Source organism: Mixophyes fleayi, chromosome 4, assembly GCF_038048845.1.
Source record: "Mixophyes fleayi isolate aMixFle1 chromosome 4, aMixFle1.hap1, whole genome shotgun sequence".
Lineage (NCBI taxonomy): Eukaryota > Metazoa > Chordata > Amphibia > Anura > Limnodynastidae > Mixophyes > Mixophyes fleayi.
In genome coordinates this window covers 136,936,854-136,997,801 of record NC_134405.1, presented here as the reverse complement: position 1 = coordinate 136,997,801, position 60,948 = coordinate 136,936,854, and the positions used below count along the sequence as shown (strand labels likewise).

Sequence of the window (60,948 nt, the reverse complement as noted above, 5' to 3'; positions counted from 1 at the left end):
TACTATTAATATTATCTTGACAGTAGCATCATAAAAAAAAAAAATCAAAAAAATAATTTAACACATACATATATATGTATTAATATTATCTTGACAGTAGCATCATAAAATAATAAATAACACACACACATATATATATGTGTATGTATATATATATATATATATATATATATATATATATATACACATACATACATACACACACAACTGGCACACCTGGGCTTGACTGGATATTAGCCAGCACACTGATAGAATAAGGTTGCCGACCCTTGTTCTAGATAGTGATAGAATCTGCATGGTTGCTATAGATAGCAACTCCCCATTTCCTTTTTAGAAGGTTTGCTAAATCACACATTTAATGATCTTGTTTTATAAAACAAAATCTCTTATTCCAGAATATAATTTGTCTCAATGACTCATTTATGGCATATAAATCACACTTTTAATGGTAAGATATTGCCATCATCTCTGGTTTTATATTTGTATTAGCCATTCATTAGCAACCAAGAGTCGGTGTCCACCTTCAGCATTTTTAATTTGACGTTTTGGATCTATTTTACTGTTCTAAACTTTGGAGATAAAATAGTCCTACTTACTTTAGCAGACATGTATTTCAAAATATCACAGTATTTCATCTATGAAACAATGTCATTGTTTTGTAAGTTGAATATTACAAAAATTGTCATTATATGTAATGTGTTGCCCAAAACGAATACCACTTGAACATTGCAGTATACTTCATTAGAAAAATGGTGCAAGTTTTGATTATACTATATATATATTTTTTCTCTGATACCTTTCATGTCTATCTTGCTACTTGTGGTGGAGCTTTTTGTCATAAACCAAGCCACTTCCATGGATAATAATAGCACCACTGACACCAGTAGGATGTACTGTACACTATAAACCAACATGACGTACATGGAAGGGCGTTATGACAATGTAAAACATTTGGGTGCTTAGATTTCCACACAAGCTGGAGAGTCCCAGGTTGCTGCCATATATTGTCACTGAAGCTATAGACCAGTGTTTCCACCACCTGTGGATCTTTCAAAATGTGTCAGTCAATAATCATTACACCTGTGCTCCTGCAAAGAGATATATAAAACATGCACTGTTAGGGGTACTTGTGGACTAGGGTTGGGAAACACTGCTATAGACAAAGCTACATCAGATAAATATTTGTCATATTTAAACAATTTTCTAATATCCACTCAGTGCTATATTTGTGGTGCATGGATATACACACAGTGTAAGGCATAGTGTTATTACTGCAGGTGTTATCATTCAGCTTGGACCAATATAAACCCTCTCAGTCAACCTTGCATTAGGATAAACATCTATGGATTTCCTTGATTCCATGATCTTCTAATTAACGGGGCAGATCTTTTCCGTTTACCCTGATTAGTTCATTAATGAACAGATTGTTATTACAATATTGGATTTTGACAGTCCCCCAAGATAATGTAATTTACTAATTGCAGTGTGAGCATGATTAGGCTTGTGAGGATTAGAGGTCTAGTGTCTTGCTGGAAAAATAATATTTGCTTTCAGTCATCCCTATGTATCGCTCATCAAAGCTGCCCTTGTGGTCCCAGGATATAGTATTATTACTGTACAGGATAAGCCATGCAGTGGTGTTACTGTGTCCTTGTTTTAGTGGAGAGGGTTTAGATGGCACCACATCTCTCCTGATAATAGAAACGTCTTTTCCATGCTCCTAGGGATTATCAAATAGCTAATTATGGACAGATTGTCATTAATGTGATTATAGATTGAATATTAACCTGACTCAGAATTGATCTGGACATTTTTAGTCTGCTGCCTGTGGTTAATTGGATTTAAGGCCCTGCAGACAGCTTGCATAGGACTTTAGTAGCTAATAGTTTGATCTCTATTTCTTGCAATCTGTACTTTATACTTCCAGCAGGCAGACAGGTCTCCTGCGAACACTGATATAACTTCTAATAGTGAAATAATAGATGTTTTGTGCATGAATAAGGGCAAAGCTTCCATCTACTATGCTCAGATCTTTTCAAATCAGCTCTAGTAGAGTCAGAGGCAACAAGATAAATGTTTCTTTGCTGTCTTCACATACTGAGTCCTGTTTGTGGATCAACCAGCAGCTGAGAGGTTACAGAGCTTGGGGCCTGTCTAGAAGGATGGGTTCACCATGTGAATTCATTATTTCTTCCTTTTAAGAGCACAGAGAAAAAAAACATCATATAAAATATTCACATGTGGAAAACATTGTAACTGTCAGAATGACATTTATTATTGATGTATCCATTAAGGATCTTACCCTGTCCAATAAATGCACAAATGTGACAAAAAGTTGAAATACAAATAACAGAAAGAGCAACGACCCCACTTCATATTTACAATAAAGATAACAAATATTAGTACATTTAGCTGCTGTTTAGCTAATAACAATTAAGTGTTTCTTGGGGTGATCTTAACTTATTTAAGGAATACTTTATAGTTTTCATTTTGGACATCACCGTTCTGGCTCTTAGTTTGGTCCATATGTGTTTGGATCTAACTGCTCTGGCATCTCAGGAAAATATAGAAACATGCTTTTATTAAATGTGTTACCCTGTCTAGGGGCCTGGTGTAGAGTTGGATGCAATGTACACTGAAATCACAAGTGTAAGTTGCATCCCGTAATGTACATAGGATTCCAAAAGGGACGGAACTTTAGATCTGTGCGACTTGGAATATAATGTAAATTGCACAAACACACCTCTTTATCTGCCTTATGGTCCGGTGTGCATAATACACTTAAGTGCATCAGTCACAGCTGCCCTGTAAAGCAGATTGCTGAATGAATAAATGAATGTAATAAAAAATGGTGCTTCTCCCCGCAAACAGTACTAGGGTTGGTTAAGCTGTTTGGGGGGTGCACACCTTTTTTTTAAAGTTTAATTTTTTTTTACTTCTTTTTTTCAATATAGTAAGGTCTGTTGCCCCAGAAGAAAAGCACCCGCAAAAGATAAGTCTCCTAGAGACCTATCTGTGGCTGCTTTTAACACGCCTTTACATTGCTAGGCTCGTCCACTACCTAAACTCAGCTGAGACACATTATTTTTCTGCTTTGTACATTACCCCATATGTTTACATAGAAGCTTTGGTTTTTCCTCTTCCTCATAATAAAAGCACCTCATAAAATATTAAATAATAGGTGTGGAAAGAGTAGAAAGTGCATTCATTTATTACAGTCAGGGGCCGCTTCAATTAGCTGTGAGGTACCGTAGTAGCATCACGTTTTGTGTTTCCGCGTTATGTTTAGATAATGATCATCGCTTATTTTTTGTTCACACTTCTGTGAGGTCTGAGCAAAAATGAGCAATATTTTTTTTCATTACCATAATTGTTATTTTTGTGTGCATAATCACAATGCACAAGCCTACTACAGATTCTTGTGGCTATTTAATCAGTCCCTAAAATATTTGACTTCTCCTTTAACAAGTGCCCATCACCTCAGTTACACGTCCTCTTTTGATAATTAAAGACAATGGCTTGGGCAACCCGTATGCTAATTAGGATATTTATCATTATAACAGCCCATCTACCGTGCTAATGGCAGCCACCTGTTCTACATCGGCACTTTACACCAGGGCTGGTATGGAGCAGAGGGCTGGCTGGGGAAGGACAGCTTCTTAGACAATTGACATACTGAGGGCACATCCTCTACACAAATCAGATTGGAATTCCTAAAGACTAAATAGCTTGTAATTATCAACAGAGAACAACCAAGCTTCAACCAGGAGTAACTTTGCGTTATAAGCATGTTCTCATTGGTCACTGTCTCCATATTGTCAAGGCTTCAGACATATTATTTAACTTGTGTATCAGATTATGTAGATTAACATGAATTTCTAAAAGCTCCTTGTGGATGAGTCCACTAGTTGATAAAGTAAACTGTATTTCCCTCCACGGTAATCCACTCAATACAGCCACACCACATTCTTCCCCCACACACTCTGCCAACTAGAAAACAAACCCCTGCTCTAAATGAAACTATTTGGACCCTGAATGTGTCTAGTTTGTAAACAGAGCCGAGATATTGCGGTGATGGGATAAAAGCCTAAGAAAACAGTACACACAGTACGAATCGTAATAAAATACCAAAAGTCATGTTTGTTTATAGACCTAAAACCCTCAAAACTGATGTAGTTAAGCAAATTCTATACACACATGGAAAGTGGCATAGTTTCTGTATAAATAATGTCATGAAACACCACAATTTGGAAGTGAAATTGGAAATCATAATTCATAAATGGTAAAGAAAAATGAATAACAAAAAGTCTATTTAATATCGGGATAAAGGAGCTCCCCATTAGGACTTCCTCATAAATTCTGTGGTATAAGACATCTACATGTATATATGCGAATGGTGCATGTGGCTTTTATATAAACCTACTTGATGTATTTTCATATTCACAACGGTGGGAAATTACAGCAATCAATGCTAAAGCAATGGTGGGGACTGCAGGATGGGGTGTCTGTGACACCTTTACATCTTAGGCCACATTCTCCAACTATGCATATAACATGTGACTGGACAAGAAGCAGGATCAAGTGGCCAATAACAGTGTTTCCTTTAAGCTGAGCAAATTTTAGATGAAAGAGATACAATCTTACTTTTATGAGAACTTGAATCTGTAAGACAGCGTTGGCAAACACTGGATAAGTTTTAAAGGATCAGTGAAACCAAACGCAAAATATTTTGATTTAAGTCTACCCCGTCATTTGAAATAATGTTTCACCTGGCCCAGACTGGCTATCTGGCAACTCTGTGACTTGCCTGATGGTCGGTGTGACTGTGGGTGACCTGGGTTCCTAAAGGTTTGCTAAAATAGGCAACACAGGCTCAGACAGCCTTTTAATGAAGCGGAGTGTTCTGCATTTAGTCACCTCCAATGTAATAGGGCAGCAGCAGTGTTGTTAGATAGATAGATAGATAGATAGATAGATAGATAGATAGATAGATAGATAGAACCTATGGTGGAGTGCTTTGTATGTCACGGTTATTTTTATTGCCTGTCTGGCCCTGATATCCGTCCCCCCATCCCCTGCTTGCCCTTACTAATTAGGATTAGTAGGGCTTCAGTCAGAATCTCTGCTGGAGAAATTGAGAAGCATTTTCTCCATAAAAGGTCTGCCCCATATTTGGCTGCTATGGGACAGGCAACACAGTCAGCTGTGCAAGCATGGAGCAGACTTTTTAAGAGTGAACTGTTTTTACTGCAGGCTTCAAACTGAAGTCCTGTATAGCCGATGTAGTAGCTCAATTGGGGATTAAATAAAAATATTTGGCATTAAAGATTACAGGTCATTTAAGGAGTGCAGTTTTAGCTCTCTCATTTCCAGATTGTTCATTTTACAGAGGACAGTGGTCTATAAGTGTGAGCAGCTTAACACATGAAATGATGGATCATTAAAATGATAAATAATACATTGCTTAAAGATTGTTTTGATGATTTAATGAGGGACAAAGGAACAGAGGTGGAGGGTGCTTTGACATGACCAATACCTAGAAGAAGGGTAGTTACATCACCACCTCAAACGTCAGACTAACATATGCACATTATAGGTGTGCATATAAGTGTGCAAAATTAGACTTTTACACAATTCCTAACCAAAATCCAATGGTCCTCACAGTCTATTAATACATTTTATGTCCATCATTTAATACAATTGTATTATTCTTATTATGAATGTATTTTATTCCATATATCTCACAACCTGGGTATTGTTCCATATTTAGGAAATACCCAAAGTTAAACACATTTATGAGTGTGAAGGAAAGTGGGACATAGAATCAGTAAGACAATGATAAGCACCTCATGGAACAGGTGAGTTTGCAAAGTTCTAGAGAGGAGAAATAATTTCTGGAAGAACTCTAGAATCCTTAGTGAACATGAAGGACCTCATTTAGAGTCGGACGCAAAGTCTGATTTAGGCGCATCTAACCAAAAAACACTACCACGCATGTGCAGAAAGCTCCAAATCCGCCTGCATCTTGGACGCAATTAACACTTGCGTCAGCTTGCGACTCGCTACAAGAGAATGGGAGGAACGCGGAATTGTGAAGGCGTGACCATGTAAATGCATCCTAGTCGCAGTGAGGCACAGACGCAGCACACGTCAAAACAGGGCTAAAGCTGTGCGGCAGGAATTAGGTGGCACAAGTGGTTAGCTAGCTGCAGGAACTGCTCGCAGCTCGATAGGCTATTACGAGTGGGACGCAACTGGGGTTTTCTTGCAACTTGTAATACCCTACCAAGCTGCGGCACACTCCCACTTCTACACTCCTTACACGGACTTTGCGTCCGACTCTAAATAAGGTCCGAAGTGTTATATGAGATGTCTATGAACTGTCCCAGTCAATGGGAGATGCAAATTGTGATTGATACAATTAAGCTTAACTCGTATTTTTCCCATTCTGTCAGACTGGGCCATTTTTTAAATAAACAAATATATATACATGATAAATGTCAATGTTATTACCTCACAAGATGTCATATTTATATATGTCCAGCAGATGGCTCTCCTCCGCTAAATCTGCAGAAGGAGATAGCAGGAACACTGTGGATTCATAACAGAGGGTGTTGAGGGAAGAGAGATAGTTGAGGGGTTGGGGAGGGGGGTGTTTGGGGTTAGATGGAGCCCCAAGATTAGCAATTGGGTATGCTGTATCTACCTTCATGTTACATAGTAAGACGACCCTGCGTAGACTTTGATAAATCAAAGCTAAACCGGTTATTAATTGTATATGAGAGGGGAAAATGTTTTGATTCCAATTAACTAAATTTTTTGTTATAATTCCCTTTGGATTGGTATTTACATACAGTAGTGAGCGTTAATAAGCATCATATTCCTGTAGGAGAGTTTGTTATATTTAAAAGTTCGATGTCAAAGCTGCGGTAAAATTGGTAGAAAGAAGCTCTGTTGTGCTGCTACTAAAACTGTACGTGTCAGGACACAGCCGCAACGTGAGCACATCTTCGGGGACAGGTGGGCACTGTGCACATGAACCTGTTAGCTACAATGATTCTTCCTAAGAGTTTACCCAACACAGAACTCTACGTCTCTAATTATAATTATTATGACATCTGGATTCTATGGTCGATGTATCACAGAAATTGTATTATATATAAATATCTGGCTTTTTATAAACTATGTCATAATATTAAATATTGCATTTGTACATTGTATTATTATTGAGTTACAACATCTAGCAACTAATGTCATAGTCATCAGGATCTTTTCACCATTTATAAACATGAATAAGAAGTGTCAGTGAGTTGCTGCTGTCATTGGTTTAAGAGGGACCCCGGCTGATCTATTGTTATGGCTTGGGAAAGTGAGGGACTGCATAACTTGATGTACACGTAAATGTAGATTTCATTGGGTTTGCAAGTGTGTAATATAAAATGTAACTAAACCATAGTAATATATTGGTGGTAATTCGTAGTATCGTACATTACTTGAATGTCAGCACAATTCTGATTATTCAGAGATAATTATTCAGAAATCCATAGATTTGTCTGTTCTGAATTTTAAATCGCTGATACGTATCAATAAATAATCTGTTAGCAGAAAGTCTGTTCCAAAGAAATAACATCAGTCAAGTGGTCCAATATCACAGAATGTTCCTTTCACTGCTCTATGTACAGCACAATGTCCCATATATTTGAGTCTCCGATTACAATAAAAAGGATTGTTCACTGGTGAAACATGTTTCATCTCCATGTAAATATATGCATCTGATATTGAAAAAATAATATTTCGTTTTTCGGAGCCCTTTCCCACTAACATGAAATACAAGAAAACATTGTAACCGTTTAGCCTATTCTGGGCACCTACATGTAATCCGTTCATTTTCTGGTGAGAAATAATCGGTGAAGATATGTGATAAATGAGCTGCTTGAGTGTGTGCTGCTTGTGCTGTATATAATTTATATATCCTATACTCGCTTGAACTGCTGAAGTTAGTATTGTCTACATCACAGTTCATACTAATTTCAAAAATTATTATGTAAGATTTATTTAAAACATAGCTATCAAAATTCAATATTGTATATATATATATATATATATATATATATATATATATATATATATATATATATAAAGCTATTTATACTATCTAGAAAACATGCAATATTAAATACAAATAGATGATAGACAGTTGACAGATAGATGGATAGAGAGATACCAAGCTGTTTTAAAGTCATTATAATGAGGAATGTTCATTAATACTCATCTTACTCACACAAATTATCCAAATCACCCAAATTATGCCTTATATTAAGAGCCCATGATACAGCAGCTGGCACCTCTTTCATAAGCTGCCCATTTAAACTGCCGTCCAATCGGCTCCCAGCATTTCTTTTACACGCCTATTCTGGTGTCATTCCTGAATCCTTGGGCTGAGCCGCTTGGCTGTGCGTCGTGACGTCATGCACCGTGCGTGGGACAATCCTGTCTCCAGTGCAGGCTCCAGTCCTGGGAGCTGTGAGCAGGGTCCTGCAGCTCTGGCTCCCTGTCTGCCTCCAGCACCAGACTGCAGCTGTATGGTGGATCTCATCTTCCCTTATCCTTTCCTAGCTGCTATGGGGGATCATCCCAAAAGTAAGTTGTCTCCAACATTTCCACTGTCAGCTTTCCATGATCACAAACTTTTATTCTTTTTACTCAGCAGAAAAATGCAGTAACTATGTGGTACCCCAGCAACATCAGTACGATATTACTCCTAACTTTATCTTTTCTTTCCACGTATTTCTGCTTTACTACTTCTTATCTCTTAGCTGATTTCTAGTAGGCTGTGTGAAGCTGTCATTTAACTTAATATTCCAGTAAACCCTACATGGATTTACCCACAACTATTATGCACAGAGCCAGACATAGCAGGAAATGGTATAACTGTTATTTTATAACGTCGCAATATGCAACTAGCAGCATATAAAATAACATAATTCTGTATTTACGTATCCTTGACTTACGATTATATATACATCTGTATACCTTATGTATAGATGTGCGGACGCCAATTGTATATATATGTATATATATATATATATATATATATATATATATATATATATATATATATATATTACTAGAGCATACTCATTTTTGATGAGTGTGTCATTAGCTGTATATTATTATATAGAATACCGTACATACTACTATATAAAATAGTGGCACAATTATCATTTATTTGGGTAGATAGATCGATTGATAGATGATGGATAAATAGATAGATAGATAGATATTACATTTCAATACTTAGTTTTGTGCCATAGAATATAAATCTGTAGAGTACTAGGCCACTAATCTTCAATTCCTAACATAAACTTAGTACAGCAATGTTTCTGTGCTTAGGTATAATACCTTTACCTTGCATTGCATGGACCATACAGATAGATAGAGGCTAGTCTCGGATTACACGGTGATATTGTACACAGAGAGAAGTTACACTTGGTTACTGGCTTTGAATTTGATACCGTCAGAAAAGTATTGTCCCGTTTCACTTAGCGCTAATAAGGGTTTCAACACTGATTACTGAGAGCGATGGTTGCATGGACAATACACAAGGCAGGATGATTGTGTTTGATTTTACTTTAACAAGGCAAAGTTATTGTGTGAATATTAGATTGTTGTGTCTTTGATGTATTTGTATATAATGCAAAGTTCTTGCGCCTGATAGAGTGTGTAATATATAAACATTCAACAATGTGCTTACATTGCTGTGTATTAGTTTCAGATTGTTTTCTGTTTGTTTTTAACATACAATTCAAGACTGTTTTGTTTGATACATGTTTGTGTGATTGTTGGATCCAATTTGTAAGAGTATTGTGTGTGATTGTTAGATTACAGAGTGTGATTCTTCAAAATACAATGTCTGATTATTGTGTGTGATAAGGTTGTGTGTGATTGTAACACTGGGTACAGGCGGGATACACCATGCAGTGACAGTGCTACAGGCAGATGTACAGTCAGTATATGGCACTGCCCTGTATAATGCAGAGATTTGCCGCAGCCAGGAATAAATAACTAGTGCTCCTTCCCTGACAGAGAAGCCGGGGCTGGCTGTATGTGTGGGCTGCGGGAGTCACATCTTAGACCAGTACATCCTGCGGGTGTCCCCGGACCTGGAGTGGCATGCAGCCTGCCTGAAGTGTGCCGAGTGCTGCCAGTACCTGGATGAGAACTGCACCTGCTTTGTCCGGGATGGGAAGACATATTGCAAGAGAGATTACATCAGGTGAGAACCCCAAACTTCATCCTTCTGCCTCCCAGGCCCATGATTGCATCCAGTCTATGGATGGTGCCGGTACATTGTGCTTACATGATGGTGAGGGGGGAGCTGCTATTTTATGCACATTATTATTATCTATATTATTATTTTACATCGTTATATAGTTGGAATAATACATAATCACCCTTTCGCAACGAAAAGATTAGGTTTTTCTGACTATTACAAACTTTGATGATTTTGACACAGTTCTTCAATTTTTATGCAATATAGATTTGGGGTTAAATAATTGTTGTTTTTTTGTTTAGATTTGTTTGCTGGAAAATGCATCATTATTGTATAACGTGTTTATTTGAATATATTTGCACATAAACGGATTGCGTGAATTGGGTTTGTGTGATATACTCGTCTAGTCTAAATAGTGAGCCTATTATAGTCATAACATTACATTTTATATGCATAGTACACTGCCAATATAAATAATCTTTATCCAGAAATGCTATCAATCTGACTATAGATAGTATCTTTTCACGAATATGTCATGTGAGCACAGATCAGCCTTCTCTTGTCTGAGTCCCATCCTGGCTGCAGCGTGGAGCGGGGTTAAAGCGGATTGTACTCCGATAATAAATACATTTATGATTACTAGCCGATGACAAAGCGCGATCTGATTAAAGGCTGAAGCTAGGAATGAAATAAAATGCAGTATTTCCTGTGGTTAAACCATTCAATCATTTAGTAGTGCAGAGATTTACCGGGCCTGTCTAATTGTTCTTTTAACCCTATGGGACATAATTAATAATATACAGATTTATCGAATATTCGTACGCGGTGTCAATATAATATTTATTGATATACCGGAATATTACATATGCATGCCAGTAATTTAATATCTATCTATCTATCTATCTATCTATCTATCTATCTATCTATCTATCTATCTATCTCCTAATGAATTGTGCTAATACTGACTAAATATTTCAAGTAAGTTGGAATCCCCGTGGAAATAAATCAGTGCAGTTTTATGATCGGAAAATCCATATATATTATGTACTTTGACATAAATGCATGTTATTGTAATATTGTTCCATCCAATATATTTGTCATGTTATATCGTTACCCTTGCTGGTTCTTCAAACGTTCAAACGTCGCATCACCGATGTAATATTACTTTCAGTATTTAGGCTTGAATATATATATATATATATATATATATATATATATATATATATATATATTCTCTAATGTGTGAAAAGTATTATTTTCTGTCGGCTTTATTCCTTCTATTATCGGTTTTTGTCAGAGTTCTGCTGTTTGTTGTTTCTATCAATTTTGCTTAGTTAGATTTGCTAGCTAATGCCATGTCTCAGTGTGTTATGACTGAACGCAGCATATGATCTCACTGATTATTGCCAGATAATTTTATTAATATTAACTGTAATACACTGATTTAAATATTTTAAACTGCACTTGAATGTGCATTGATTTCCCGATTATTCGCCACTACTCTGTTCTGCGTCACTTTACGAATATAGACCTAGGATTTGTTTGTAACCACTTGCGGATGATTGTAGCAGGATCCGCGGAACATTGTTATCTCACAGGGATACTGTAGCGAGCGCATTGTTACATACTGTTCCACACACACAGTAACTATCAGACACGCTGATCATGTCACACCAGAAGCAGGCTCTGTTTGTAGGACACATTACCTGTTGTAAATTATTGTTATTATTATTATTATTATTATTATTATTATTACTATTATTACTATTATTATTACTACTTCATTTTAAGATAGCATTTTAATTCAATTTAATTAAGTTGTGATTTAGATTACTTATTCAGAAAAGTCCGCCTAAAATCACTGATAATGCACTTATTTTCGGAATAGGAACATTCCTGCATGTAAAGCAACTATTTCCTTATTCTTTATTTCCGAAGGTGTTCTATTTAATATTACTTATTATTTTCATTATTGGGTATATTTTGACTTCAGTTGTTTTATGTTCATCATCATCATCATTTATTTATATAGCGCCACTAATTCCACAGCTGTACAGAGAACTCACTCACATCAGTCCCTGCTCCAATGAAGCTTACAGTCTAAATTCACTAACACACAGACAGAAACACAAAATAGGGTCAATTTTGATAGCAGCCAATTATTTTATTTTTATGTTATTGTATTCTGTTAAATTAGTATCAATTATGTTTTTTAAGATTTAAAAATTGTAAACATTTGCAGAATGCTGAAAATATTTTTAGATGGAAATCTAATCACAATTTTTATTATTACTATACAATATACTGATTAATATGCTGATTATTATTACAGATATTAATAAGGATTATATATATATTACTGCTACTAGTGTTATTATTTTGTTATTGTTATCATATTTATTATACAATTTGTATGCAGGGCTGTATACATATTTTTCCAGGCACAGTTTCTTGCCCATTTGAGCTTACTGGCTTTTTCGATGTATGTAGTTATAATTTAAATAACCTGGTAAGATGACATATATTTATAATTTATAATTGATTTAAAAAGTGAAGAAAACAACCGTCATTTTTAGTGGAGTATATGTGATGTGTACAGATGATGGATGTACATTATGGGCCTGATGCTGAGTTAGGTGCAACGTAAAAACAAGGAGCAAATTTGCACTTAGACAAACCATGTTACAATGTAAGGGGTCCAAATTGTTTTTTTTTTTGCACACAAGGAAAATACTGTCTGTTTTTTATCTAGCATACAAATACTTGATAGCTTTACTTTTACACTGAAATTAAAGTTAATCTCAGACATGCCGTATCCAAACTATAAATCTGCTTCCACATTTTAAATTTATCTCCCCTCCAATGCAACATGGGTTTACCAAGGTGCTAATTTCCCCCTTTTCTTTGCTGAGCTCCTAACTCAACATCAGGCCCTATATATATATATATATATATATATATAAATATATATATATATATATATATATATATATATACACACATATATATATATATATACATATATTTTAAACCCCAGAATATTTGTGGCCCATTATCATTAGAACAATATATATGAATTACATTTGTATTTTGTCTGGGAAAGTTACTGGACATAGCAGAACATTTGAATGCATGTTGTGGAATAAATTGCACTGTGTTTTACTCCACTGGGCATTGGCATTATACAACAAGATGGCTTTGGCAAAGGAGCAATTTTCTTTGCTGTGAATGATGGGTGGTTGTTGTGTTATTATTATTATTGTTCATTTATATAGCGCCTGCATACATTGTAGCACTTTACAAGTAGGAACAAACACAGTGATAAAACAAGACTGAGCATTAATAAAGAGATAGAGAGGTAAGAGGGCCCTTTGTGCAAGTTTATATTAATAGGATTTGTGTTTTTTCTCCATATTGAGGTCATCACAATTATGTGGCAGTAACTAAAATATTATTTCATTATGCATGCTTGTTATAAAAATAAGCTAAACCATGAGGACGGTCCCTCAGTTGTATGACACTATTTGCTTCTCTAAGCTTGTAAGATAAAATAAGCAATAAATCAACGTATCTGAAGATACAAAAACATAGGTATCAATTGAAAAAGGCAGCTGATAACTATCCAAAATTATATCATGGCCAAAGGAGGGTTAAACACGTTGTGCATTCAGAAATATACATTAGGAAAAAGTAAAATAAACTAGTGAGCAGTCTTAATAGGAAGGTAAGCAGCAAGCAATGCACAATGAGGGGGTTAGATAGGGTTAGACACAAAGTGCGCTATGCCGCGTATAATACGCGTTTTACTTCAACACATGCCCACGCAGCGCTAGTTACATTTGCGGCCATAGATGAGGCTCTACCTATGGCCGCAGCTTGCAGCCCTTACCATTGAAGAGGTGGAGCTGGTGGGAAGGAGGGGGCATGTAAGGGCATGTTGGAGCAAATGTTACTTATGTAGACTGAGGCTCCGATGCACATGGGCCTCTCAGGAGACGGGAGACTTGCTTGTGCTCAATTACTGGTGTAAATTATGAACCGATAATGATGACGATCAACTTAGATGTATCTGGCTCAACACACCTTTATAAATTGTGCCTAATTTGTGGATTCAATCTCTTTCGGTGTTTTAGACGAAAATTGCACCCAACTCTGATTGTGCAAAGTATCTGTACAGACAGACAATTCCATTGCTCTTTGGGACAAACACCTAATACTGCCGTTTTATAACTTATTATATTGTATTTTGCATGAATTACTATTGCACAGTACAACAGAAACATACTAACACAAGCAACTAACAGAGCAGGGGACACATGTGCACATATTCATGTTAGGTCAGCATTCTAAAGTCGTACAGCAGGTTAAACCCTGTATTTCCCTTCATTGCAAGTTGAAACCAATCTGTTTGGAAAATCTTCCAACTGCACTCCAGTAATGACTAGTACGTTCTATTAGAGGCAAGTGTCACAGCTAAAGTCCATTCTAGTTGAAGTCAAATTAATCCACTATGCTGATGCCATCAAATATGAACGCAGTGTCTTCTATTATTTAAAGGGTAGGTTTGGGGACACACATCACAAATACAACTGTCTGTCAGGTATCAGTTTTTCGTTAGGAGGGACACGAAATTGAAAACCTTCAGTGAGAATTCCCAAGTTATTAGACAGGTCCACCTCACATGCTTCATTGTCCTTATCACATTGCATCCAGATAGGGGAATATTTACTATTATATTTCAAAACTTTGTCATGAGTTTTGCACAGTCTTACCTTGTAAATGGCTTCTCTTATGGAAGAGCTGACAATTATATGTTGTATTAGACCAGTGATGGGCAACCTGATACACTTCAGGCTCGCATGGTGTGGCCCTCTGTCCCTCAAAAGGGCCGCACAAGACCCTTAGTCTGACTAATAAGTTAAAACAATATATTGAATTAAAGAAAGAGACACCTATCAGTAATAACATTATTATTATTAAAATTATTATTAATTTTTATTTATAAGGCGCCACTCAGTGTCCGTAGCGCCGTACAGGGACAAACAAGTACAGTATAAGGTGGGACAGCACGGTACAGTAAACAATAAGCACAGTAACTCAGTAAGCTCAAAGCGCAGCTGGAGAGAGGGGGGAGGGAAGACCAGCAGGCGCCGGAGCCCAAGAGGGAGGGCGTGGATGACGGGGAGACCCCAGAGGGGTGGGGGGAAAGGTAGTTGGAGAGCAGAGTTAAAGGTGTAGGAAACAGGAGGAGAGAAGGCCCTGCTCAAGGGAGCGTACAATCTAAGGGGCGGGGTAGACAGACAGAGAGACACAGAGGTGAGAGGGAGAGAAGGGGGAACGGAGGCAGATTCAGGGGAGGGGAGAGGCAGAAAAAGGTAGGAAGTTAAGTGGGAGACTGGAAGGCTTGGAGAAAGAGGTGGGTTTTTAGAGCCCGTTTGAACCTGGACAGAGTAGGGTAACATATCACCAGGCATGTTAAACAAGTGTTATAAGTTATAACAAACAAATCTGATAATGAATTAGGAAAGAGCTGGGGCCACAGATGAAGGCTCGGAGGGCTGTCTGTTGTCCATCACAGTCTTAGACCAATCAGGTGCAAAACCTGCATCACGAACCTCTTTATTCCAAGCTAGTTGTAGAGATTAGATTACTTGGGGACGATGAATGAATATATACATTTCATTGATAAATCTTTTATTAGGGACAGTAGTAGCACACATTTATTTTTGTATAATCTCTTTTTATTAAAGTATTTTAAAACAAAAAAACAATGTGTAATTCACTTTAGCAATAGCGGTGCAGATTGTATGAACAGTGTAAACCAGGGAAGCAGTGTGGGGGGCGAACAGAGAAGGGGAGTAATGTTAATCTAGGAGGATAGAGATAGAGGTTAGACTCAACTTATTAATGATGTAGTGTAGGAAGGAATGTTCCTATGTAACACACAATTTTTCATAGAAGGTGCCCTCAAATTTAGAATGACCTCAGGAGAATGACTTATAGCAGCTAGTTAACTGGCAACAGTATAACAACTTTGCCAAGTGTATGGAGCTATATTATCCAGCTCTGTGGGCGCTCTTGGGTGCTTCAGAACACCATTCATGACATTTGTTAGTCATATCAGGGGGGGAAAGTGAAGGGTGCAAAGAGAACAACCCATATAATTTTAAAAGTTACATCCTATGAATGGAGCAGTTAGTGATTGTTCAAAAGTGAGCAGCCCCCGTGCAAACCAAGAGCTCTAAGAGTAGATGAATTTACCCACCAGCAAATTACCCTCAGCCAGAATGCAGTGGGAGGTAACCTGAGCCAAGAAATGAATGGAGGGTATGATAGACCATATTGGGTCCTAACGGAACACCCACAATTTTAGTGAAAATGTTATCACATTAGGAAAGGAGTGCAGGTATTTCACTATAATGGGGGACCTTAACTAAATGATTAACTAGAAAGGGTTAGCTAACAAACCTTGTATTTGAGCCCATCATAGATACTGAGGCGGTCTATGTGCCAAATAAGTGACCTTGAAGACAACCCCCTCACAGTCAATGGGTGTTAGAGTGATGCCCCCAATCATAATGATACTTATTACACCATGTAATGTTTAGTACTTCTTTTCATATTTTAGCCAGTTCCTGCTTAGTGGACCCAAAACTCTAGGAAATAAAGGTACCCAGAACAGGCCTCTAGGTCTCAAAGAAGTTGCTTAAATGAAGAAGGGTATTTCTATAAATGAATGTTGCTGAAAAACAGATGGTAAATTATTAGTAATATACCATGTTTTTACAGTTTGTTATTTTAAGTGCAAAATTTGGAAGTGGTGTCCATATACCCACTTTGTAAAGGTAATAATAGTTTGATCTGCTAAAGAATCAATTGTTATTATTACATTTGAAATATATATTTTCAGGAGATATAACATACATGTGAATGTATACATATATGTGTATAGGTTTAGTATGCTATATGCACAAACACAATTTTACAGCTACATTTGTCATGGTATTTGTTCATCATGTTCAAACATATATGCTAGTTAAATGAGAAACTGTGTTCAATACATACATGCATCCATAGCCATGTTCCACATTATCGTGACTAATTATATAAACAGCATCAGCGAGTCTGCAATGAAAGCTCTGACAATACAGATCCGATCATATCACTGCAATCGTACATCCCTGGCTAGGCACAATATTCCCTGGAGAGTTTCATTTTGTAACTGTGCTGCTTTGAAGTCTCTGCCTCCCAAATCGATCAGATAATCTGGGCAGCTTGTTCAGTCTTTTCTGGTGTTGGTTTACATTTTGTGGCACCATAAAATACATATATATGTAAGTCATGGTGAAAATCCGAATCCTTTGAAAGTCAGTAGGCACCGTGCAGTAAAACTGTGATAATTCGGAGCAAGTTTTGTCATTTCTACTAGTTATAATTTTGTGAATTTCAAATGATCATAAAATGTTATCAACCTTAATGATTACATAAATAGCAAGCTACAAACCCCTGCAATACATCCTTGGAAATAATACATTTTAACAGTAGTCAGGAAGGAATGGAGAAAGTAAACTTTACCTGTAGCTAAAATATGAGTAGCAAACATACAGTGGGTCATGCTAAGTTCTATGCAAATTGCGTTTTCAGCATATAATGCGCTTTATTACTTCTGGGAATGCACACAAAGCATTGGTTGTGGAACTAGAGCTTTGTGCGTAAAGAAGTGTATTATACACAGAGAACACAACAATGTATAGTTTGTATGAAGCATGTATTGCAGGGGTGATTTTCATGGGGACAAATAGGGTTGACAACCTGGCACCTGTTTACAGAAATATCCAATATAACATTTATAATCAGGTTTAATAGGTAATAGTCTCTGACCCAGAAACCTTTATTTGACAAATTCCCCCTTGTTGTATATTAGTACGCAAGATATTATGTAGTTTTAGATTGCTTTTTGCCGAGAGGCTGATTAGATCAATATTTACATTGTAAAGGTATGTGTGAATGTACAAATACATACAACATACATAAACTGATCTAATTGATTTAAATCAGATGTATAATTCAGCATTTTCTGTTTTTCATGGCCAGGTTGTTCAGCACTCGGTGCCCCCGATGCCAGGGCACCTTGCCCCGCTCAGAGCTGGTAATGAGGGTTGGGGAGCGAGTCTATCACACTGATTGCTTCCGATGTTCAATCTGTAGTCGACGGCTGCTTCCAGGAGAGGAGATAAGCCTTAGAGACCAGGAATTATTGTGTGGGGCGGACCATAACATTCCAGGTATAAATGGATCAGTCATATATACTTCAGGAGATGGGAAATGTTCAGGTCACAATTCATGTTGATTTGATAGTCATGTCCTGGGCTCTTTTTTGTAACCAAGTCAAAAGGCAATTACCCAATTTCAGAACATACTAATTTATATTACATACAATGTGTACTATAGAAAATGATCATATCGGTCTATATTAGAATATTATAGTCCTCCACCTCCCTTTTGCTGTGAGCTCTATTTTGTACAAGAGGCAAAGTTTCCTTGTAATCATTTCACATTATGGACCTCATTTAGAGTCGGACGGAAAGTCCGTTTAAGAAGTGCAGGAGTGGGAGTGTGCCGCAGCTTGGTAGGGTATTACGAGTGGCAAGCAACCCCAGTTGCATCCCACACTTAATACCTTATCGAGCTGCGAGCAGTTCCTGCAGCTAGCTAACCGCTTGCATCACCTAATTCCTGCCGCACAGCTTTAGCCCTGTTTTGATGTGTGTTGCGTCTGCGCCTCACTGCGACTAGGATGTATGTACATGGTCACGCCTTCACACATCTGTGTTCCTCCCATTCTCTCGTAGTGAGTCGCAAGCTGTCGCAAGTGTTAATTGCGTCCAAGATGCAGGCGGATTTGGTGCTTTCTGCACATGCGTGATAGTGTTTTTTTGTTGGATGCGCCTAAAACAAACTTTGCGTCCGACTCTAAATGAGGTCCTGTATGTACATTATTGTGTATGTGTTTTCTGTATACAAATCTGTAAAGAATCTTTCCAGAGTTTCTACTGCTACTTGTTTATACCATTTGTTTGTGTTCAGTGTCACATCTGTGTTTCATCTCATGACACCAATGTGTTCTACAGTTGTCAGTGTGTTCCAGTCACAGCTGTATGTTTTCCAGTGTCCTCTGTATAGCCTGTGTACCTCCATCATCCACTGCTTGGTACTGTGCCGAATGTCATATAGGAATTGTGTTTCCCGTAGAAAGCAGCACTGGCATATAAATCACATCAGTCCATATGTAGATGCACACAGAGCCACATGTATTCTTACTGTCAGCTGCCAGTGTCACAGGTACACAAATGATATAATAAAAGTGATGTATTATAAAGTCACACCCAAGCCATACTCATTATTGATGTGCTCAGATGTAACGATTAACCCATCACAAGAAACAAAACAAAAAATGCAAAGTCAGACATAAATGTCATACAAATCCATAAGCTGCAAGTGTAAGACAGAGAGTTCTTTTCATAAATGCCTTAATTCAAGGGGAGAACAGCCTAAGCTCTAGGCATAGGAACAGCTTTTATGTGATCTATTATATAGAATACATGGGTGCAGGGAGTTTCCAGGTAAGGCGGTGTTGCTGGTGAGTTATGGTGTTTTTGTATCATTGTTTTTTCACCACCACTTGTATTACCCTGCTCATGGAGTAGTTTAGGAGTGTTCCCCACAGTGACTGTAGGAGGGGACACTTGGTGGTCTGATCTCTGTATCAGACGTACTGGAACAAAGTAGATCCTCTTTCCAAATCATCATGAACACTGATTGTCTTATTAGTTAGTAGTTGGGCTTCAGGAGATTCAGAAGTAGGGGACACAATTGTACCAAAGTTGGATCTAGACAATACTTGCACCAAGACATCCCATCAAACTTTCAACATAATAATAAATATATTAAAACTGTTCCAAAAGGAAACAAAAAATGTTAATCCTCAGAAAACGGCTCAGTTCCTGGGATTTAGTATGTAATCAGCTGAAAGAGAAAAATTAATATATGTTGTGCACAAGTGTAGTTCTACTTTACATGACACCAAACACTATAGTCCATAATGACAAAATAATAATTCCAACTTAGTCATATTAGTCTTATCTATCAATCACAAATTTACAATGTTTCAAACAGCCATCAGGAATCATATGACTCAATAGAGATTGCCCTTTGTCCTCACTTGCAGTGGATTGGCTGTTAGTGAAGCAGCGCTGTGGAATAACAGAGATGAAAGAAAAGTTTTAGTATTTGATGTGTATATAATAACCAAAATGAATATTGTTTCCACATGGGCCTATAGGAAGATTTACCCAGTGGCTGGACCAGGCTTTGGTTTTGTTTTATACAGCATATTAAAATGTACAGCACTTGGTTAGCCTATAAATGTAATAATGAGAGCAGTATCTTTGGCATTGGAACGTCCAGATGCCAAGGCTGGGCCTGGTTTACAATGTGCACCAACGTTGCACAGTGTGGATTGTAGCACTAGCAGCAGACATTGACTGGTTATGTCACCACTTACAGGGAGCTCGACCCGTTCTGAGCAAATCAGAGTGCATAAGTGCAAAGGTCTGTACTAGTGAGAAGGTCCATCTGACAGCATAGGCTGCATTTAAAAATAAAATCCTAATAAGGGACTTTCACAAAATGTATGTTTAATAGTAGTATTTGATTATCAATCAATAAGTTATGTCACTTTGCTTTCTATCACTTACTTAGTTTCTATTCCTATGAGCCCCAAATGTTACATGCATTATCATCATCATCATCATCTATTTATATAGCGCCACTAATTCCGCAGCGCTGTACAGAGAACTCATTCACATCAGTCCCTGCCCCATTGGAGCTTACAGTCTAAATTCCCCAACACACACACACGCACACACACACACAGACAGAGACACTAGGGTCAATTTTGATAGCAGCCAATTAACCCACTAGTATGTTTTTGGAATGCATTATGGTAGAAAGCAGGGCCTCTTATTATACATAGAGGGTGATAAACTATGTTCCATGCACACATGGAGCCTCATAGTGAGGGGGAAAAAAGGAGTAAATTTGCACCTTGCAAAAACTATGTAGGGGGGAAATATAAAATGTGCAGACAGATTTAGAGTTGGCAGGGAGCTTGACCTAGCTCAACTTTAAATTGCAGTGTAAAAATAAAGCTGTCCGGTATTTGTGTGCTACATGCAAAGCAGACAGTATTTTCCCTGCATACAAAAATAAATGCGTTTTCACCCCTTACGTCACAACATGGTATGTCCCAGAGCACATGTGCTCCTTTTTCTTACTTTGCTCTTAACTCCATTTATCTGGGCTTATTTAATAGACATAGCTCTCTGTACTTGCCTAAATGTATGTCCCTTTGGTATTTTCAATTATCATCTCTTTGCCTTTGTTCCAGAGTCTGGCAGGTCCTCCTCACTTAGGTCTCATATTCACAAGCAGACGGAGAAGACAACAAGAGTGCGGACAGTTCTGAATGAGAAGCAGTTGCACACTCTACGAACCTGCTACGCAGCCAACCCCCGACCAGATGCCTTGATGAAGGAACAGCTTGTGGAGATGACTGGTCTCAGCCCTAGGGTGATCCGTGTCTGGTTTCAGAATAAACGCTGTAAAGACAAGAAGAAATCAATTTTCATGAAACAACTTCAACAACAACAGCAAATGAATGACAAGACTGTAAGTGGAACACTTTAACTGAACATTAGTTATAGTGGAGTGCCAGTGATATTTTTGCTGCCATTATGGACTTAAAGGGGTTCTCCACATGTAGCAAGTAGGGCTGGACAGATTAGTTTCACCTGTTGTACTAACAATTAGGCGATGATTTACTAAAGTCATATATTTACCCTGTGATCGCTTCCAACCCCCAAGATAGGAGAACATTTTTAAATTTGTCCATTTTAGCTCTTACTAAAACATTCCCTTTAGCAGAATAAGAAAAGACGCAAATGGACTATAGCAGAGTGTTTAAAAACTCAGGGTGTCAATGAATGAATAAACATGCCTTGATTCGCTGATTCGGACCAATTTCAACTCAGGAGTTCGGAATCACAGCGAATTTTGATTTAAAAAACAAAATGATCTTTAACCTGTCCTGGGCTGGTTACCATAATAATAGGAAGATTAGCCTGAGGTCTCTTTCTCTACTGGAAACTAGCCATAGTCTGGTCCTACTATGGCGGAGGATGGGGAGTGCAATCATTTTGTAGAGCAATGAAAGAACAAGATTTATTTTTGCATAGCAAGATTATTGTAGCAAGATAAGGGGGTGGAGAAGGTGTATTTAAAAAAACAAACACAACATTTAATAAATGTCCAGCGTGCCAACCCCAACTCTTCAACCATTATCGTCAGCCTGGGCTTGTGTCCACTATAACAGGTAGACCAAGAGCATGGTGTCACTTGCTCTAGAGAACACCAGCCTCAGGCTGGTTAGCGCAGGCCTGGTATACTCCCATGGGGAAAAAAGAAATGCAATGAGAAAAGCAACACTGCCCCCTTCTTGGAGGCTACAAGCCCCTCACTAGAAAGCCCTATAAAGGCGTTAGCCCTGCACTGCCCTACCTGGGACTACCCACTGTACTTTAAAAAAGTGACTTTTCCTGAGAAGCCACCGAGCTCTCTGGGGAGGAGGGAGCTAGTCCTGTCCACATAGGAAATTATGGTAGAGCAGGAATAGTGTTGTCTGATACTCCAGTGGGTGTTATTTGTACACTGAATGTTTTATACATCAGGACCGGTTTGAAAATTAATTTGCTAGCTCCAAATTTGGGCAAATCTCAGAATCGGCTGATTCCCCGCCCCCCCCCCCCCCCCCCCCCATCTCTAGTAAGAAATACTTAACTGAGTAGAATATTTTCCTGTTCCCCTCCCCATCCCTAAAACCTTTCCTTCCCCCATTGTTCGTCTCCCCCCTCCCCCTAAAAAATAAAAACAAACAACATTTTTCTTTTCCATGAATAACATTCCGGATTTTAGATAATTTATCTAAGTCTTTCTTACTATTGTGTGTAATCATTTGAGTTTCATATGCATACAGTATGTTTATACATTCTCTTGGTATGCTTCAAACTCATTGTTTTGTTTTGAAAAAAACCCTAATAAAAATTACTTAAAAAAAAAAAAAAGAAATACTTAACTAGAGGTAGCTTATCCTATATGCTTTCATTGTATCCCTCACTTAAAGTGTTCTGCCAGCATAGACTGCTGCTCAGATATATTGACTCAATTAGCAGGATTGAGGACATCTCCATGTAATAGGTACCATGTAAACTTTTTGGTAATTAGAATAAAGTTCATTGATATTAAATTATCATTGTGCTAGTCATGAATTCGTCATTAGTTTACCTGGAGCTTGTTTTTTTGAAGACCATTTACAAAATCAGGGGGTCATGTACACGCTTTATACAGCTGAGAGACATCTCCGTCTTGCTCCTCTCTATGCGTAGAGAGGCTGATCGGCAGAGGTAATGGGTGTGCTGGCATAGACATAGTGCAGTAAGGACGTCTTAAAGCTCCATACTCACTATACTGAGGGGAAGGAGGCGCAGGTACGTCTCTATCAGGTATATCTGCTGCTACTTTCCCCTGGTGTAAGATCACATTTATGATCATAAGATAAGTGTGGCTTGGAATACAAAGTAAAGTACGTACGTTGTGTAAATCGCATCCAATTTTACCCCTAAGTGTCTAGCTAACAGAAGTTGTATTAAACTGGGAACCACAGGCTTGTTCTATGCATGACTGATTCATGATTGTATCCTTACAGAGCCTTCAAGGGTTGACAGGGACGCCGCTGGTCGCAGGCAGCCCCATACGCCATGACAGTGCTGTACAGGGCAGTGCAGTAGAGGTACAGACATATCAGCCTCCCTGGAAAGCACTCAGTGATTTTGCATTGCAGAGCGACTTGGAGCAACCTGCATTTCAGCAGCTGGTGAGGAAAGAGCATGTACTGTATACAGCAATCTATGGGCACAGGCTATCACCTACTCTGTGAGGAGGAGTGAGGGGAATGTGGTATACTGGGCTTACAGAGGGGTGGATAGTCATCTTATGATAGGTGGTAGGGATAGAGGTGCACCGTGTATAAAAGACTATTGCTCACAAGATATCTGAAAAGAATCACATAGAACATTATAATTTGAGAAAACTGCAAATTTCACTCATTAAGGCACAACATAGGGCATTGGAAGAGATTGGTTTCTAATTATAGAACATTGGGTGGAAGAGAAAATTATCTCTCGTAAAAATGTTCTTGGTCTCTCTTTAGCCTTTTGCCCTCTCCATTATGTTATTATTCTCATATTCACTAGTTCACATTCCTTCTTTTCACTTGCTAATTGCATACCACTAAATAAGTGTCATTTACGAACTGGAAAAGCTCATAACCACAGCACAAGCTCTTTGTGCCGTTGCATGCCCTCTTTCGTGCATTTGCACCCAGTTTTACAGGGAAGTGCATGGCTTTGCCGGCCAAAATGGCAGTAGCTGCCGGGTGCACCAGAAGATGGGAGGAGATGGAAGGATCAGTGGCGTTATTTGCTGAGCATGGATTAAGCGTATGAATCCGCCTACTTTTCCTCCAATATGCAAAGTGAGATTTTGTTTTATTTACAAGATTTTGTTTATTAAAAGCTTGGAAAAGACCCATTTACAGTGGTTTTCCCTGCTTTGCAGAAGGGGGCACAGTCTTGTTATTGTCACAAATGACATCGGATCTTGTCCTGTACATCTAATTGGATGCACTCTGCACTTTCCAGTTCCACTTCTGCAGGAAATAATGTCATAAAAAGCCTCAAACACACAGAAGTGTAAAAAATGAATTAAACTCCCAACGTCTCCTCCAACCCATGGAAATTTAGGCTGTGAATTAAACTAATCTGAGCAATGTTTTAGGAAAACTGAAAAGTTAAAAAAAATAAGGAGGGGGGGGGGGATATGTTGGACATTTCCACATGAAGTTCACTGACAAATCATAAACAAGTACTGAAGTTTTTTATGGTTCGCAAATGATGCTTAATACCATACTACAATCCTACTTTAGTTTGTCTGTTCAGTATTTTCACTGTTAGGATCCTTTATATTTTTATAGCGCCAGCATATTAAGCAGCACTGTACAACGAGACAAGGTTCTTCATTCACACCAGTCCCCATCCCAGGGGGGCTGACAATCTATTATTACCACCTGCACACAAGCTGACATAGACACTAGAGACAATTTTGTCAGAAGCCAATTAGCCTAAGTATATTTTTGGATTGTAGAAGGAAACAGGACCACCCAAAGGAAGCCCATGTATACATGGGGCAATATGTAAATGCCGCACAGGAAATGCCCTGGTCATATACAAGGGTGCTGCCCACAGTATAATTTCTATTCGATCTTTTCACCATTAGTTATTTATTAGATGATATTTCTCACAATGAAAAGATTCACAGTACGTTTGTCCAGCAGCCTTCATCTTATAACATGATGGATCTCATATTAATCAAACACATTTATAGAAACTTAACTGGAGCATCTTTTAAAATGTTACCATCATGTTCAGTGCTGCTTCTGGGTAACATATGATGGCAAATGTCTGAAATATTAATCACAATATATATAGAAATGTGCATGAATATCCAACAGAACCTAGTCACTGTATGCAGAACCTAGTCAGTGTATGTAGGACCTAGTCACTGTATGCAGAACCTAGTCAGTGTATGTAGGACCTAGTCACTGTATGCAGAACCTAGTCAGTGTATGCAGGACCTAGTCGTTGTATGCAGAACCTAGTCATTGTATGCAGAACCTACTCAGTGTATGCAGGACCTAGTCTCTGTATGCAGGACCTAGTCTCTGTATGCAGGACCTAGTCAGTGTATGCAGAACCTAGTCAGTGTATGCAGAACCTAGTCGCTGTATGCAGGACCTAGTCTCTGTATGCAGAACCTAGTCTCTGTATGCAGGACCTAGTCTCTGTATGCAGGACCTAGTCGCTGTATGCAGAACCTAGTCAGTGTATGCAGAACCTAGTCACTGTATGCAGAACCTAGTCGCTGTATGCAGGACCTAGTCTCTGTATGCAGAACCTAGTCACTGTATGCAGGACCTAGTCTCTGTATGCAGGACCTAGTCTCTGTATGCAGGACCTAGTCTCTGTATGCAGAACCTAGTCACTGTATGCAGGACCTAGTCGCTGTATGCAGGACCTAGTCGCTGTATGCAGGACCTAGTCGCTGTATGCAGAACCTAGTCAGTGTATGCAGAACCTAGTCGCTGTATGCAGAACCTAGTCGCTGCATGCAGAACCTAGTCAGTGTATGCAGAACCTAGTCTCTGTATGCAGGACCTAGTCGCTGTATGCAGGACCTAGTCGCTGTATGCAGAACCTAGTCGCTGTATGCAGAACCTAGTCGCTGTATGCAGGACCTAGTCGCTGTATGCAGGACCTAGTCTCTGTATGCAGGACCTAGTCTCTGTATGCAGGACCTAGTCTCTGTATGCAGGACCTAGTCGCTGTATGCAGAACCTAGTCAGTGTATGCAGAACCTAGTCAGTGTATGTATGACCTAGTCACTGTATGCAGAACCTAGTCGCTGTATGCAGTACCTAGTCAGTATATGCAGAACCTAGTCAGTGTATGCAGAACCTAGTCAGTGTATGCAGAACCTAGTCTCTGTATGCAGGACCTAGTCTCTGTATGCAGGACCTAGTCGCTGTATGCAGGACCTAGTCGCTGTATGCAGAACCTAGTCACTGTATGCAGAACCTAGTCGCTGTATGCAGAACCTAGTCAGTGTATGTAGGACCTAGTCACTGTATGCAGAACCTAGTCTCTGTATGCAGGACCTAGTCTCTGTATGCAGAACCTAGTCACTGTATGCAGGACCTAGTCTCTGTATGCAGGACCTAGTCGCTGTATGCAGGACCTAGTCGCTGTATGCAGAACCTAGTCAGTGTATGCAGAACCTAGTCGCTGTATGCAGAACCTAGTCGCTGTATGCAGAACCTAGTCAGTGTATGCAGAACCTAGTCTCTGTATGCAGGACCTAGTCGCTGTATGCAGGACCTAGTCGCTGTATGCAGAACCTAGTCACTGTATGCAGAACCTAGTCACTGTATGCAGAACCTAGTCGCTGTATGCAGAACCTAGTCACTGTATGCAGAACCTAGTCGCTGTATGCAGAACCTAGTCGCTGTATGCAGAACCTAGTCAGTGTATGCAGAACCTAGTCACTGTATGCAGAACCTAGTCGCTGTATGCAGAACCTAGTCAGTGTATGTAGGACCTAGTCAGTGTATGTAGGACCTAGTCACTGTATGCAGAACCTAGTCACTGTATGCAGAACCTAGTCGCTGTATGCAGAACCTAGTCGCTGTATGCAGAACCTAGTCGCTGTATGCAGGACCTAGTCGCTGTATGCAGAACCTAGTCGCTGTATGCAGGACCTAGTCACTGTATGATGTAAGCTTCTATGAAGAGTATGTGTGACTATTAGGCTCAGCCAGCACACACACAAAGCTATGTACACAGCTCTACCCACGCTTTCAAAGCCAGTCTAACTGGCCATAAATAACATTTCCTTCCATAAATACCATTTATTAATTTACAGTTTAGATAGCTTTCAAATTTTCTCATCAAGGTCAAGTCCTTCATACTGTCTTCCCCTGTATATTCTTTCTACTCACTCCTTTAATTAATTGTTTGTTCACACCTTTGTTCTGTATTGCTACAGTCATCCTAGGTTCAGGCAATTTTTTTATAATCGTTTTATTGCTCTGTAATTTGTGCTTCTAATGTTATTGCTTTTTAGTCTTTTGTTCTCTGTTTTCTCTATTACAATGCATTTACTGCTGTCCTCTGCTCTTTACATCTGAAGCTATTCATTTGTTTACTCTCACTTCATTTAATGTTGATTCTTTACCCACTCTATTGCTCTCCATTTAGTTTTGTTCTTTTGTCTACTCAATAATTTGATTATTGTCCTTTCCTCAAGTGTTACATTCTCCAGCTCACTGTGATGTTTTATTTGCATTCCAGGTATCCTTCTCAGAATCAGGATCTCTGGGTAATTCTTCTGGGAGTGATGTCACCTCTTTGTCCTCTCAACTTCCTGACACCCCCAACAGCATGATCCCTAGTCCGGTGGAGACGTGAGGTTTTCAGATTGGGACTGAGCAGCATGGACCCCGCATGAACCCCCCTTACACTCCAAACTGAGAACAAACCCCAAGCACTCAAACAGCAGGAACCTCATCCCCATCATTGGGGCTATGCATCAGTCTGGAACCCTGCACATACCTGACTTTTTACTGGGATTTGGGAAGAAAACAGGAATTTATGGTTCTTTTTGGAACTGGTCTCACCCACAACTCATCTCAGAGGAGGATGACTGTGATCTGGCCATGGTTTGATCCTCCACTAGGGTAAGGGTCATCTGCTTTGCAGTGTTCTACTGGCTGAGACTCTTGTCTTCTTACCTGAAGTCATGGGATATAGAAATATTTATATAAGCTGAGACATTTGGCGAACACGGTAATTTATCTTGTGGATCGAGGACTTTATTATCGAACAAAAGTAAGTTATTAATATTTATTGTCAAAAATGCAGTTACATCAATTAATATAAAATGTTAATAAAAAAAAATAATCTAAAGGTCTGATGTGTCATATTAACTCCAGAACATCTTCATTTTAAGCAATTAATAAAAAGAAGAGGAAATGTAATTCAAGGTAGAAATTGGGACAATTATCTAAACATTAATACAAGTTAAATTGATTACTTCTTATCTTAAAGACACAACAGTCAAAAACAAGCCTCTCAATCATGGTAGAAACATGAGCATTGTTCAACTTTCTTCTATAACTCTGTGCGATCGCTGTGAGTTGTTTTACTTTTTATTATTATACATTAGCAAATACAGAGTGTCAAATACTAAAGGATCATGCAACTTTAACTTCTGTATTAACCTAACATGATGTCAAGCTTGCCCCAACTTACGGTATATTAAGCTAAAAAAAATAGGATTAAAAAAAAATAAAAAATAAATAAAAATATATATATATATATGTACATATATAAATATACACACATGGTGGGCCAAGAGGGCCATGCACCATGCCGCCACTTCTCCTACTGCCTCATTTTCCAAACCGCAATTCCCACTTTGACCACTATATGGTATATATATATATATATATATATATATATATATATATATATATATACATAAAAAGAAAAAAAATATATATATATATATATATATAGAGAGAGAGAGAGAGAGAGGGATATGTGTATATATATATATATATATATATATATATATATATTTTCCTGGTGTCACTGCATTATCCTGGAGTTATTTGAAAACAATTGTATATGTTTATTGTGCACTAAAAGAGCAGTGAGAGCTATTCACTCATGTACGGACCAGTCTGTGAAGGAAATACTTATTGGAATGACATAACATTACAGTAGATGACGTGATGTAATGTGAGGTAGTTCTATATATAAGAGGTGACATAGCACAAGAAGATATTTCCTGTCATTTGTAAATGATAGGAAACACATAACATTTGTGTGCTAGACATAGGGCCAACTTATGATAGGGAGAAAAGCCCTTTCTACGGTGAAAACTCCTGTTTACTCTCTATCAAAGGGCCGGTGTTAGTTGCCTATGTTAGCTATCACTGGGTATTGCTAAGCATGGTGAGGCCTATTTAATAAGGACAACAGTGATACAAAGTACTGTGGCTGTGCCCCTACCGCTATCACCATCTCAGGGCGGAAATAGCAGAGGCTCTACACAAGAAAAAATGTTTTATTACTTAATAAAAGCATTTTTTTCCCATAATTTAAATATATGTAAATATTTATCATTGAAAGTGGAACTGGAACTTGCTAATGGATGAAAGCTGGTTCATACATGCACATAACCCTCCAACCTGGCAAAACAGTAAGCTCGCTGCCAGCCAGTATCGCTGGAGAGCACTCAGCTGCCCCACCAAATTTTAATAGTAAACTACCCTGAATGAAGATTTTTCTATCTTAGAGATAAGCAGCAATAGAAATGTTTTGAAATCGCCGGATAATGATAAATAGACCTAATAGTGAGAATGTGAAATGCTCCCATACACATCTAACCTGGCCTAAATCTATAGGAATGTATTTATTAGCCAAGGAAAATGCAGACAAACCCTACATAAGTCTGTTCTGTAATCTATGCAATGGTTTCTCTGACAAAATGATTGCACAAATATTTCCACAATACGTTCCAGAATATATTACTTATCTTATCAATAAACTTGTGTTACAGGAACAAACCTGTCTATTAATCAAATCATATTCACAATCTGCTCTCTCTGTAATCACATCAGTGCTCTGCAGAACACATGGATCTTTCATACAATGACGAAACGCAAAGTAAAATAATCTGTGAATATTAACACTGGAAGTGCTGTGTGTATTCTCTTTGTATATGTGTCTAATGATAGATAGATAGATAGATAGATAGATAGATAGATAGATAGAAACTAGCTATAATCTGTTAAAAATCATTTTGTCATTTTATTGGGAATCATCATCATCATCATCAACATTTATTTATATAGAGCCAGCAAATTCCATAGCACTTTACAATTGGGAACAAACATTAATAAAACAATACTGGGTAATACATACAGACAGAGAGGTAAGAGTACCCTGCTCACAAGCTTACAATCTATGGGTAATACTGTCATCAGTAAACCATTTTAGTAACAAAATTATAATTCTAAATGTCTGGCTGCTATTATATTATTATTTATTATTAATATTTAAGAAACTATAAAATCAGTCCTTTATATCTAGAGATATACAATACTCTATGTCACTATACGGTGATGTCACATACATTTAACCTAAGATGCTGGTATTCCCTTTATTGCATCAGTATTCCAGATTCACTGTTAATAAGGATATAATTCTTCTTCTTCTTCTTCTTATTATTATTATTATTATTATACTATTTCTATATGTTTATTGTACACGGAAAAATAATAAGTCATTCAGAGACAATATACAGGTATAATGTGCAAAGTGTACAATTAATTACAAGTAAATATAAAATAATGTTTAATGGGTTAAATGGTCACATGCAAGGAATATATCTTCATGTGTTGGGTTAAATGCTGGGTCCCATGTGTGTAGACTAGCTTTCTGCAGAGATAGATAAATGTGGCCTTTCTGATACTGAAAATTGACATTTAAACACTGATCTTAAATCAAATTAGACACACAGCAAACACAATACATATTCCACCGTTTTACACACATGCCATTATATAACTAAGCAAAGCACTGCACTTGAATGTGTCCCAGGTTTGAGTGAGAAATACCCCCCTCAGACCATTGGATACCCCAGACTGCCTCCTCTAACATTGAGCTTGGTCCTATTACTTGTCTAGACAGCCGGCAGCTTGTTATCTCCCTCTGGCATCACCTGGAAATGATACACTGCAAGTCCCCGGTATGGCCTGCTCTGGGGTCCAGCCCATCTCCCAAAACCAGTCTGGCGTGTCCTGGTTTATTTTCATTTCCCAGGAGTAATAACAGTGTTGTGCAAGGGGGAAGGGATCGTGGCCCCAGGTTACAAAATGCCCAGGTCAGCTTCTGGGACATTTGTAGCCCTCGGAATGAATGAGGTTCCAGGAAATAAAGACAGATACTGAATGTAAAGGAAACCTAAGACTCCACACAGTTATTTCATAACCTCCTGCTCCCAGGCCCTTCCTCTAGAGTTCACCTCACTTGTTCCAGTCGTACTGAAGCGCTTTCACTGCAGAGAACCTTTTGCATCCTCCTTTGTGGTAAAACTATTTATTTATGTCCTGGTGCAGTCAGTATGTTTAGTGTATTAATGCTGTTGTCCTTCCAGTACCAGATCTGTATATCCCCTGCACAGTGTCTTTTAATATGCACACTGTCAAAAGCTAAGGAGTGCTGTGCTGATTCTAGTGTGGGACAATCTGTCTCTATCAGGGAATCTGTCACATAACATTGCAGAAGGGTTAAATCTAGGATGCTTTGTATTAATGCAGCTTTGTCTGCGTTTGTCAGTCTGCCCTTGTGTGATACCAGAATTTCCAAGGCTCACATAATCAATATGACAATTTTCAGCTTGATGGTGGAGGCTAAGGACTATAAAGCATAATAGGGCAAGTCTCTGCCTTTCAGGATGAAGTTCCAGCAACTGTGAAGTTTCATGGATTTGATCCCTGTAAGAGCTCCTGTGAGAGGACAGGCTTTATATTGGTGTACCAGTCTATTCCATCCTCACTGTAACTATAGGCAGGATAAGTAGTGACTGCCAGGCTCCTGTCCTGCAATGTGACTGAGAAGTATATCTGCCCCTACAGCTGGTGAGACGGCTGCAGCTGTCATATACCGTGGCACTCTTTGGTCCGCAAGAAGAATCCATGTATATAGGTTTTGTGGAAAGGTCACACAAGGCAGGGCTTGGTTGGCAGAACTTCAGGTGCAGTAAGTTGTTATTTCAATATATTCCTATGTTTTTTTAATGCTTTTCATAATTTGTAATTCATTGTGTCTTTGTTTTTGTTGTGGGGTAAAATAAACTATTTAGACAAGTGGGATTTAGGGAACTTTAGAGGCGCAGTATTCTATGGCAACACTAGGTGAAGTAAATAAAAGTAGGCCTACATGTGTGATGTCATACTTATGGAGGAATAGATGGAGACCAGTGTAATATGAGAATGTGCCACATGTAGACAGGGTAAAACAGAAATTATTCCACCACATTTATGTGGGTGTTAAGATTGATGTGGCCTCCCAAAGGAGAGCTCCACGTATTTCATGGTTCCATGCATTCCAAAAATCTGCAGCATGACTTTGTACAGTGCACAGTACATTCACAACCTTTCACAGAACATAGCAGCTGTGGCTCAATAGTTAAATATTGTTGTAGTTAATTCAGTGGTTTCTCAACTATTCCTCAGATGGGACCCAAAGTGTCGATGTGCCACTGTTCTAGGACTCCAAAATATACAGATTCCAAAAGAATATATTGCATAATTAACAATCAGGGATCACGAAAAAGATTCTGGGGGACCCCACTTATCCTACTTACGGTATCCTTACAACAGGTTGATGACTTTTGAGTTAGACTATACTACAGGAGTGCACAACATTTTGTGGTCCGAGGGCCGAATGTAAAATATGTTCAATTTACTTGAGGAAAAGAGGATCCTTGTGGCTGTTATGCCTTAACTCAATTATGACATACCTTTCAACATTGTTAAATAAATCTCCATGAGGACTGAAGTGTGTGAATCACTGTAAAACAGTGGTGAGATAGCAGAGGGGGTGGTCATGCTATGTAGTAGGTGTGGTCAGTAGGAGTGACCCGTGTCTCACCTCTGTGACCCTTTTGGGCTTTCACTCCCTCTGCAGCATCACAACCCTTCCATTACTTCTTTAATAACACATCCTCTCCATCAGCTCTGTAGTAATACATTTATTTCATCAGCTCTGTAGTAACGCATCCTCTCCATCAGCTCTGTAGTAATACATTTATTTTCATCAGCTCTGTAGTAACGCATCCTCTCCATCACCTCTGTAGTAACACATCCTCTCCATCAGCTCTGTAGTAATACATTTATTTTCATCACCTCTGTAGTAACACATCCTCTCCATCAGCTCTGTAGTAATACATTTATTTCATCAGCTCTGTAGTAACGCATCCTCTCCATCACCTCTATAATAACACATCATCTCCATCACCTCTGTAGTAACACATTCACTCCATCATCTCTGTAGTAACACATCTACTCCATCATCTCTGTAGTAACACATCCACTCCATCGTCTCTGTAGTAATATATCCCATCCATCACTTCTGTAGTAACACATCCACTCCATTGTCTCTGTAGTAATATATCCCATCCATCACTTCTGTAGTAACACATCCACTCCATCGTCTCTGTAGTAACATATCCCATCCATCATATCTGTAGTAACATATCCCATCCATCACTTCTGTAGTAACACATCCACTCCATCGTTTCTGTAGTAACATATCCCATCCATCACTTCTGTAGTAACATATCCACTCCATTGTCTCTGTAGTAACATATCCCATCCATCACTTCTGTAGTAACATATCCACTCCATCGTCTCTGTAGTAACATATCCCATCCATCACTTCTGTAGTAACATATCCCATCCATCACTTCTGTAGTAACACATCCTCTCCATCAGCTCTGTAGTAATAAATTTATTTCATCAGCTCTGTAGTAACGCATCCTCTCCATCACCTCTATAATAACACATCATCTCCATCACCTCTGTAGTAACACATTCACTCCATTGTCTCTGTAGTAATATATCCCATCCATCACTTCTGTAGTAACACATCCACTCCATTGTCTCTGTAGTAACATATCCCATCCATCACTTCTGTAGTAACATATCCACTCCATCGTCTCTGTAGTAACATATCCACTCCATCGTCTCTGTAGTAACATATCCCTTCCATCACTTCTGTAGTAACACATCCACTCCATCGTCTCTGTAGTAACATATCCCATCCATCACTTCTGTAGTAACATATCCACTCCATCGTCTCTGTAGTAACATATCCCATCCATCACTTCTGTAGTAACATATCCACTCCATCGTCTCTGTAGTAACATATCCCATCCATCACTTCTGTAGTAACATATCCCATCCATCACTTCTGTAGTAACATATCCCATCCATCACTTCTGTAGTAACATATCCACTCCATTGTCTCTGTAGTAACATATCCCATCCATCACTTCTGTAGTAACATATCCACTCCATCGTCTCTGTAGTAACATATCCCATCCATCACTTCTGTAGTAACATATCCCATCCATCACTTCTGTAGTAACATATCCCATCCATCACTTCTGTAGTAACATATCCACTCCATCGTCTCTGTAGTAACATATCCCATCCATCACTTCTGTAGTAACATATCCCATCCATCACTTCTGTAGTAACATATCCCATCCATCACTTCTGTAGTAACATATCCACTCCATTGTCTCTGTAGTAACATATCCCATCCATCACTTCTGTAGTAACATATCCACTCCATCGTCTCTGTAGTAACATATCCCATCCATCACTTCTGTAGTAACATATCCCATCCATCACTTCTGTAGTAACCCATCCTCTCCATCGTCTCTGTAGTAACATATCCCATCCATCACTTCTGTAGTAACATATCCACTCCATTGTCTCTGTAGTAACATATCCCATCCATCACTTCTGTAGTAACATATCCACTCCATCGTCTCTGTAGTAACATATCCCATCCATCACTTCTGTAGTAACATATCCCATCCATCACTTCTGTAGTAACACATCCTCTCCATCAGCTCTGTAGTAATACATTTATTTCATCAGCTCTGTAGTAACGCATCGTCTCCATCACCTCTATAATAACACATCATTTCCATCACCTCTGTAGTAACACATTCACTCCATCATCTCTGTAGTAACACATCTACTCCATCATCTCTGTAGTAACACATCCACTCCATCGTCTCTGTAGTAATATATCCCATCCATCACTTCTGTAGTAACACATCCACTCCATCGTCTCTGTAGTAACATATCCCATCCATCACTTCTGTAGTAACATATCCACTCCATCGTCTCTGTAGTAACATATCCCATCCATCACTTCTGTAGTAACATATCCCATCCATCACTTCTGTAGTAACATATCCACTCCATCGTCTCTGTAGTAACATATCCCATCCATCACTTCTGTAGTAACATATCCACTCCATTGTCTCTGTAGTAACATATCCCATCCATCACTTCTGTAGTAACATATCCCATCCATCACTTCTGTAGTAACCCATCCTCTCCATCGTCTCTGTAGTAACATATCCCATCCATCACTTCTGTAGTAACATATCCACTCCATCGTCTCTGTAGTAACATATCCCATCCATCACTTCTGTAGTAACATATCCACTCCATCGTCTCTGTAGTAACATATCACATCCATCACTTCTGTAGTAACACATCCTCTCCATCAGCTCTGTAGTAATACATTTATTTCATCAGCTCTGTAGTAACGCATCGTCTCCATCACCTCTATAATAACACATCATTTCCATCACCTCTGTAGTAACACATTCACTCCATCATCTCTGTAGTAACACATCTACTCCATCATCTCTGTAGTAACACATCCACTCCATCGTCTCTGTAGTAATATATCCCATCCATCACTTCTGTAGTAACACATCCACTCCATCGTCTCTGTAGTAACATATCCCATCCATCACTTCTGTAGTAACATATCCACTCCATCGTCTCTGTAGTAACATATCCCATCCATCACTTCTGTAGTAACATATCCACTCCATCGTCTCTGTAGTAACATATCCCATCCATCACTTCTGTAGTAACATATCCACTCCATCGTCTCTGTAGTAACATATCCCATCCATCACTTCTGTAGTAACATATCCCATCCATCACTTCTGTAGTAACATATCCACTCCATCGTCTCTGTAGTAACATATCCCATCCATCACTTCTGTAGTAACATATCCACTCCATTGTCTCTGTAGTAACATATCCCATCCATCACTTCTGTAGTAACATATCCCATCCATCACTTCTGTAGTAACCCATCCTCTCCATCGTCTCTGTAGTAACATATCCCATCCATCACTTCTGTAGTAACATATCCACTCCATCGTCTCTGTAGTAACATATCCCATCCATCACTTCTGTAGTAACATATCCACTCCATCGTCTCTGTAGTAACATATCCCATCCATCACTTCTGTAGTAACATATCCACTCCATTGTCTCTGTAGTAACATATCCCATCCATCACTTCTGTAGTAACATATCCCATCCATCGTCTCTGTAGTAACATATCCCATCCATTGTCTCTGTAGTAACATATCCACTCCATTGTCTCTGTAGTAACATATCCCATCCATCACTTCTGTAGTAACACATCCACTCCAGCCTGGTACAATGCGGGACAGTTAGAGGGGGAACTGGGATGCCAGGTCATAAATATTACATTTCTGTCCCAGATCTCCAAGTATCTGTCCTGCTTCCCACGGCAACATAATATGGCCTTGCTGGCAGGGTGTTGTGTTCCAGTATTATAGATAATATACTGCTTTTAAGTACTATATCGGTACACCTATTTACATTTTAAATATCAATTTTACTAAATTCCACCCCTTCCCAAAATTAGTACTTTTGAGATGGTTCCACCCATGAGACCCCATCCATTCACTTTATTTAGCACATTGCTGTCACTCACATATAGTCTCGGGTTGGATTAAGATTTGTGTGGGACCCCAGATATACTGCTATTATTACATAATGTGCCAAGCAGCATTGTGTTTGATTTCCGCAGGAACCTTGCAAAAGGTGTTTCTATGCAAAATACCAGTAATTACAGTACAGAAATCTTTGCTAAGATTTAAGTCATAAACATCCCGCAGAGACCTCTGTCGTGCAGAACCTTGCGGTTGACTGAGTCAGCCTCATGGTCTCTAATTAGAGCTGCTGTGTCAGATCTCTCCCGCTATCTAGAGACCCAGACAGCAGCAATGGTGAATGGGAAGTTCCCAGCTATATGACGGCTCGATAAATACAGTGAGGTACTCTCATTGGAAAGGGAGGGATTTAAGTAAAATTAAGATTTAGAGTTGAAAAAAACCTATAAAGGGCATAATTATCCCAACAATCAAAAGTATTGTCTTTAATATTTACAATATTATTACTACTATTGCATTTCAGCACTATGTCTTCTCTCTTCTTCTCCAGTTTGTCTTCCTTCTCTGCCAAGAGCCTTGACAACCATTGTATTTATTTGACCATGTATTTGAAAAATTGTTAATTTTTGGAGGGTGTGGAGCTGGGGGAGGAGGGATACAATCTCTGTGTTTCCACCTCTGTGCCACATTGAATTTCAGATGATGGAGGAGGATAGTGTTCAGCTGACCATCCTATTGGAAATCAGACAGAGGACAACTGCAAACCTCTTCTTCTTTGGATTGTCGTATCCCACAACCTACTGACGTCTGCCTAATTCCCTAAGGATCAGAGATATAATTATAGTGCTCCTTTACAAAGTACCTTGATGATTCCCCATATATTGCCAAGAACATATATGGTAAGAAGCATCAGAGAGAAAATAAGTAGATAGCAGTGTACATAAAAAGTGCCTATATGGTCCTCCTTTTAGTTTTATAGGTCAATCCAGCAATGCATGTGTTCTGCAACATGAAGATATGTTTGATATGGGATACCAAAGCTATATGCACACATTGTTCACTTTTGGACAAACCTCCTTAATATATCCTGCCCTTCGCCCCCACGTAGCTTTCGTAGCTGAAGATTGGACAACGATTGAGCAGAAGTTCCATACTCCATCTGTTTACTCCATTTCGGTAGCGCTTCCTATAGCTCTGTTGAAGAAGACTTGATGGGTTGTAACACTCCTGAGCAGACCGGTTTAGTAAACCTATTGAAGATTGCCTGAAATAGCCGATAACAGGGAACAATAGCTCGCACTGAGCTACATAGTGAAATATCTCATGTTCTGTCATGGAATTGTATGATATTTTTTACTTATGTATTTGTGAATGTTAACATTAATTTATTCATGTATGATAACATGTGTTTAAGGTTTGATGGTCGTAAATAAGCAGCTTGCCTATGTCCATTCCCCCCCCCCCCCCAGTAGGCTGACAGTATAACTGTGCTGGTGCTGATCTTGTGCTTCATGTAATTGTGAACAGATGCAGACCCTCACTGAGACGCATATAAACCTGCCAGTAGCCCTATCACTTGCGGGTGTCTGAGAGTTGGTGCAAATACACACTGATAATGATGGCGGTTACCAGCACTAGCTAACCTATTCTGAATGGCTACACACACAAAGGAATATAGGATTTTCTGTATTATAGAGGTTTTTTTCATTTAAATTAAACCAAATAGCAAATGCGTTTTCGCTATCAAAACAAATGTTAAACTTTTCTTGTGCTTATAACTTGTTTGTTTGTGTAAGTGCATGTGGGTGTAATTGTGCCTGGCATGAACCTGGCACATATGCTACTAGTGCACCATATGGGCGTATAAACGCTATTCTTAAGTGTGAGGTTTCTTTTAGATCTTATATTTTAACACATACACATTCAACTCAGAATCAGCTGCAGTGTGTGCACAATTATGTATATTTTTACAGGAGTTCACCACTGTTGTACGAGTTCATGGACCATCCGAGCGTCTAATGTGTGCACTGTACTGAATGTGGAACACAAACACTCATGTCACATGAGAATGTCATCACATAGAACAACTTACTATCACACTCATTTAAACTCTCTCTCCCAATAAACTGCCCTTTTCTCCTTTATTTATGACTCATATTACACTTTTTTTTCTTTAAAGTGACAAATATTTTCATTTAAAAAACAATACTTTGGTTTACATGTGCATATTTATTTATGTGCATTAAGTAGTACTTGTGCCCAGTCCTATGTAAGTATCACGTGGTCAAACAACATTGCAGCACTCTGAAAATCAGGAATGCCTTCAAATACACAAAACCATGTTAATATCCAGTAGATTGAACTCCTCCTTTAGCAAACTGGAAGCCTAGACCAGGGCATCCGTGTGGCTATACTGCAGGGTGAACAACATCTCCCATCTACCCCAGTCTACCCATCAACCCGTGCAAGATTTGCTCTTTCAGAATAGACAATGCAGAATTGTGGACTTGCAATGCTACTTTTTCTAATTACATTATATTCTCAGTGATTAATGTGGCTAAAGAAGCATTATCTAAGTAAGATGTTGTAGGTATTAATTGAAAAAATATTACCCTAAGTTTATGAGCCGGACAAACGTAACCTCACACACCCACACACTTCCTAATATGACTGGTTTCACTCTGTACACCAATATATCTGATCCAGTTTCCCCACATGTTTGCAGTTACAGTAATTTGGACTAAATTAAATGTTAAAAAGTGAGCATTAATTTGTGTACTATTCCATATACACTCAATTACAAAATTCAGATGACAAGCGTAGAACCACCCAATTATACTGGTGCCTTCATATTATTTCTGCTGATGTTGTATTCTGCAAACGTTATTATCTTTCTGTTCCAGGCCGTGGGATCAGCCACTGGAGTGAGTTGAGGTTTCCCCACAATAAGGGAACCTGAAAAGTATTGAAGGTCTATGGTTCTGTCTTCTTGTCTTATTCCACCTTGTTCTCTGTGGAGAATAACTTATGTTCTACTGACATTTACAGTTCAAATAAATTGTTCTATCACAAAATAAACTTTCAATATATATATTTTTTATGTTTATAGGGAAAATGATCAAACTATCATCACTATCTTCATGTTGTGTAGAATTATAATTGTAATGTACCTATTTAGACAAAAATTACTAATTATATTGTTTATTACGTGTACTCTCAGTTTGTTGAATAGTACCATAATACAGATGTTATTGTTGCTAGTAAATGAACACTATTACTAGCATAATAATAGCAAGAAATGAATCATATAACACAGCAGTAAGTAGATATTTATCTCCTATGGGTTTCTATGTGTTCTAGTTTTATAGATTCCTTCCACAGTCCCTATGTGATGACAACTTATCTTCCTGGCCTTAGTTTCAATCTGCAACTTTCTCCTGGGGGCATGCTGTAAAACAACTAGAATGAAACCACCCTGTTTGTTCATCCGTGTTTTAGCTTTTAGCTGTACTTGAGCTGTCAAGTGGGAACAGTAGTGAACTCTTAAGAATAACAGAACTGGAAACACAAAAAAACAGAACAACAAAACCTGCAGTTTTACAATCAATATGCAAAACCTGGACCACAAAGCTTGCAATCAGAATTTAAAGTCTCTAAACAACCAACCTTTAAAGGTGATGAATGATTTTAACATTTACGGTTAGGGTTAAGATAGATTAGGGAAGGGATTAGCATTACAATTTCCAAAGGCCTAATTTAAAACCTTCAATAACACTAACAACTATACTTCAACTTATAAGTATTTGCAGAGGAAGGACACTAGTCAACATACTCAGCACACAGTTTCCACATAGATGGGGATGTCTATGGGGAATATAGTTGTTGACCAACGAAACGCATAAAGGATGTAAAGAGCTTTACAGCTGATTATTATTGCTGACTACGGACCATCTTGCTGTTCCAGTCATTCCTATATGCTGTATTACAAGAGTTCTTTTGGTACATGTAAATCACATATGTTTTTAATCATTAAAATATGGTAATGAACTATGGAAGCACCCCTGTCTGCTTGATTTTCTCTCTCTCTCTCTCTCTATATATATATATATCTCAATATATCTCAATATATATATATATATATATATATATATATATATATATATATATATATATATATATATATCTCAATATATCTATATATATCTATATATATCTATATACATACATCTCTCTCTCTCTCTCTCTCTCTCTCTCTATATATATATATATATATATATAAATCTACACAATAGCATAGTGAAATGTAGCGTTGCATCCTCTGCAGATTTCCAATTTCTGTGGACCTTTGGATTGGAATATGGTGGATAGAGAGTACGTTTGGGAGAAACGAACATTGTCAGTGCAGATTAAAGTATGGCCAAGTTTTTTAAGTGGCGATGGTGAGTATTGTATCGTGAGAATTCATTGTGGGGTTCAGGATTATAACCCGTCAATAATTAAAATATTTAGTTTTGGATGGACTTCACTAAAATGTAAAAAATACACAGTTTACTTTGTTTAAGAGGCTGTTCTTACATATTGCAGATCTCTCCGTAGGCTCCACCAGTCCAGCTCCGCACTCCTGTCCCCTATTGAGTGGTGGTCAAAGCACCTACACCGAATAGGTCCTATGCATGTGAATGGAAAGTACATGCAGTAAGCACATTAACAACACCACAGCTTGTTTCAATCAAGCAAACTATTAAAGCCATTTTCTAGTTACTGCTTAGTGTAATGGAGCACACTTATGGGAAATTAAAGCTTTAAAATGATTTTATTTTGTTTCATCTGATGAAGTTTCTGTGTGATTAATTCATCTTTTTTACTCCTAGCTACTGCTTAAAAGACTACTAGCATAAACAGGAGTCCAAACACATTTATTCTTTTCACTGCCCCAAGTGCTAGGTGTGTGTGTGTTAGGGAATTTAGACCATAGTTGCTTACCCTCCCAGAATGTCCGGGAGACTCCCGAATTTTTAGCAGGGCAACATCCCGGGTCCAGCTCACCTCGTTTGTGAAGTGGGTAGGGCAGGGCTAAATGCGTCACCCTGGCTCGCCCGCCCCCACCCATAAGCTGAAATGGGCAAATATTGACAGGGGGCATGGCCTAAAGGTGGAACTCACGTGGCCACGCCCCCAAGATGAAGCCCCCTCCCGGACAGCTAGCTGCAAAAGTTGGTAAGTATGATTTAGACTGTAAGATCCAAAGAGGCAGGAACTGATGTGAATGACAAATACCCCCTGCACAGTGCTGCAGAATTACTGGTGTTATATAAATAAATAATGATGAGGACAGTCTAGGATACTGCATGGTAACACATGCTATAAAAAAAGTAGAAAAAAATATTTGGTATTTCAGTAAATGTCAGAAGCCACAGAGTATATATGCTGTGTGTATATATAGTATACATATAACTAACAGCACAAAGCAATGATATCCACAGAGAGTCAGCAACTAAGGTCTCCTCCACACTAGTTGCATTCCAAGCGGAGTTTAACTTAATTTAGATAATTGCTGGTGCTTGGCGATAATTTCATACTGACAGACATGTTCTATCACTGGTAGACAGTATAACACAGAGGGGAATGTAAAGGGCAGTGTGGTTAAAGACGTTTTTTTTTTAAATATTTGTTTTGCATATTTTAGGCATGGTGTTCCAAATGATGGGGAAAAACAACTAGATTTCCAAGAATTCTGGATAAAAAGTCATACAACTACATTACAATCTAGAGATAATGATGTGCCCTGTGTACTAACACCGCAAGGAAATCAGATTTCAGTGGATTCCAAATCTTGCCAAAATCTCATAATTATTAGCCCAGTCCTGGACAATGGTCATGATGCATTCTTATGCTGAGAGTACAGCAAATGTATATGTTGAAATCCCATTTATGTCTTATTTTCATGAACTTCTACAGGGGCACGCAAGGTTTCTGTTTGGTAACATACAGCTTCTCATTTTATGTCCATTGGTTAGAGAAAAAAAAGACACCAATCACAAAAAGATGCTTTTGCATATTTTTTATGGTTTCTACTATAACATACTCAGAGCAATCCCAGAAAATTCCTGAAATAATAATAACAACTACAGGGATGCCATATACATGTATTAGTAAAGGACCACTGAACCGAACATTTATATTTTCATGATTGAACCATGAAGACAAACTATATTACCAAGTGTTACCTTGACATTTTACTGCAGCTATGTTGAAAGTGATTCCTGCATTTATTCCTAGTAACTCATGTGCCGTGCATATAATTGTTGTACAAGTAGATAGTATAGGCAGCAAAACTCAATCGATCTCAATCCTTTCCTATTTCCCTTATGGTTTTCTCATATTGCATTTGGAATGCAGTGAGAGGGAACCGCGTCCAGACGAGCTCCCAGTCAAGTTGAATTAGTGTTTTTACAATCCTTTTTATAACAGGCATTTTTTATATCGATAAAGGCTTGTCTTATAGAGAAATATATAGAGTAACAAAAGTTGTTCATGCTTGGACTGATTCCACTGTCCTTGGTCTTCCACCATTAGCTTTCTTTAGCAAGGTCTAAGCACCTATAGCTAGAGACTCCTGCAATCACCTCTGTACTGCTCTCTCTGTAGCACAGGAGATCCGATCCAGGGTCTATATTTGAAGGCCTTAGAGCTGTTGTCTCCTGCTACAAAGAGACAAGCAGTGCAAAGGTAACTAACAGTGCTTCCAACTGCTAAATGCAGCCGTGTCCCTGCTAAATACAGCGAAAGGGGAAGGAAGGGGATTTAATAGAATTCATGTATAAAGTGGAAAGTCCCTTTTACTGCCTGATGCAACCTGAACGTAATACCCATCCTTTTAACATCTATTACGTGAATACATCAATATACAATTGCATCAAAGGATTTCATATTCCCTATTTCCTGACAGACCCAAAGTAGTCATATGAGCTGTTATGTTTATAGTTACATCAGTAGCGTTGTGCCTGTAATCTCTTAAACAAATTAGCAAATAGTCCTACTGCCTTTATTTGATCAATAAACAAAGAATACACAACTAAATTAGAAGTCTGCAGCAAATTTGCTTGAGCTAGAACCTTCTGCCTGAGGCAGCTGCCTCAATTGGCCAACCATTGGGTGCTGGCATAATGAACAGTGGTGGTGCCACTATTAGACTGATAGTTGCAGTCTTTATTTCATATACAATTGGGCACTGGGGATGACTAGTGAAGGTCGTGTATCTTTGTATAGGCAAATACCTTTCTGGGTGCTTAAAAGGAATCTGTTTAAATAGGAATTAGTTTCTGTGCATTTGATAGATCTACAGATAAACTTGAAGTTTTCTCTGTAATTTTCCATCTAGCCATAATACTAAGTCCGTTGGCCAGTGCTCTAGACAAACTGAAACCGCACAAACCTTTCAGAGCTCTTGTGAAAGCGAGACGTTTTTATGCTCACCTGGAGTCAGGAGACCTGAAGAATGTTAAAAAGCTGTAAAGCCGTGTTTAGGAGCCTTAAATCAAATGGCAACTTGAGACTAGAAAGACTCGGGACACATTCTCCTGGTGCAGCTAGGAATTAGATGAAAGAAAGCTGTTTTAGTGGTATTATGTATATATGTATGCATGTAACATTATTTAACTGCGTCTTAGTGGAAAAACCAACACTGAATAACGGGAATAAATGCTTCATAAAATAAAGAAAAGTACATTGTATCCATGATACCGGAGCAGAGCATTAAATAACATGCCATGTACCTAATCTACATTGATATAATTTATAACATTGATTTATAGCCAGTAAACTAAAATAATAATTTGATCCAATATAAAAAAGGCATCTTGCAACATTGACAGATATATATGTGAAAAGTTACGGCACTAGAACGGAATGCAGTATATTTGATACTGTGTGTACCCTTGACAATTAGTGAAAAACATGCCAGTAGCCTTCGTATATGGAATCTTGTACTTTAGGCTTAATGTTATTCTTGACTTTAGAAAGTGTCATTAGCACAGAACTTGTGTTCCTTATGAGTGTGGCTGTGTTGTATGCAATGGCTATTCTACATGGCTGCACTCTTTCTATGGGGAAAGTCCACATTAGTCTCTTAGATTACGAGAGCAACAAAAAAACAGAATGACTATAAAACAAGAAGGCAGACTCATGTAATAATCAATGTTAATATGTTTTCTAGACACTTTAATGGTAGTTACATATATAATAGTGTAACACAGATATTGATTTAAGAATGTGCCTAACAGAGTGTTAATCCAGATAGGATGATTGCATTTGATTTTTCTGGAGTAATGAAATTGGACATCTTGAAACTGCAATTTTCAGCATCATATTCCCCTAATTGTCACCACACCACACACAGACTTCCTTCGATACTGCAAATTGCATACAGTAGATACACTAGCTATGAGATTGGGGAAAAGATAAATTCACCCATTAACTGACATTCTATACTGCACTGCCAGACTAAAATATAAAAGGAGATCTTTATTCTATGCTAAACAGTTAGTAAATTCACTGTTGAATTTTATTATGTATCTAAGCTTGTCTTTTACTGAGGTAAAAAAAAAAAATCGTATTATATGAAACTGAGCTGAATCTACCCAGAACACGACATGTCAAATCTGTTTGCTGAAACCTCTCATCCATCCAACACAACCGTTCCACCACGAGCCAGTTGTCTGCTCCAGCGTGTTCTACATATTTTTTCAATTGAAATAATATGGAATCAGATTTGAGAAAGGCAGATTTTGTGGCGCTCAGGTAAAGATGCTGAACTGCACCCATCTTTCTAGGCCTCTACACATACAGAGGGTGTAGTCAAATAGCACAAGTCATAGAAAGGCAGACAATCCCCCTTCCTGATAATGGTTAGATGTAGCCTTCACACTGGTACAATTTCCTACTGGTAATTAAAAGCAGTGATCTGAGTTAGTCTTGACCCGTCCCCCAACCTTTGTTGTAACCAAGGTCATTGCCGTTTTTGCTTATGACTTATGCTACTTTGCCTGGAATTAGTTTTTACATATATAACAGTTGAAGGGTACATAAGTAATTATGATAATATATGTAACTGTACAGTCCTCCCTCTTTGTAATGTTACCCTCACATACCACCAAAGTGCATTAATATGTATTCATTTAATTATATGCCATTTGATTTGTAACAGAAGCCTTGCTATAACACCAGTTCTGCCCTTTGTTTTAGGCTGGTGATGTAGAGAGTTTACAGATGAAATAAACATATAATTAATCAGATTAAACTAGGGATGAGCGCACTCGGATTTATGAAATCCGAGCCCACCCGAACGTTGCGGATCCGAGTCGGATCCGAGACAGATCCGGGTATTGGCGCCAAATTCAAAAGTGAAACTGAGGCTCTGACTCATAATCCCGTTGTCGGATCTCGCGATACTCGGATCCTATAAATTCCCCGCTAGTCGCCGCCATCTTCACTCGGGCATTGATCAGGGTAGAGGGAGGGTGTGTTAGGTGGTCCTCTGTGCTGTTTAGTTCTGTGCTGTTTAGTTCTGTGCTGTGCTGTGCTGTGCTGTGCTGTGTTCTGCAGTATCAGTCCAGTGGTGCTGTGTGCTGTGCTCTGTCCTTCTGAGGTCAGTGGTGCTGCTGGGTCCTGTGCTGTGTCCTGTTCAGTCCAGTGGTGCTGTGTCCTGTGCTCTGTGCTTCTAAGGGCATAGTTATTTCCCCAATATTCCCCTGTGTTTAAAAAAATAAAAAAAAGTTTTTTTAAAAAATACCAAAAACTACTTTAATATTTTTTAATTACCACAAAATTTGCACAACCAATCCTGCAGTATAAGCCCATTGGTACTGCAATATTACCAAGTTCACACATTCAGCAGTAAAAGTCCAGTGGTACTGCAATATTACAAAGTTTACACATTCTGCAGTATCAGTCCAGTGGTGCTGTGTCCTGTGCTCTGTCCTGCTGAGTTCCGTAGTGCTGCTGGGTCCTGTGCCGTGTCCTGTTCAGTCCAGTGGTGCTGTGTCCTGTGCTCTGTGCTTCTAAGGGCATAGTTATTTCCCCATTATTCCCAAGTTTTTAAAAAATAAAAAAAAAGTAAAAAAAAATAAAAAATTTAAAAAAAAATAAAATATATAATAATTATAACCAAATTTGCAAAACCAATCCAGCATTATAAGTCCATTGGTACTGCAATATTACCAAGTTCACACATTCTGCAGTATCAGTCCAGTGGTGCTGTGTCCTGTGCTCTGTCCTGCTGAGTTCCGTAGTGCTGCTGGGTCCTGTGCCGTGTCCTGTTCAGTCCAGTGGTGCTGTGTCCTGTGCTCTGTGCTTCTAAGGGCATAGTTATTTCCCCACTATTCCCAAGTTTTTTAAAAATAAAAAAAAAGTAAAAAAAAATAAAAATTTAAAAAAAAAAAAAATATATAATAATTATAACCAAATTTGCAAAACCAATCCAGCATTATAATTTATAAGTCCATTGGTACTGCAATATTACCAAGTTCACACATTCTGCAGTATCAGTCCAGTGGTGCTGTGTCCTGTGCTCTGTCCTGCTGAGTTCCGTAGTGCTGCTGGGTCCTGTGCCGTGTCCTGTTCAGTCCAGTGGTGCTGTGTCCTGTGCTCTGTGCTTCTAAGGGCATAGTTATTTCCCCACTATTCCCAAGTTTTTTAAAAATAAAAAAAAAGTAAAAAAAAAAAAAAAATTAAAAAAAAAAAAAATATATAATAATTATAACCAAATTTGCAAAACCAATCCAGCAGTATAAGTCCATTGGTACTGCAATATTACCAAGTTCACACATTCTGCAGTATCTTGTGCTACATATAATGGAGACCAAAAATTTGGAGGATAAAGTAGGGAAAGATCAAGACCCACTTCCTCCTAATGCTGAAGCTGCTGCCACTAGTCATGACATAGACGATGAAATGCCATCAACGTCGTCTTCCAAGCCCGATGCCCAATCTCGTAGTACCGGGCATGTAAAATCCAAAAAGCCCAAGTTAAGAAAAAGTAGCAAAAAGAGAAACTTAAAATCATCTGAGGAGAAACGTAAAGTTGCCAATATGCCATTTACGACACGGAGTGGCAAGGAACGGCTTAGGCCCTGGCCCGTGTTCATGACTAGTGGTTCAGCTTCACCCACGGATCTTAGCCCTCCTCCTCCTCCCCCCCCCCTACAAAAAATTGAAGAGAGTTATGCTGTCAGCAACAAAACAGCAAACAACTCTGCCTTCTAAAGAGAAATTATCACAAATCCCCAAGGCGAGTCCAAGGGTGTTGGTGGTTGTCAAGCCTGACCTTCCCATCACTGTACGGGAAGAGGTGGCTCGGGAGGAGGCTATTGATGATGTAGCTGGCGCTGTGGAGGAACTTGATGATGAGGATGGTGATGTGGTTATTGTAAATGAGGCACCAGGGGGGGAAACAGCTGATGTCCATGGGATGAAAAAGCCCATCGTCATGCCTGGTCAGAAGACCAAAAAATGCACCTCTTCGGTCTGGAGTTATTTTTATCCAAATCCAGACAACCAATGTATGGCAATATGTAGCTTATGTAAAGCTCAAATAAGCAGGGGTAAGGATCTTGCCCACCTAGGAACATCCTCCCTTATACGTCACCTGAATAACCTTCATAGTTCAGTGGTTAGTTCAGGAACTGGGGCTAGGACCCTCATCGGTACAGGGACACCTAAATCCCGTGGTCCAGTTGGATACACACCAGCAACACCCTCCTCGTCAACTTCCTCCACAATCTCCATCAGATTCAGTCCTGCAGCCCAAGTCAGCAGCCAGACTGAGTCCTCCTCAATACGGGATTCATCCGAGGAATCCTGCAGCGGTACGCCTACTACTGCCACTGCTGCTGTTGCTGCTGTTAGTCGGTCATCTTCCCAGAGGGGAAGTCGTAAGACCGCTAAGTCTTTCACAAAACAATTGACCGTCCAACAGTCGTTTGCCATGACCACCAAATACGATAGTAGTCACCCTATTGCAAAGCGTATAACTGCGGCTGTAACTGCAATGTTGGTGTTAGACGTGCGCCCGGTGTCCGCCATCAGTGGAGTGGGATTTAGAGGGTTGATGGAGGTATTGTGTCCCCGGTACCAAATCCCCTCGAGATTCCACTTCACTAGGCAGGCGATACCAAAAATGTACAGAGAAGTACGATCAAGTGTCCTCAGTGCTCTTAAAAATGCGGTTGTACCCACTGTCCACTTAACCACGGACATGTGGACAAGTGGTTCTGGGCAAACGAAGGACTATATGACTGTGACAGCCCACTGGGTAGATGCATCCCCTTCCGCAGCAACAGCAACAGCTGCATCAGTAGCAGCATCTACAAAATGGCTGCTCATGCAAAGGCAGGCAACATTGTGCATTACAGGCTTTAATAAGAGGCACAACGCTGACAACATATTAGAGAAAATGAGGGAAATTATCTCCCAGTGGCTTACCCCACTTAGACTCTCATGGGGATTTGTGGTGTCAGACAATGCCAGTAACATTGTGCGGGCATTAAATATGGGCAATTTCCAGCACGTCCCATGTTTTGCCCACACCATTAATTTGGTGGTGCAGCATTACCTCAAGAGTGACAGGGGTGTGCAGGAGATGCTTGCGGTGGCGCGCAAAATTGCTGGACACTTTCGGCATTCAGCCAGTGCCTACCGCAGACTAGAGGCACATCAAAAAAGCATGAACCTGCCCTGCCATCACCTCAAACAAGAGGTTGTGACGCGCTGGAACTCCACCCTCTATATGCTGCAGAGGATGGAGGAGCAGCAAAAGGCCATTCAGGCCTACACAGCCACCTACGACATAGGCAAAGGAGTGGGGATGCGCCTCAGTCAAGCGCAGTGGAGACTGATTTCCGTGTTGTGAAAGGTTCTGCAGCCATTTGAACTTGCCACACGAGAAGTCAGTTCCGACACTGCCAGCTTGAGTCAGGTCATTCCCCTGATCAGGCTGTTGCAGAAGCAGCTGGAGAAAGTGAGGGAGGAGCTGGTAAGCCATTGCGATTACACCAAGCATGTAGCTCTTGTGGATGTAGCCCTTCGTACGCTTTGCCAGGATCCGAGGGTGGTCACTCTTTTAAAGTCAGAGGAATACATTCTGGCCACCGTGCTCGATCCTCGGTTTAAAGCGTATGTTGTGTCTCTGTTTCCGGCGGACACAAGTCTACAGCGGTGCAAAGACCTGCTGGTCAGGAGATTGTCCTCTGAAGAGGACCGTGACATGCCAACAGCTCCACCCTCATTTTCTTCCACATCTATGGCTGCGAGGAAAAAGCTCAGTTTTCCCAAAAGAGGCACTGGCGGGGATGCTGATAACATCTGGTCCGGACTGAAGGACCTGCCAACCATTGCAGACATGTCTACTCTCGCTGCATTGGATGCTGTCACAATAGAAAAAATTGTGGATGATTACTTTGCTGACACCATCCAAGTAGACATGTCAGACAGTCCATATTGTTACTGGCAGGAAAAAAAGGCAGTTTGGAAGCCCCTGTACAAACTGGCTCTATTTTACCTGAGTTGTCCCCCCTCCAGTGTGTACTCGGAAAGAGTTTTTAGTGCAGCGGGGAACCTGGTCAGTGAGCGGCGAAGGAGGTTGCTTCCTCACAACGTTGAAAAAATGATGTTTATAAAAATGAATAATCAATTCCTCAATGAAGTACAGCACTGCCCTCCAGATACTACAGAGGGACCTGTGGTTGTGGAGTCCAGCGGGGACGAATTGATAATGTGTGATGAGGAGGAAGTACACACTGTAGGGGGAGAGGAATCAGAGGTTGAGGATGAGGACGACATCTTGCCTCAGTAGAGCCTGTTTAGTCTGTACAGGGAGAGATGAATAGCTTTTTTGGTGTGGGGGCCCAAACAAACCAATCATTTCAGCCAAAGTTGTTTGGTAGGCCCTGTCGCTGAAATGATTGGTTCGTTAAAGTGTGCATGTCCTATTTCAACAACATAAGGGTGGGTGTGAGGGCCCAAGGACAATTCCATCTTGGAACTTTTTTTTTTGCATTATATGACCAAGCAACAGTCGTTTGCCATGTTCAAAAAGTAAAACCAAATGTAAAAAAATTCAAGAAATTAAACCAAAAGTAAAATGCCGTGTCATAATTTAAAACAAGAGGTATTGACGTGCTCTAAAACTACTGTATTGTTGTTTATATTTTATAAACACTACACTTGAAAGCTTGAGTCTTTCAATAGAAAAGTAACTGTCCATTGCACGAATATTTGCAACAGGGACAATTTTAGGGTTAAGAAAGTCAACTAATAATAACACTTCGACGCTGTGTGTCTTTATAAACACTACACTTGGAAGTTGGAGGAGGTATTGTGGCCCCGGCACCAAATTTACTACCGGGGCCACTCCACTGTGCAGTCCATATTTAGGTGTATCAGATATTAAACAACGGTGACAGTTGATGCCCAATTTTTTAATTATATTGTGGCCTCGGTACCAAATTGTGTACCGGGGCCACCACACTACGCAGTCAAGATAGATAGATGCGTATTGCGTATCATAGATAAAGTACATTCAGTGGTGTGGGGCAAATTGAAAAATATTCAAAATGCACTGACATTATCAAAAACAAGAGGTTGTCACACGCTAAAACTCCAACATGTATATGATGGAGAGGATGGAGGAGCAGCCGTATGTGTAGTGTAATGCAGATCTGTTGAAGGTTTTTTATATATTTTATTGTGGTGCCCAGTGCCCACTCCTCTACGCAGTCCAGGTACAATTATTGGTGCGAATCATAAAAGTTCAGGGTTTTTAAGATATTGTGGTGACCCACTCCTCTACGCAGTCCAGGTACAATTATTGGTGCGAATCATAAAAGTTCAGGGTTTTTAAGATATTGTGGTGACCCACTCCTCTACGCAGTCCAGGTACAATTATTGGTGCGAATCATAAAAGTTCAGGGTTTTTAAGATATTGTGGTGACCCACTCCTCTACGCAGTCCAGGTACAATTATTGGTGCGAATCATAAAAGTTCAGGGTTTTTAAGATATTGTGGTGACCCACTCCTCTACGCAGTCCAGGTACAATTATTGGTGCGAATCATAAAAGTTCAGGGTTTTTAATATATTGTGGTGACCCACTCCTCTACGCAGTCCAGGTACAATTATTGGTGCGAATCATAAAAGTTCAGGGTTTTTAAGATATTGTGGTGACCCACTCCTCTACGCAGTCCAGGTACAATTATTGGTGCGAATCATAAAAGTTCAGGGTTTTTAAGATATTGTGGTGACCCACTCCTCTACGCAGTCCAGGTACAATTATTGGTGCGAATCATAAAAGTTCAGGGTTTTTAAGATATTGTGGTGACCCACTCCTCTACGCAGTCCAGGTACAATTATTGGTGCGAATCATAAAAGTTCAGGGTTTTTAAGATATTGTGGTGACCCACTCCTCTACGCAGTCCAGGTACAATTATTGGTGCGAATCATAAAAGTTCAGGGTTTTTAAGATATTGTGGTGACCCACTCCTCTACGCAGTCCAGGTACAATTATTGGTGCGAATCATAAAAGTTCAGGGTTTTTAATATATATTGTGGTGACCCACTCCTCTACGCAGTCCAGGTACAATTATTGGTGCGAATCATAAAAGTTCAGGGTTTTTAAGATATTGTGGTGACCCACTCCTCTACGCAGTCCAGGTACAATTATTGGTGCGAATCATAAAAGTTCAGGGTTTTTAAGATATTGTGGTGACCCACTCCTCTACGCAGTCCAGGTACAATTATTGGTGCGAATCATAAAAGTTCAGGGTTTTTAAAATATTGTGGTGACCCACTCCTCTACGCAGTCCAGGTACAATTATTGGTGCGAATCATACAAGTTCAGGGTTTTTAATATATTGTGGTGACCCACTCCTCTACGCAGTCCAGGTACATTTATTGGTGTGATTCATAAAAGTTCAGTGTTTTTAATATATATTGTGGTGACCCACTCCTCTACGCAGTCCAGGTACATTTATTGGTGCGAATCATACAAGTTGATGGTTTTCTTATTATATATATTGTGGTGACCCACTCCTCTACGCAGTCCAGGTACATTTATTGGTGCGAATCATAAAAGTTCAGGGTTTTTAAGATATTGTGGTGACCCACTCCTCTACGCAGTCCAGGTACAATTATTGGTGCGAATCATAAAAGTTCAGGGTTTTTAATATATTGTGGTGACCCACTCCTCTACGCAGTCCAGGTACAATTATTGGTGCGAATCATAAAAGTTCAGGGTTTTTAAGATATTGTGGTGACCCACTCCTCTACGCAGTCCAGGTACAATTATTGGTGCGAATCATAAAAGTTCAGGGTTTTTAATATATATTGTGGTGACCCACTCCTCTACGCAGTCCAGGTACAATTATTGGTGCGAATCATAAAAGTTCAGGGTTTATAATATATTGTGGTGACCCACTCCTCTACGCAGTCCAGAAAGATACCTTGTTGCAGCGTTTTGGACTAATAACTATATTGTGAGGTGTTCAGAATACACTGTAAATTAGTGGAAATGCTTGTTATTGAATGTTATTGAGGTTAATAATAGCCTAGGAGTGAAAATAAGCCCAAAAACTTGATTTTTAAACTTTTTATGTTTTTTTCAAAAAAAATCCGAATCCAATACCTTAAATCCGAACCGAGACCTTTCGTCAAGTGTTTTGCGAGACAAATCCGAACCTCAAAAATAACGAAAATCCGGATCCAAAACACAAAACACGAGACCTCAAAAGTCGCCGGTGCACATCCCTAGATTAAACTGAGAGCCCTTTATTTGGAGATGACTTTGTATTTTTCTTTTTTGCTAGATCAGTTCCAATCTGACTGAATTAAATGTTGATATGGCATAATAGGGCCACATAGAGCACAAGGGTTAGCTAATTTACTAACAAGTTGGATATATGATCAGTGTTTCATATAGAAATGCATTTAACACTGCAATATTTTAGCATCACTTTGACATGAGCCACACATCTACTGTGCTGTCGGGGAACCGTAATCTTTCCATTATCTAAGTCAGTGGTTCCCTGCTTGCCTTCATTCCCCTACCCATCTCACAGGTGTATGGTTTCTTGTTTGTCTCCATCCCCCTCCTCATGTCATGAAACTGATGCTGTCACATGCAGCCCTGTCCTGTAATCACACAAGTGAACAGGTCACTCCTTCCTGCAAGATCAGGAGATGAACACACCCATCTCCTTCAATAGTCTGTGAACATTCCGATAATCAGATTGCCTGCAGCATGTTCTATGCTTGCCCAATACAAAACTCCTAAAAGACAAGCAGGACATGAACACTGAATACAATAAGGCGCTCAGACCTTAGTCAAATGCACGTTAAAAATTAACTAATTGGCCCAATCTGTACATTTGGTTAGCTCTATTCTAGAACACACAATATATGTGATTGACTGTCAACCCTTTATCACCTGTATTACTTTACTGTATTTCTGTATAAAATATTTTCATGGATATATAATGTATAGCATAATGTTGCTAGGCTTAAGGGACCTCACTGCGTAACTAAAATACGCTTACTGTAAAATTATCAGGACTGTTTACGTATCACTTTACCAAATCTTCTAATACCCAATTATACTGTATAATTTATAAGAACCAGAGATTAGAATTTAGTGATGCAGAGTTGTTCATTTTGTGATTTTTTTAATCCTACCTTATAGTATGTGAAGTACAAATATCATCTTGTGGAATGGACACCTGTTGCTACAGGACACATACCATGCTTATTCTCTGGTGTCCTCCTTCTGGATGTCATGGTCCTTTTATTATAGGCATTGAACTCTTAAGAAGAGCAAGTGTTTTTTTTAAATTTGTATTTCATAAGTCAATCTCCTTGGGTATACAGAAAGAAAGAAAGTACAGAATATGTGCTCTACTCTAACTGGTATTTGTATTGCTTTCTGTTCTTTATTCCCCCCATACATCAGTAGCAGATGCTCTTGAGCATCATTCTGTTCTTTTATTGGTTGAAACTGTGTATGCAGAATCATGATGCAGAATGTTGCCGTGTAGTTTACAGGGCTGTTCTACATTTCTACAACCTTTCCTTAAATGTCCTGCTTTCTCCAATATATTACTTTTCTGGGGGCTCTGTCACAGAACAAATTTGTACAAACAGTAAACATGGTGCAATGCAATGCTAATTTTGCAGGAAAAATCTTAGTATGTGTGGCCAGCATTACATATCTGTACACCCATATGTGATCAAGATACAAAGCACACCACACGCAATAAGATCACTCATTTTGAAAAGCATTTTACTTTGTCTTATCTGTCCATTACACTGCAGACGTCTACTTGCTCTAATTTGTTTTTTATCCAATAGTAACCTGGCACTTCTACGTTTGGTAATGATGAAACATTTGCATCTAATGTAGCTTTTACAACTCTGCTAACAAAGTCTTGTGTGATAGCTTTACCCCTGGTCTGTGGAGATGGCTAGTGATTTCAAAGACAGAATTTGCCATTTTGTATTCACAACTCTAATTTATGTTTTTATTGTTTTTTTTAACTATTATTAACTATTGTTTTTCTCAGCCTTCATTGTTGATTGCTAAGTACATAAGTGGTTTTCAAGATATTCCAAATTGTTGGCTATGCCAAGTTTCTGTGCAATGGTTTTATTGTGTCAATACCAATGCTTACGTGAAATATGGGGACCAAACTCAAATAGTGCTATTAATCTAAAACAAAACATAGGAGCACAAAAACAACAAGACATAATATGTATACTTGTGCCTATTACCATATTCTTCTGTTCAATTCCAATCAGAATTGTCTGAAACCACTGTAGTCCTAAACATGGGTGGTGATGTGGCACAGTGGTTAGTATGACTGCCTCACAACACTGGTTCTATGTAAAGTTTGTATGTTCTCCTGGTCTTTGTGTGGATTTCCTGCAGGTGCTTGTTCTCTCCCACACTCCAAACACATGCTGGCAGGTTTATTGTTTGTATTATAACAACAACAAGACAACAACCCTTTGACCAACATTGCTGTGTGATGGGATCATACAGCCCACTCAAAGGGGCGGGCTGGGCCGGCTCAGTCTAACCCCTGTTAGGGACGGCCGCCCCCATCCCCCCCCCCTACCCGATGCAATATTACCCATATTCACGACAGGCGATGTGGCCGTGTGTCATGTGATGCGGCCACCTGTGCGACCCCGGGCTGCATGTTGCCAACCCGCCCCTGCCCACTCAGCACTTTTTACCTTTTCAATCTGTCTGGACCAGTGTGCAATATGTAGCACTTACCCTCATATATGAAACTCCCATTTTCCTACAAATTATAAGCTTGCACGCAGGGACCTCTCTATCTGTAATACTTTTGTTTCAATACTGTTTTGATCCCAATTGTAAAGTGGTACGAAATTGGCTGGCACTATATAAATAAACGTTGATGATGAAGATATTGTAGAGAATTTAGACTGCAATCTCCACCGGGGCAGAGACTGATACAAAAGGTTAAACATTATCTGTATAACATGTTGTCGCCATCTAAAGAATAAAAATGTATGATTTTTACATGTATTACACAAACCTTTTACTGTGTTTATTCAGTATATATTGAAAGAGGACCTGAACCATAACAGATGAGTTTTTCCTGCAATGCTTACATGCCAATCCAAGCTATCATTTATAGTTACATCTGTGTTAACATCTTTTTTTGGTTCTTTTACAGCTGCCAGTGTATAAAATGGTACTTATCATACTGACTGGCTGAGACTAAATCATGTGCTAATCAAACCTGTCCTCTCTCTGATTATATATTTAATATAAAGTGACATATATTAATATTAATCGTTAAATCATGTAATGTGACATTGGCGCAGCTGAACGAACCATGATGTCCTTCAAATAATGCCCTTGTAAAAACTGATTTTTTAAAGATGTAACAGAAACATACACACTTCATCCAGATCTGTGACCCTGAGAGAGAATGAGCAAAGTTTAGGACCTTGGATGTCGCTCAAGTATGTCTCCCATCAATAGGGTTGTCTTATTTGTGAAACAGAAGACCAGTACATACATAACTTTACATGGGTTTTGCCTAGTGAAGATACCACCTTCATCATCATCAAAATTTATTTATATAGCGCCACTGATTCCACAGCGCTGTACAGAGAACTCATTCACATCAGTCCCTCCACACAAATAAGGCCATGGTCGGGAATTGAACTCATGACCTCAGTGCTGTGAGGCAGAAGTGCTAACCACTTAGCCAACGTGCTGCCCCACCTTGCTGTCTTTCAGGTGCCAAATGCAGTAGAACAGCTATAGGAACATATTCACACTATTTTTGTTACTCTAAGTACACCAGGCATCAGAATTCTGGAACTATAAGGATTCCATGATATATAGTAAAACTGGGACTGAACTTAGCCATTTGTGGCTAGATGCACACTGAAGGATATACAGTATACTTTAGTAACAGCTGAAGATTCAAATGTTATCCATGTAAAGAACAGATGATTGTTTTCCCTCACATATCCCCCCTTTCCTATTAAGGAGTTAAAAACTAAGGCACTGAAGCCCCAATGGTCATGGTGCAAAATCGTGTTTAAGATTTGAAACAGTGACTTGGATTTTTCAATTAGATGTTTAATTGAAATACAAACCCACTCCTATTTGGGGTTAATGACGTGCTGCCTCCATTATTTATGGCCAGGTTGGCAGAGTTCCCAAAGCTGTAAATAGCCAGCGCTCAGAGAATACAGCAGTGGTAAGAGACACTGAGACACTTCTACGTTTCCTCGCTGGTACTCATAGCAGCCAAGCTTGTGTGGCAAAATAAGTCGTTCTTCTTTGTCAGTGAGATCATAAATCAAAAGGAAACTTACTTCACATGTTGTTGCAGAAGAGCTTGACTGACTTTATATCTCCTGCCAGTGCCTTATTGCTGTGACTGTAATAGCATTCTGCATGGTCAAAAAGATTTCTCTTTTTTGTAACTTTACAAAAGTACTTTTTCATGAAAGATTCAACATTTATGCATATTGGATATGTCTGTTTATCTGTGTGTACTCAGTACACAGACACTGCCCCTTACAGCAGGACATTGATGCATCTTAAAGAGTTAAGGGGAATATATATAGCTGAGGTAAAGACACACCTATAGAATGGGACTGTTTAACAACTTGTGATGCTTCTATCTGGAATGAGAAGCAAGTCACAAGTGCCAAAAGGCTTGCCACACATGTGCCACAACTGTTGGGCAATTTAACAAATTTAGGACAAGATATTCCCAAAATGATCCCATATGTCATATGTGGTGTTCAACTGACCACCAAAAATTAGCAACAATGATAAAAATGACAAGTGAGGCTTTTAGGACAAACGCACTTAAAGGGCGACAGGGTTTGTAACAAGCTGAATAATTACCTTGTGTGGTTTAACATGGGGTGGGTACCGACCAATGGTGGCTCACGTGGGAGGGACCTTTGATAGAATATAGCAGGCTGTACTTCCTGCTTGGCTTCACTTGCAACACGAGATCCCACCCTCCCATCCCTCAATTTATTTGGGTTTTCAAAGTGGGGGTAGGAAGGCACTGCGTTCAGCGGCTGATTAATGGGCGCACAGGTAGTTGGTCGTAGGTCACTGCCCCCTTTGAAGCATCAGTAACTCCTTTTGGTCCTTCGGTGAGGAGGGTCCCTGTTCGGCTCGGTGAGGGAGGGCAGCGTGAGTTGTAAGGGGCAGTCACTCTGACGCCAACTCAGCGCTAAGTATGTAGGGATTTGTTCCCCGTGGTTTACGGACTTACGGCGGTTTGCGCCAGTCCACTAAGTGATCTTGTGTTATCAGCTCGTGAGCTGTTCCGCAGTGCCCTTTCTCCGCCACCATAGGTTTAGTTAACATAAAATCCTTACAATAAAATTTCTGCCATTTTTTAATAACTTATCCAGGTCTACGCGTCTTTATTTGCATGCAAATGTTTAAAGTTTAAGGTTGATGTGAAGTTTGTGTGAACATACACAGTGAGCCCTTTATCCAAATGTGTTGGAAATACAAGTCTGCCAACATCTGTATATGTACTGTTACTGGTGGACTACAATGGCTAAATGACTATGTGCGACCCAGAGGGATACAGATACAGTTGTTTGTAAATCACAGGAAATGACCCCATATAAAAGTGTGTGGCCATACTCTCTAACTTGCTGGTGATGTTAATTGTATTTATTTTCTTATATAATGCTACATGTTACATAGGGTTAACGCATTTATGAGACTGAAGTACAGCAAGTAATATGCATTACAGGTAAATAAATACAAATGTGCTGGCAAGCATTTAAGACACACAGGGTGTTTACGGCGTACACAATGAGACAGTGGAAAATATTTATGAACGCTGTTGCTAAGTTAACAGTGTAGAATAGGTGGTGTTGCTCATATAAACCAATCAGACTCTACCTGTCATTTTTCTTATAAAGATTAGATAAAGGAAGCAATCATAAGATTCGTTATTTATGAGCAACCCTTCCCTTTAGCCTCAGCTACCTGCCGAACAGTTTTCATAAATTTCCATCAGTTTGTCACAATTTAGTGTATACATCAACCTGGGCCACAAATGTGAAACTGTCAAGCTGGATTTATATACGTATCTGAATAATTAAACATGGTTGGTCGTACAGGGCAGAACACGCTGTTCCATGGCTGGGCCTAGTGACGGGAACATACAGAAGACTATTAAGATGACCACACACACATTAAAGCTGACAGTGACCATAATGATGCAATTGATTTAACTTGTTTTGGGACACACAAGTGACAGTAAGACAATTTGCCAATATGGTGTGTGTGCTCAGCATAAGGTAGTGAACAATAGTGAGCTCTGACTGGTGTTTGTGATATTTTACATAGGTTTCATAAGTTATTTCTAATTGTACATCATCAGCATAGAAAAATGGTGTCGTGCTGATCTGTTTGCAGATGTTAGTGCAACACACCTGAGATGCCACAACATAGGATAGTTGCGTTTGTGGAAGAAAGGAAAGTGCACTACTTCTAATTTAGAACTATCCTTTTTAAACATCTAGCCTCTTGTACCTGCCAAAGAAGAGGTGCCATTGGCAGTCATCTGCTGATTGGATGCTAGAACAAAACCAAACCATGATTGACACATGGCTATAACGGGAAGTGTAGCCCCAAATTGCTGTCAAGTAGTAGCACTTTGGACCTGCTTTATATTAATTGTGTTTTAGTAAATTTGCCATTAGGAATGGAAAGGAAATGAGTCTCATAAAACAATATCTATCTACAGTAGTGATGATGCATTCA

The 60,948-nt window shown here is 39.1% G+C and overlaps 1 protein-coding gene across 1 annotated transcript; it reads left to right on the top strand.

Annotated features, from left to right (window-relative positions):
* The first annotated feature begins 8,480 nt into the window (after nt 1–8,480).
* On the top strand, nt 8,481–28,922 carry ISL2 (ISL LIM homeobox 2). The gene is made up of 6 exons (XM_075208427.1): nt 8,481–8,640; nt 10,087–10,276; nt 18,368–18,558; nt 21,723–22,003; nt 24,096–24,263; nt 28,354–28,922. The coding sequence occupies exons 1-6, from the start codon at nt 8,583–8,585 to the stop codon at nt 28,468–28,470; spliced, it is 1,005 nt and encodes a 334-aa protein (XP_075064528.1). The 5' UTR covers nt 8,481–8,582; the 3' UTR covers nt 28,471–28,922.
* The last annotated feature ends 32,026 nt before the right edge of the window (nt 28,923–60,948 follow it).

Coding starts and splice junctions, on each gene's coding strand:
- ISL2 (XM_075208427.1), top strand. CDS start 8,583: ATGGTGGATCTCATCTTCCCTTATCCTTTCCTAGCTGCTATGGGGGAT. Junction 22,004..24,095: donor AGCAAATGAATGACAAGACT/GTAAGTGGAACA, acceptor GTATCCTTACAG/AGCCTTCAAGGGTTGACAGG. Junction 24,264..28,353: donor AACCTGCATTTCAGCAGCTG/GTGAGGAAAGAG, acceptor TTTGCATTCCAG/GTATCCTTCTCAGAATCAGG.